Source organism: Rhagoletis zephyria, unplaced genomic scaffold (genome assembly GCF_001687245.7).
Source record: "Rhagoletis zephyria isolate East Lansing unplaced genomic scaffold, Rhagoletis_zephyria_1.1 Rzeph_scaffold_01845, whole genome shotgun sequence".
In the NCBI taxonomy this organism is placed as follows: domain Eukaryota; kingdom Metazoa; phylum Arthropoda; class Insecta; order Diptera; family Tephritidae; genus Rhagoletis; species Rhagoletis zephyria.
Genome location: NW_016158929.1, coordinates 31,373 through 103,461, shown reverse-complemented (window position 1 = coordinate 103,461; position 72,089 = coordinate 31,373). Strand labels below are relative to the sequence as shown.

The 72,089-nt window shown below is 35.2% G+C and overlaps 1 protein-coding gene across 1 annotated transcript; it reads right to left on the bottom strand.

The window, feature by feature from the left end:
• Positions 1-15,949: 15,949 nt before the first annotated feature.
• LOC108365342 (allatostatin-A receptor-like) lies at positions 15,950-52,486 on the bottom strand. The gene is made up of 7 exons (XM_017619345.1): positions 51,835-52,486; positions 34,604-34,889; positions 34,268-34,418; positions 28,767-28,885; positions 24,025-24,100; positions 16,523-16,678; positions 15,950-16,285 (listed from the first exon to the last, which is right to left on the bottom strand). The coding sequence occupies exons 1-7, from the start codon at positions 52,355-52,357 to the stop codon at positions 16,187-16,189; spliced, it is 1,410 nt and encodes a 469-aa protein (XP_017474834.1). The 5' UTR covers positions 52,358-52,486; the 3' UTR covers positions 15,950-16,186.
• Between the last annotated feature and the right edge of the window lie 19,603 nt (positions 52,487-72,089).

Genomic DNA, 72,089 nt, shown 5'->3' with positions numbered 1-72,089 from the left:
TTTTCCTCCAACTCCATTACCTGTAAGTGCAAGAGTACTTTAGTTCTTTCAATTACTCAAAGAACTTGTGAAAGTAATTGAGAAACTGAAAATTCATTCACAAATGCAAAGTGTGAAAATTTTGTTGTGGTAAAATGTAGGTATGCTTAAGATTACATCAATTACCCCGATAAACCTAGCGTTACCATATGGCAACGTCTTTAGAGTTCCCTTTGAAAGTCTGTGAAAACTGAACGACGCAAGATAGGATAACTGACATAACTTCCATGGACCCGTTTAAGTTATTACGGTTACAGTTCAATCATGAAAATTTATTAATTTATTTAATTTAGATATATGATGTCACTACATATACTTATACCAAGAATAAATTATAATATCATTTGAAAAAAAAATGAATATTTACTTGCAATTCACGGCAGTTTTCAATCTTTGAATGATTGTGACAGAATTCGCATAATATTACATGACCACAGGGAATAAATACGATTTCGTGCGGATTTATTTAACAGTTTATGTAGATTTTGGGATCTCCAGAATTTTGAACTCCTTTAGGCTCACCAGTTATGTTTGCGTTCGAAGTTTCCTTAAAAAACTCGAGCACGTCATCAGCCAATTCGTACTCAATTTCAGTGTCCAATTCGTCGTATTCATCGTTTTCTAATGAAGTTTTCTCGATTGCCTTTTATAAAGCTCACTCTTCGGTCTTAGAATCTCGGCGAAGGTTTTGTTTTTTTCTTGACCGGTGGCTAATAACCCTCACTCATAACTCGCAAAAGTTGGGTAGAAATGGTATCTTCTTCTGAGATTAGAAGCGAAAGAAAACGGAAGAAATTCTCGTTAATAGGAAAACGTTTTTCCAATGCAGCATTTGCTTTCTAAAGCCGAAGTGGTGCGCATTTTTAAACTGAAATCGACAGTTTATTCAACATTTTATAGAGGTAAATCACACCATTAAAAAAGAACCTGATAAGTCGTAAGAATCCCACTCACCGGATTTAAACATCAGCTTCAAAAATATTCGAAAAATTACTGCATTAGATCGCTTGTGCTAATAAAATCTTAAATCCATCCATTATTTTATCTCGTAGAAGAAGTGGTAGCCACAATAATCTCACATATATCTTCTTGAATTTCGAAACATTGACTATTTTTCAAAAATTTTTAGGCGGAAATACCCGATTTTGCGCCGGACCCCCAGCTTTGATTTAAGACTTTTTAAAAGTGGAGTTCATCAATCTGTGCAGTGAGCGGCTCATTTCATATACAGTTATCATGGATCTTTTGCCCGACATAACTTCCATGAATCAGATCTGTGGAAGTAGTGTCAGACTCTACTGCCTTGGACCAACAATTGGTCGATATTAGTGATTTCACGACATAAAATCCAATGGAACTTATGTCCCGGTACGATGGAAGTTATGTCGAAACACCGCAAGGTATGGAAGTGCATATTTTCCTTAATGACGCAGAAATATTGGCCCTTAAAATCTGCTGCACAGACCATGAAATTCTAGTCAAAGCTTTCAAAGAAATCATATCGCAAATTGAAGTAAATTTAAAAAAATCTAAAAAATACCAAAAATTAGCAGGCCAAAAAAGTAAGTAGCTACAGTTGTATTAAAACAATCAAAGATGCTATGGAAATACTTCATTAGGAAAAGAGTTCAAATCGAAATCGAAAACGGAAAAAGTTATGTGATTTTTTTTAGACAGTTTTTTTGTTGTTTTTTGCACGCGTTGCTATATGGTTAAGGCCGATAGGGTACAGGTTTTTTCCAATTTCTGTATCATTTTCCTTGCCATTTCTCGTTGTTTATGGTATTTTATATAGTTTTTTTACTAAATTGTACAATTTTTTTTTTGTTTTTTGTATAGTAATCTATCGCTGAAAAATATCTTAGACAACCTAGAAGAGCTTTGTTCGAAGGAACATAATGAACTTGATTGGCGGGTAGTTAGGGTGTTCATCGAACCACCAGAAGAACGGTAGTGAAGGTGATGCAAGAGATGCAGGAGGTTCTACGTATCGGAATGATTTAGGGTTCTCCGACAAAAGTCTATAGTTTCCGCGGCTTAACCCGTTTTTTCTTCGATTGTACAACACCTTGCAGTCGGGTTACTCCGCATCCCTCTTCTCCGGCCTGGCATTGGGTGCAACATTGAGCCAAAAAGATATTTCTGCTGAGTTTTCCAGAGACAACTTCATTCGAACTCCACTTCGGTTAGGTGCAACACCTGTAACCTGTGAAGTTATCTAAAAAATTGCTGTGGCTTTCGATCACACAGGATTGGGCCACAATTCCTGTGCGAGGGTCAACCAGCAGCTCTTTATTAATCACACAGTCACACCAGCGTTGATAACTTCGATACAATTTTACTTCTTGATACAATTTTACTTCTTAATACAAGTTGAAGTATTTTCTACTTTCCAGCACTTTTTAACACAATTTCATCTTAAGCCAAAATTTGGCAGCACTCGCTGCTTTAAGTTATGCAGCACTGTTTTGATTCCTTTCTGAGTTGATAGATTTAGAATCGCATAAAATTGATATACGAGATGTGTATTGTGGAGCAGAAGCAGCATTGTTCATTTCCCAAAAAAAAAAAAAATATGAAGATATCCTATATTTTATAAAACGGTATCAGTTCAGCACCTTCGTCTTGGCGGGGCCACAGCCCCTAAATTTAAACGTAGAATAGGTGATATTATTAGGATCACATTATATTATATTATATAAAGAGGTGGTAACCCTGTTAAAAATATTTTCAAACTTAAACCATTTTAAGTCTTCTTCGTCTAACACCGTAATTGTTATACACATTTTATTTCACTAATTCCCGTAATTCAAGTTAAATTTAATTTGCAAACAGGTGGAAATCGTCTTCAAAATACTTTCAAACCACAACTTTCTTCGTCTGGCACCCATATGATGATATATATTTCAATTTTCTAACTGCCCCAATTTAAGTTGAACTTGATTTTTTAGATCGATGGCAACCATCCTACGTATTATTAAGAAATAATCTTTTGCAAAAACATCTCGATCAATACCCATAATGTAATAATTGATTTAACTTACTAACTAATTTGAATTTAATTATTAATCAGGTGGCACATCTACAGGCCAAGTCCTTTAATTTGATAAAAAACAGATTTGATGCTATGACATAAAAGCTTTTGCGTACTAGTACGCATCAGGTTTGTTTCGAATATTCGCAACCGCGGTGCTTCCGCATTAATTTTAACATTTGCAATAGCTTTCGCATTCTAAATAATAAATGCGGATCTTTTGCGAATGCGAATATTGAAGAGACCGAAAATAACAGTTATTTTTTACGAGTTAAACTTGGCCAAATATTTTTTATTCCGAAATAAAAGTCCTTTCCGCATAATAAACAAACCGCATATCCAAGTTAAACAAGTTAGGTATCAAATGAAAGAGGACTTAAATAGCTTTAAACTGAAATGTCTAAACGAGGAAAACTTTGGGTCAGGTATATGAATTTATTTATTATTAAATAATATAAGAAAATATAAATAGAGAGGGTAAACTTCGTTCGTTACTCCTGTTTAAAAGCTATTTCAGTCTTCTTTCATATAATACCAAATTTGTTTAATTTTGATAAGCTGTTTCTCTATTATCCGGAAATGAGTTTTATTTAGGAATAAAAAATAGTAGGTCATATATCTGGCCAGCCACGGAAGAAAGGATTAAAACTGAATTACAAAAACCCAAACCAATAAACGCTGTTGATGTTACAGGTTCTCCAAATTCAGAAACAACAAAAAAAATGAGAATGAAGAATTCTTTGGAGAACAACGGTGTTTAAACAAGGATCTGGCCATGATGCTAGATTGTGAAGATGAAAGTCAGGAGGATATATCCGACATTTGCAGCCCCGATGCAATTCTCAAAAAAGAATTATTGCACCGCAAAAATAAAAATTAAATAGAAATATAACCGAAAGTCCTCTCGACTGGTGCAGCGTCAATTGCAAAGATTTTACAATTTTCTCAAGTTTCAAGTTTTTCAAGCTTGTCGCCGCGAGCGGGTAGTTATTTAGTGGCGCAGGTTTGATTTACGACTCTTTAAAAAATTTTTTAATTCACGTACTAAAAAACCGTTATTAAACATTACTAGCCTTTACATTTTTAATTTAACTAAATCACCTAATTTACTTACCTAAATTATTTCTTTAAAATACCCGGCAACCGCATTTGCATCCGCGGATGTCTAAAATTCCACATTCGCAACGTCCCTACTACGCATACGTATTTATCGTCGATGCTTTTGAAAAACCGTTCATCGCCCAATTGCGAAACCGCCTATCATACGGCACTCAAATTTTACAGGAGAGCGAAAGAACGGGGTTTTCTTCGAAGGCATTGCCTTGACAGGCGGTATTTTCTCTGGCTATTATTTTACAAATCTGTTGTTTTAAAACCGGTTTTATGATTTTTATGCATAAATCTCGTTGCCTGGAGGTCAGGGTTATCGAATCTCATTTTTGCCACAAAGGCGATTTAGGCGGTTTTGCAAAAACATCGACGATATACGTATGTGGATATATATAGTATGTATGTAATAGCAAAAATACGGTTCATTATGCTCTAAAAAATCTGTGTGAAAGATGAAAACTTTGGTCCATCAAAGTTCAATGTACTCAAAAAAAAAATATATAAATAAATTAATTAACACATTTTTTCACTAAAATTGCAATTATCCTCGAAAGTATTAGTCATACATAATTTAGTATATGGACCATTTTTGTAGAGAATTGAAATAAACAAAAAAATTTTTTTTTACCACTTGAACTTTGATGGACTTGGGCGAGCTTAAGATATTGAACACAAATTTTAATCTTGCACACAGATTTTTTTAGAGCATAATGAATCATATTTTTGCTATTACCTATCAAAATTCTAAAAAAGCGGATTTTCGGCTCACACTAATGTATATACATCTTAAGTCACTGCGGTCAGCTTATAAATATTTCCCTTCACCTGAGCCATCTGTTTTTGGTCTCCTTTTGTCACTTGCAGCCGCGTACACGCATAGTTCACTTAACAGATTCCTTATGTGACCACTCTTAAGCGCTGATTATACTTACATTGCAAGTGCAGGGCATAGAGCGCCTAGTCTCCCAGAATCAGCTATTCCGTGTAATCAGTTAGGATTACGTTAGGAAGACGTAACTGAAGAACGCATATTCATAGCCTAGATAAAGTCGACACTAAGTTAGTTGCTGCTTTGTGTCATAATTTTCAATGAAATAGTGGCAACTAACTTTATAAACGACTTTGCTTCGACTATAAATATGCTCCAATGTATGTACAAAAACGACTCATGTTACTCATGTTATGCGCTGCAGATCAATGCAGGATAACCCAGCGCTTTCTTTANAGTTAGGAAGGCGTAACTGAAGAATGCATATTCATAGCCTAGATGAAGTCGACACTAAGTAAGTTGCTGCTTTGTGTCATAATTTTCAATGAAATGGTGGCAACTAACTTTATAATCGACTTTGCTTCGACTATAAATATGCTCCAATGTATGTACAAAAACGACTCATGTTACTCATGTTATGCGCTGCAGATCAATGCAGGATAACCCAGCGCTTTCTTTATTCAACGCCAAGTATGCATAACTGCGCTATTACCAGGGTTGATAGGTGTCCGGTTTTTGAAAAATCAGACATTTTTCGTTTGGCGATGGGATGAAACAGGGGTTGTGTATGTGTGTGTTTAAACAGATCACACACTTCACAGTCCATTTTTTTAGTGTCACTGGATTCAGAAGTATGAAATTGCTGGAATAGAAGACAGCAACACAGAACTTAGGGCAACACCTTGATTCAAACAATTTGTCAACCCCAATATTTGTGAGTTTTGGGTTAAAGTAAGAATCACCAAAAATATCTAAAATTAGCGACTGCTTTTATACACATAAAACATCGCTTAAGGATTGTTGTCGACTGCACATTCTTCAGCCAAAAAATTAAATGGATGGATGAAATTTTGCTAAAAAAATACGGCATGNTAAACAATTTGTCAACCCCAATATTTGTGAGTTTTGGGTTAAAGTAAGAATCACCAAAAATATCTCAAATTAGCGACTGCTTTTATACACATAAAACATCGCTTAACGATTGTTGTCGACTGCACATTCTTCAGCCAAAAAATTAAATGGATGGATGAAATTTTGCTAAAAAAATACGGCATGTAACTAACTAGAATAAGTTTTCTATTTGACATCTTCTTTTCTCTAAACTAAGTGCGAAGAATTTTCTGGGCTGGGCTTAGATTAAAATATTTGTTTGTTTCTAAAAGCTGTGACAGACGGCAAAGCTTATGCATATAATCTGGCATACATATGCGCATTATAATTTTGACCTCACAGACGGCAGTTATGCGGATAAACGAGCCGCAAGGTCGTGGGTTCGAGTCCCACGGCCAATTAAATTTTCATTTTTTTTTATATTTTTTTTTTTCATTCTTTTTTTTATAAGTTCTATATTTTTTTTACGTTGCTTTCAGTTAGTTGTTTTGACTTTTTATTAAAATTCAACTCCAAAAATTTAAATTAACTGATAGTAAAATAAAAAAAGTGATATAAAATAAAGCAAATGAAAACAAAATAAAGTAACATTAAATATATAGATCAAATAAAATAAAAAANACCACTCGGCTACCGCGGACGCGGAACTCGCGCGCTTTGTTTGCTTACTTGTACAAAAGACAACAGCTGGCCGTTTTTACCAGTGTTGTCAACGAAAACTGCCCGGATCCGAGTTTATTCCCAAAAATTTCGTGCATTTGTTCAGCTGCTTATGCGCATATTAAAAAGGAAAATGCATGAGTCAAATCAAATAAAGTGTGGTTATGCAAATAATCGAGCCCGTTTGTCTACCGTATAAGAAAATTCTTTTTGATGTGTAAACCAATTTGCGAAGATATGACGTATAGCCAAGCTCCTGGTACTCACGCTTTTATTGGAATCAACTCTTTGCGGCTGTTATTTTTCTATTTTCCTTTTCTTCAATAACAGGACTAGGTTGGCGGGGTTGGCTTTCCAAAACGGAACCAATCGAGATTTCAGCGAAAGTATATGGAATTTAGTCATGAAACTTGGTCAGGATGTTGGGGGAGGTTTTCTCTACATGAATGTATCACTCTCACAAAGTAGTTGCTAATAGTATTTAAGCAGATTGTTGTTAAATAATCTTCACTACCACCCCCAATTTTTTGTACAAAATGCCACTTATCAATTGTATTTTGGTTGATATACAATATCTTCAATGTTCACGTGCGTATTTGATACTTGTAATATATATATATATTCCTCAATTAATTAACTAAAACGCGTTTATAAATCCGTNCTAATATATATATATTCCTCAATTAATTAACTAAAACGCGTTTATAAATCCGTTCACTCGTTTTTGCACTTTTCACAAACAAACAGAAATAACAATGGCCGACAGTAACAGCAAATGTGTGCTGCCATACTTCTCGAAGCTATAAAATACAAATATAAGCCATATCATTTTCGATTTTGATCCAAGGGCTTTTTATTATAAAATCGATACTTCGATAAATCATGAAAATTTTTAATAAAAAATCGCGCGATTTTTTATTACAAATTTTCGCCTGCGGCGCTTTTTGTTATAAAATCGATGCTTCAATAAATAATGAAAATTTTTAATAAAAAATCGCGCGATTTTTTATTACAAATTTTCGCCTGCGGCGCTTTTTGTTATAAAATCGATGCTTCAATAAATAATGAAAATTTTTAATAAAAAATCGCGCGATTTTTTATTACAAATTTTCGCCTGCGGCGCTTTTTGTTATAAAATCGATGCTTCAATAAATAATGAAAATTTTTAATAAAAAATCGCGCGATTTTTTATGAAAATTTTTCGACCGCGGCGCTTTTTATTATAAAATCGATCCTGCGATAAATTATGAAAATTTTTAATTAAAAATGTTCGCCTGCGGCGTATGTGCATTTTTTCATTGTTTAAGTTTTGTGTTTTTTTTTTNAGTTCAATTGGTGTACAAGGGAAAAAGTGAGGTTGAATTCGGTATTTTTTGCAACTTGCGAATTACTTAAAAACTATAAGCCTCCGGAGGGTGGGGTCTTCAGATTTAGAATATGAAAAAGCTCCTCTATACTCCTTAATATTTTGTTTTTTCCAAAGCCTGGATCCGTTTTGGAAAATTTTCCCGGTTGGCGAAAGTCCTCCTAGATATATGCTCCAAGCGGGTGCTAACTTAGCAATTAGGATCGCTGCATACACTGCTGTGGCAATATAGTCGTGATCCTATGCCGAAGTGGTGCAAGCAGGCTAGCTAACTACGAAATATAAACCCTGCTGCCTCGTCTAGTGGTAGACGGGTTCGCACAAGGGGGCTGGTGTGGCCATACATAGGCACCCAACAAAATAATTTGGACACGGCATTAATTTATTTGATGAGTAAATTCCTCAAATACTAGTAGTAATTACTACCTAATCGAAACAGTTTATTTTTTCACTAATCATTAAAGGCATTAATCAATGAAATCCACAAAAGACATTAGATTCTTGAGTTCCAGTGCATCTTTCATCAGCAAGAATGTATGAAAAGCATGGTTTCACCCCTGTTGTAAAGTAATAGGCGTAGTCACAAAAATAGTGAACTCCATATCTTGGCACTAAATAAACAAAGGCTTGATGATGTGTGATGATTACGGACAATTATTGAATTTGAACGTAAAGTTTCAAGGCACCAAAAAACTGCTTTTATTATGATAGATCTCATTCGCTGCTTTGAAAGTTTTCTTCTCCTGCTTCAACAAAGCACGCCAGTCGTTTCTCTTCTGTCTCAACTGACGCCAATTGGAAATGCCAACTGAAGCCAAGTCCTTCTTCCTGTGCTACCACCAGCGGGTTCCGAGTTGAATACTTTCAGAGCTGGAGCATTGGTGTCCATTCGAACGACATGACTAAGCCAGCGGATCCGCTGTATTTTAATTCGCTGCACTATGTCAATGTCGTTGTAAAGCTCATACAGCTCATCGTTCCATCGTCTGCGGTACTCGCCGTCGCCAACGCGCAAAGGCCCGTAAATCTTCCGCTAAATCTTTCTCTCAAACACTCCAAGAGCCGCCTCATCGGATGTTGTCATTGTCCATACTTCTACGCCATATACCAGCACGGGCATGATGAGTAACTTGCAGAGCGTGGTTTTCGTACGTCGAAAGAGGGTTTTACTGCTGAATTGCCTACTCAGTCCAAAGTAGCACTTGTTGGCGAGAGTGATTCTGCGTTGGAATCGGTGTTAATTCTGGTTCCCAAGTAAACGAAATTCTCTATTTTCTCGAAATTGTAACTGTCAACAGTGACGTGGGTGCCAAGGCGCGAATGTGCTGACTGTTTGTTTGATGGCAGGAGATACTTCGTCTTATCCTCGTTTACCACCAGACCCATTCGCTTTGCTTCCCTATCCAACTTGGAAAAGGCAGAACAGACTTCGCGGTTTTTGTTACCGATGATGTCGATGTCATCGGCATAAGCCAGCAATTGCACGCTCTTGTAGCAAGTTGTTCCTGAGCGGTTAAGTTCTGCAGCTCTTATTATCTTCTCCAACATCAGATTAAAGAAGTCACATGAAAGGGAGTCGCCCTGTCTGAAACCCCGTTTGGCGGCGAACGACTCGGAGAGGTCTTTCCCAATTCTGACGGAGCTAGTGGTATTGCTCAACGTCATTTTACACAGCCGTATGAGTTTTGAGGGGATGCCAAATTCAGACATAGCGGCGTATAGGCAACTCCTTTTAGTGCAGTCGAAAACGGCTTTAAAGTCGACAAATAGGTGGTAAAGTGTTTATTTTTTTGTCGCGGGTCTTTTCCAAGATTTGTCGTATTGTGAATACCTGCTCTATGGTGGATTTTCCAGGTCTAAGGCCACANAATTTTTTTGTCGCGGGTCTTTTCCAAGATTTGTCGTATTGTGAATACCTGGTATAGGGTGGATTTTCCAGGTCTAAGGCCACACTGATAAGGCCCAATCAGTTCATTGACGGTGGGCATCAGTCTTTCAGACAATACGTTCGATAAGACCTTGTAATCTATGCTTAGAAGGCTGATCTCGCGGTAGTTGGCGCGAATGGCGGGGTNTTCGATAAGACCTTGTAATCTATGCTTAGAAGGCTGATCTCGCGGTAGTTGTCGCGAATGGCGGGGTCACCTTTCTTGTGGATTGGGCAGAGCACACTTAAATTCCAGTCGTCGGGCATGCGTTCATCTGACCATATTCTGACCAAGAGTTTATGCATGCACCTTATCAACTCCTCGCCGCCGTACTTGAATAACTCAGCTGGCAGGCTGTCAGCTCCATCAGCTTTGTTGTTTTTCAGGCGCGTTATTCCTATTCGTACCTCGTCATAGTCAGGCGGTGGAACGTCGACTCCGTCATCATCGACTGCGGGCTCGGGTTCTTCTTCTCCACAACTTTCGTGCTGCTACCATTCACTAGGGCGGAGAAGTGTTCCCTCCATAATTTAAGTACGCTCTGAACATCGGTAACTAGGTCGCCATTGTTGTTATTACAGCAGTACGCCCTGGTCTTGAAACTTTCCGCAAGTCGGCTAACTCTTTGGTAAAATTTTCGGGAATTCTTGCTGTCGGCCAGCCCTCTAGACGGCATCTTTTTTCTCTGCACCTTCCTGACACCCCTTTGAAAGTTTCAGGTAAAGATATTATTTCCAAAAATTACAAATGCTTCCTAAACTTAAAAAAAAATTTAAATCTGATTTAGACTTGCAGGAAAGATCAGACGGTGGAATGGGCAGCAAAGGGTTCTCTTTGGTAATAAATTCTCTCTTCGAAGAAATTTAATCGATTTTCTGAATTCAAGGAGTTATCGGAAACACTCAAATTTATTACGTATGCTGATATAACTTCAGTTGATAAAATGAACTTGTCTAAAATAGCGAGTAGCATCCCACAATCGTCATAACTTCTTCCAAAGTATAATGGCCAATCAACAGTTTTGAGCNTAGCAGTACGCCCTGGTCTTGAAACTTTCCGCAAGTCGGCTAACTCTTTGGTAAAATTTTCGGGAATTCTTGCTGTCGGCCAGCCCTGTAGACGTCATCTTTTTTCTCTGCACCTTGCTGACACCCCTTTGAAAGTTTCAGGTAAAGATATTATTTCCAAAAATTACAAATGCTTCCTAAACTAAAAAAAAAATTTAAATCTGATTTAGACTTGCATGCAAGATCAGACGGTGGAAGGGGCAGCAAAGGGTTCTCTTTGGTATAAAATTCTCTCTTCGAAGAAATTTAATCGATTTTCTGAATTCAAGGAGTTATCGGAAACACTCAAATTTATTACGTATCCTGATATAACTTCAGTTGATAAAATGAACTTGTCTAAAATTTTATTGGTTAAAAATCGAAGATTTTGAAATTCAGCTGATTGAGATTCAGTGTAATTTAATACTGACTAAAAATTTGTCGAAACAAGGAAAGCGTTGGAATCAATCGAATTAGAGAGACCATCATCCAATTTGTCCAGAAATGCTAATACTAAAATTTTATTAACTTCGAATTCACTTCCAGACATGTTAGACATATTAGCTGCGTGCAGAAGCTGGCATTAGCTATCTTGACAATATTTTGTATCTACCTACATACGTATGGGACTCCCTACCAATTACCAAGTAAGGTACACAACAACAATTAGGAGACGATTCATTCGTTCTTTTAAAAATTCTGGACGATTTATATGTCAATTAATGTCTCCCAGAAAGGCGATAAGTCATCAGAGGCTCTTCTACGCTCTCCGGGCAAATCCAAGTATGCTCTTCCTGAACGGTTTACTACGCTGTGAAGCCACAATTCTCAGTTAAGGATCCGAATCTCGCAAACTGGATTGATGAGCCGATTGTGGCAGCGCAGGCGAGCAAAAGGCAGCGGTCTGTTGAAGAAAAGGCAGCAAAGCCTCTAAAGAAACCGAAATGTAGGGACGAGGCTACGAGGCCAAACGTCATACAACTGATTGCTAGGCGACATCTGGTGGTGGCGCTCATCGACCGCAGTAACCCGCTCCGACATATGACGCAAGAGAGGTGGAAATGAAGCTGCTTGAAGCCCTATTCATGAGAATGGACGCGAGGCCGGATACACCTATGCCCACATTTGACGAAACAGGGTGGTTTAGCGGCGTCAAACCATAAGTTGTAAGGATGATCCGTTGTAATAAAGGGTAAAGGAAGTGGTTATAGATTTCCAAGGCCTATGGGAGTGGGCATCCTTCGAGACAGTAGATCGTAGCGAGATTCCGTCGATCTGGAAGGCAAAGGTTCACATCCCTCGCCAGATGAAACCGGAGCATGCGCTGCGCCTACTGCAAAGAGAAAACCCCGACGTACCGACGGCTGACTGGAAGGTGTTGATCTAGGCCAAGTCACTGTCAAATGGGGGTGGCTAGCACTACATCCTCCAGATAAATTAGACGGCCGAGGACATTCTATATGCTCGATTGGGCAAGATGGCTTGGGGCGTAGGTAGTATGCCGACAACAACCATAACACGCTTGAATCTAGGGAAATGGGGACAGATCGAAGAGATCCTACAGTCCTCTCTCAACCTACGCAATGTGGAGACCGGTGAGCTGGATACTGCATCCAACCCTGAGAAGGCGCCTAAAGGTAATGCTTAAGATCCTTCAAATAAATCTCCATAAAAGTAAAATCGCTTCAGCCGAGCTTCTCCCCAACCTATAAGAGGCCGGCTCCGATGCGGCTTTAGTCCAGGAACCTTGTCTCGCATTGGGCAGCCTAGTTTGTGGCCTCCAGTCAGAAAACTACACTACATGTGTTCCCAACATGCATAATAAGGTAAGAATGGCAGTTGTGGTAAAGAAATTTGCGCTCTTAGGAAGCAACCGTTTATAGTAAGATCAGACGCGAATTCCCATCATACGGTGTGGGGTAGCGCGGACTTAAATAAAAGATATTTTCTTTATATTACAAAAAGACTTAAAAGTAGCTTATAGAGGCGAAGAAGCGACGTATATTGGACCCACATCCAGGAACGTTCTTGACCTAACTCTCCTCACGATTAGTCGTACGAAGGTGGATAACTAGAGGGTGATCCAGGTGCCGCCGTTCTCCGACCACAAATATATAAGTTTCGACATTTTGATCTCTCCCAAAAGAAATAGTTGGGTCCTCAGAAGTCCTAGAAATACTAATTGGGAACGCTATAAGAAAATACCAGATGATATGGAGGCTAAGTCGTTCAGGTACAACAAAAAAATTTAACTTGACGAAGGAGTTGGGAACACACGGCATTCTTACCTTATTATTTATTTATTTATTTATTTATTTATTCGTCTATGAAACAGTAGTTTCTTACAGACTAGTTACAAAATTAATATATGCAGGACACTAAAACTATTGATTAAACTGGATACAAGATTCAAAAGAAAGAATACAAAAGATTAATAAACAAATTTCTTGAGTAAGAGAAATCAAGTGAGATAGAATTCGAGATCAAATTAAGCTCATTTAAGGTACGTACCAAGGGGGCATTGCGCGCGTAATCAGTTCTATGGATTTCACAATAGAACGGCAAAATGTTACGCAAGACTCGCTGAGGGATGTTGAAATTTATGCGACCTAAGAGAAAAGGACAATCCACACTACCATTAATAATATTAAAAACAAAAGTCAGGGAAAGTACAGAACGCCTCGTTTCCAATGACTTAAGGTTAAGCAAAAGCAAACGACTACTGTACGGTGGTATAGGATCCGAAAAGTTTAAGGACCGCAATGCGAACTTAAGAAACACCTTTTGGACACGTTCTAACCTATTTATAAAAGTTTTGTGGAATGGCCTCCAAATATATGTAGCATATTCCAAAATGGGACGAACAAAAGATGAGTATAGTAATTTAATAGTATAGGGATCAGAGAATTTTACACAGTTCCGCCTCACGAAACCCAAAACAGAGAAGGATTTAGAAATCACAAGATTAATATGCCTACTAAAAGAAAAATTTGAAGTAAAAATGACGCCAAGATCTTTGGCCTCGGCAACAGAGTCTAGCGAAGTCTCCGCGATTTTATAACTCGTTGATAAAGGACTATGAATTTTTGCAAAAGTTACTTTAAAGCACTTTTTAATATTTAAAGAGAGGCGTGATTTTATGCACCAAAGATTGAGATTATTAATGTCGGCCTGAAGCAAAGCAGCATCACTTTCGTTTCTGATCATTGAAAATACTTTCAGGTCATCGGCATATAGCAAAAAATTTGCGAATGAAAAACATGAGCTAATGTCATTTATGAATAATATAAAAAGTAAAGGACCTAAAATACTTCCCTGGGGTACCCCAGAGGAGGCAAGGAATGCATCTGACGAAATGTACAAAAACTTACTCAAGTCATATAAAAAAGAAGTGCGAAAGGCAAAGGGGAACTTATGTGAGAACTTAGAGGAAACAAACGAGGTGGGAGCCTTAGAAGACTTCAAACCAAGATTCCAAGCGCACCTTGCTTGATACGTAAGAGTTGCGGGGACCGCACCAATTCAAGCGAGGAGTCGGTAGAGGTCTTTGTCAGCACAAACTTTCCGGGAAGCATGAACCAGACAGACCTCGATAGGGGGGGGTATAGAAGGTATAGCGAGTAGCATCCCACAATCGTCATAACTTCTTCCAAAGTATAATGGCCAATCAACAGTTTTGAGCCCTTGTGGTACCATGGCTGAAGGCCATATTTTTGGGCTTTTTGAGGCTGAGCTATGTGCCACTACTATGGGGGAAGCGAGTGTTTTGTTTATACCCAAGGCAGGCAAGATCAACCCAGTTTTCTGTAAGGAGTACAGGCCCATAAGTCTGACCTCGTTCCTCCTAAAAATGGTGGAAAAAAATCTTGACAGGGAGACGTGGAGAGGTGCAGGAAGAGTCGTGAGCAGGAGACCAGGGAAACCTCGGAGCATCTTTTCTGCCGACGTCCTGCACTGGCAAAAACACGACTAAAATACTTGAGAGCCTCCCAATTCGAGAAGTTAGAGGACATCTCAAAAGTAGAAATTTCTACTTTAATTCGTAAAAAAAACGTTGGCATCCTCAGTGATGTCTACTTTAACGCGTAAAAACGAGCTCCAGCTGGCAATGCAGATCCTTAGCATCGGTCTATGTGCGGCTGAACGAAGGCCAGACTAACTTAGCCTAACCTAATAACAGAACTAGTCTCCCCTACCTCATTATTGTCCAATATTACCTTCAGCGCGAAGCTTAATAGAGTTACTCTGTACGTCTGCACTGAACACTTCAACTCGAACAAATAGGCCGAGTAAAACCCGCATTAAATCGACTTTGGTGAAGCAATTTAATTGTGTATACTTTGCATTATATCGACACCTTCTCGTGGTTTTTGCTGGTATTTAAGCAGCCATAAAGCACATAACGATTCATATTGGGAAGGTATCGGGTTTCGATGAAAGTTTTTTCGATACCTTTTCAGTACTTAGTTCAAAAGTAGTGTTAGCAAAAGCACTTGTATCGGACGAAAAGTATCTAGTAAAGTAGTTTAAGTGGAAAATACTTTATTAATTTAATTTATATAGCACCTAAATATGTACTTAAATTGCTGGCAAAATCGACAGCTACTCATAAAAAAAATTCATTTCGATTAAGTACGACTTCATGAGCATTTGTAATTACAACATAAAGTTTATTTTTAACAATTAGTTAATAGAATTACAGTTTCAAATATCAAAATACATATTAGCTATGTAAGTATGTATATTAAAAAATTCAAATATTCACAAGTTGTTTTAAAAATGTATACAGAAAATAGTTTTTAATTATTGTAATAATTATTTATATTTTTTACATGTGTATGTACTTTTGTATCTCATTCAATTCCTCAACATCGCGTTTAAAATTTCTAAATAAATTGTATCAAGAAACCACATTTAATTTATATATATTCTAAACCTATAATTAAGATTCACATCTTAGTTGACTTATAATAGATTTTATCACATACATACATATTTATACTGTAGCACACTTACTAAAATTAACTGCAGGTTTTTTATATTTTTTCATCTTAAGTAATAGCCAAAAACCGAAACCTGAACATTAAGAATATTGTAAAGGTTTTGTGCTTCAGAAACCAATGCTCAAAGCATATCCACGTTCGAGGGTCCATTTCCGGTGGTTCGGGTCGTCTTGGTTATTTGACGAGTGACAATAAGCGGTTGTTGAATACAGCCCACAATCTGCCGAAAATAGTAAAAAATATTTCTTTATAAAGTAAAAAAAAATAGTTGCACCCGTGATCGTCTTTTTACGCGGTTAGCCAGGGAATTGGGAAATTTTATCACGAAAAATTCATAGCAAGATGAAAGCAAATTAAAATTGCAAACAAATACTCCGGGATATCAAAATAATCTTGTAAAAACCACCACGTAAAAAGAAAAGCAAGTGTGTTGAACTACGATGCGGTTTGCGCTCACCTTCCGGAACGCTTTTCGGAAATTATCAGATAGAAAAGCATATAAAAATGGATTAATGCAAGAGTTGGTGTATGCCAAAACATGTGAGACAATTTGTACCATTATTGACGAAGGTGTACCAGGATATCTATTCAACGCCTTCAGCACGAGAATGACCTGTAAAAAAGAAGTTAACTCGTGAGAAAAGAGGAAACGAGTTTTCATATAAATAATAGCAAATCATATAAATTATCTTATGTTTTTTATATGATTAAATGTGCTTCGAAAATAGCATTTTCGATATAGAACTGTTAAATTTCCTTTAAGATTATTAATCATTAATTGTTTCCCCTTTTTAACTTTAATAATTACATATTTTAATAATCTTACATAACCCAGCAATAAATGTCTAATTATACTGCACAGCAGTCGGCTGGGTATCGGATCAAATGAAATTTTTTAAAGGGATTGATTTATAACTAAAAAACAATTTAAACCAAAAAATACCTTTTTTTATAAAAAAAATTTAAAAAAGAATTACTAATTAGCAATACAAAGAGTTGGCCAAATTTTTGAAGAGTGCAAACCACTTGGCACACGATGTTAGAACGTCGGGCTATCGTAAAACGCAAACACCTATAAACCAATTTGTCCCTGTAAATGACGCTGATACTTTCACCTACTGTCAATGATGCTACCGTGAACGAGATGAATATAAGTTACGATCCGCCTGATTGGCGCCTCTTCATAGACTCAAATAAAGTCAGTTTAAAATCAGTCGTGTTATATAAAGACAAAAGCATACAACCCGTTCCATTAGCGTACAATAATAAATAAGATTGAAACGTATAATAACTTGAAAGTCCTCCTAAATTATATCCAATATGAGCAATTCCAATATGTGCAGACATGAAAGTAATAGCTACTGTCATGGGATGGCCACCATTGGGATCGCCAAGGAATATGTGTTTTATTTGTTTATATGTTACTAGCAGACCCGGCGAACTTCGACTCGCCCANTACCCGTTCCATTAGCGTACAATAATAAATAAGATTGAAACGTACAATAACTTGAAAGTCCCCCTAAACTATATCCAATATGAGCAATTCCAGTGGAGAATATGTGCAGACATGAAAGTAATAGCTACTGTCATGGGATCGCCACCATTGGGATCGCCAAGGAATATGTGCTTTATTTGTTTATATGTTACTAGCAGACCCGGCGAACTTCGACTCGCCCAAAATTGATTTTTATTGAAACATTTGAGTTTCAGCAAAAATTCACGTTCACGTTTGGTTTTGTGGTCGCCAGAACGTATATCCCCCATTGCCTTCTTAAATAGCCTAATTAAAGCGTTATGTCCGTGAAGAAGTTCTTGTGGCAACAATGATTCGGTTCTATGATGAATCGTCCATGAATCTGTAGAGTACAGTTGGTGGCAACTTCAAATTATCATTCGTCCGCAGAAATCTAATAGACATAGGCTTATTTCAGACGAAATATCTTAAATACCTTACAATTTTATTTGTAGCCATTTACCAATAATTGCCTTTATTCTGTTTATTCGCCGTTAAAAAAGGACCGGAAAGGTTCTGGTGATTTATTTAACTTTGATCCCTGGTGTCNCTGCCGTTAAAAAAGGACCGGAAAGGTTCTGGTGATTTATTTAACTTTGATCCCTGGTGTCACCCAATGACTTCACTTGACGATTTTTACCAATAACTCCACTCCAGCGCAACCATGCAGATCTTTTCTTTTGCAATAGTATTGCCCGTACCGTTATATATCTCGATTATGAGGCAAATCGGATCATAAATACGTATTTTAGAAACAACTCGACTCCAGAGCCACCTGGCGCTTTAAGTTGTGTAGGAGTTCTCTCCCAAACACACGTACCGAAGAATTATATATGTATGTATTTACAGCTAGGTAAAAGTTTCAGTATGTTTGGAAGGCGTGACGCTCACTTTTCCAATATCCCCCACTGTTCTCCGCGAGTATGGGATTGATTTCAAAATCTCCACACCAAGTACCAGGACTGTACCAAAATACTTCCAGAGATATGTGGTATGAAAAGTGTATCGACTGCAAAGCTTCTGACTGCCATTCGCCTGAGAGTGGCTTTAAGTGATTCGTGTGCTTACGGTTGAAATTGCAGTTCACTAGGTCTGGATATTTATATCCATGTATCCTCTGGGTAACGAGTAAACATCCGCGTGCGCTGAGTTTGGCTTCCGCCACGTTAAAACTCTGCCCAATGAAAAAAATCACTCGCCTCGGATTTTTTGGTTTTTTGATGACGATCACGGCAAACGTAGGAAGGATTATGATTTGAGGGTATGTACCTGGAATATTCGGACCTTTAGTCGGGAAGGTGCCTCTGCCCGGCTGACTAATTTCCTTGGGAAAATAAAAGCTGACATCGCCGCCATCCATGAAATGCGATGGACGGGGCAAGGCAAAGTAAGCGTGGAGCCTTGCGACGTCTACTACATTTGCCACGTAAAGGAGCGCAAATTTGGTCTTGGATTTATGGTGGGAGAGAGACTTTTATTTCACATATAAGGTTGACCGAAATTGCAGGGTGTGGATGAAGCGTAACACAGCACACAGGCGACCCTTTATGCCCATCCACTCCTACATCAAGCCCATAGGGAAATAGAACCTGCAAGAGGTAACCCTGTTTGCACAGAACACAATGGATCTAAGTTTTGCGGTTAGGTGGCTATCCGACTGTATTCTGTCCGCCTCCCGGAGTAATAGTGGACTTGCTGCGTCATGGGGCTCTGCCGTGGTCGACCGTTTTTCCCCCTTTCCTATTTTTTCCTGTCACCGAAAGGGCGCGGCTCAGTAGGTGGGCAAAGAACCAGTAAAATGAATTTTAATAATAAAGTAGTCTCGAAACCCTGCACGGGTAGTGCCCTTGCTGGATACGGTGATAAGAAATCCAAAACACCAGCAGGCCAGCAGCTTCGGGCTTCCACAGAAGCTGGAAGGATTGCTAAACCCCCGGGAAAGCCGGGAAGGACAAACCACCTACTCGGGAAAACACAATGAAGGACCTAGCCTCCAAGAGACAGCGTTCTCAGGACAACACCTTGAGTGGTTTCAAGAGGCCTAAGGCTTCCTTCCCCTATAGCCGTCCGTCCATGGCCGTATCCAACACGAAGCCGTTCAGTGAGGACGCCAAAGAGCACCTCACGCTAGCAGTGTTGGACAAGAGTCATCCGGACGGTGACACTACCACGGAGAACTGGAAGTCTATGAGGGGTTTATGCAGGCTATACAAAGGGATACTCCAGAAGTACCCCAGCCCTGCACCAATCGTCCGTGATGCCAGGTGTCATCAAGGGCAAGTTAAGCTAGTAGCATGTGCCGATGAGCGCGCGGTCCGAATCTATAAGGAAGCTTTCTCCACGGTTGGACAGCTGTGGCCCGGGGCAGATTTAGTTGCATTCCATAGAGATGAAATCCCTAATATGTCGCGAACTTCGGCCAGGGTACCAGCTGAGCCGTCAAAACCGGAGGAGATACTCGAGTTTTTCCGACTGGGAAACGACGGAGTGCCCACCAGCGATTGGAGGATAGTCCGAGTTGGCGGGACCAAGGGGAAGCAGCGTTTTTTTGGCTTTGTCATCAACGATGCTTCTGTCCCCGTTCTCGGGGATTGTGGTGGGGTAATTAGCTACGGCTTTTACTACATCACAGTAAAAATCCACCAGAGAGCGGATCAGCAAGGGAAGAAGACGGACATTGCCTCGAGCGGACCCGCTCCTTCACATAATTCTTCCCGACGAAGGGGCAAATAAAACAGGCAACGCTTCGAGCGGACTTGGGGCTCCGAGTAGGCATCGGTGGCAGGCAGAGTGGGATACACAGGAAACACCATGAATAGACCTGTGGACCGACTAACGAGTGTATACGATACCGCGACAGATCTGTCTAGGGTCGATATACAGAGATAGAGAGACAGAACCAGAGGAGGAAGACAATGACATCACAGTCATTGCCGCCGCTGACCGGAGAGAGCTAGAAGCAATGGACATCACTGATTCGTCGGATGGTGCAGATATTACAAATTAATCTGCACCACTCCAAGGCAGTCTCGGCTGATCTCCTTCTTCGCCACAGCGATAAACCTGAGGACTTGAGTCTAGTCGCAGAATCTTGGATCGTCTGAAATAAGGTTTTCGGACTGAACTCTGATGCCTACCAGCTGATAACAGCTCCAGTAGCAGGTAGGGTCAGAGCTTGTATTCGAATTAAAAAAGTATATTCTCATTTTTATTCTCCCAATACAGCGACGAGGACACTGTCTGCATCAGCGTCCAACTGAAGGACAGCGTGGAAAACACTTGCATGGCCCACGACAGCCAATTGTTCCACCCTATATACTGGAAGAAGCTGTGAAGGCCATGATAGGGGCCAACTCTAATTCCCATAACACAATCTGGTGCTCAAGCGACACCAACTTCCGAGGCGAGTGTTTACTTGACTTTATTCATTTATATAATCTTACTGTATGTAACCGTGGGAACGATCCTACCTTTGTGACCTCTGTTAGAAGGGAAGTGCTAGACATCACCCAAAGAACACTATTTTTCTGGCCACCTCTACATTAGTTTCAAGCTTAATTTTGATTTAATTGATTTAATTGAAAAATCCCCTTCTCCAAAGGTTTCCCCATATACGTTCATAAAGTCGTGAAGTGAAAATAAAAACATTGATTTCGTTAGCTTTTTTTTCTAAACTTAATATTGTCCGGACCACCCTTCAACTTACGATGTGGCGAATAACATATATTTCGAACAATTTTTTCTAGTCTTAGAAGATAATTTTTTAGAAAAGCGATTAAAAAAATCACTCCATCCTAAAATGCCGCTCTTCAAATTCCTCCCAAACTGTTATTAATTATTACGGCCACAAGCTGTGAACATACATACATATTGTACATAGTACTGACGTAGAAGAAATTTAGTTCCAATTTTAATTACATTTCTCTGCGCACATCCTTTTACACATCTTAATTAACTTCAACGCTATCGTCGTCTTATGAAGTCATCTTGATTTCATTTTATTTGACACAAGCAAGTTAAGGTTATTCATACGCCTAGTAGTTCGTGTTAATGTGGTTTATCCAAATTTAGGTAAAATACGTGTTTTAAAATAGTGCATACCCATGTACTTGCTTTTAATTTAATTACACATTTAAATTGGAGCAAATTACTTAATATATTTTCAAACAAAATATGTACATACTTTACAAAATTTTCCAAGCCTAGAGTGCTCCAGGTTCAAAATCATGTTAGGAGCTCTGGAGTTCAGGGATGTTGCGAATATTTATATTCGAATTTGACATTCGCATTGACATCAAATGATACTAATGTTTTGCGAATGCAAATATGTACATGGGCACATTTAAATTGGAGCAAATTACTTAATATATTTTCAAACAAAATATGTACATACTTTACAAAATTTTCCAAGCCTAGAGTAGTCCAGGTTCAAAATCATGTTAGGAGCTCTGGAGTTCAGGGATGTTGCGAATATTTATTTTCGAATTCGACATTCGCATTGACATCAAATGATACTAATGTTTCGCGAATGCGAATATGTACATGGGCCACTCTAATATTATTTAAATGTCTCTAAGTCTGTCTAACCAAAGTGCGGACACTAACCGGCTTTTAGCTTTAGGCGCTAAACGATTAAGTAGTATATCAAGCAACATTGATGGGCCTTCAAACAGTACTGCTAAAAGACTTATAAGCAACCTAGAAATAATTTTAGGTACATCCAGCGAAAGCGAAGGCTCGGGTGTGGAATCTGGAGACATTAAAAACTGTAAAGTTAAAGATCAATTTAAGGCCTATCTTAAAGAAAAACTAGCTCATCTCATATTTTTCAACTTTTTTTGGAAAAATTCAATCTACATGGTATGATGCAATGATTTTTTATATATAAAAACGGGGTATGATCTTAATTTTTCAAAAACCTCCATCAGGAAACCTACCGAAAAGTTTGAATACTTGTATAATTATTTTTTTTTATATTGCGACATTCCCAGAAATATCGAGGCCGATCGTTTAAATGAAAAGTGTTCTATACAACTTTAATAGGAAATTTAATTAACTGTATTTTAAGGAAAATACAACTGAAATTCGCTCACCTCGTCTGATGATAATTGCAATTTAGTGAATTAACCTTTTCAAACGTGATGAACCGAACATCAGCTATATCTGTAAAACTCAGTTTTGCCACAAAAAAGTTACCAAATTCCTCAAAAGCAAATAAAAAATACTCAACATCCGAACAAATTACTCAACATTTCTTATTACAGATATGAGTATTGTGTACTGCCTACTATTTACAGGTACTTAGTATAAATATTAATTACATTCTCCAATTCAATTGGTACATTTGTTCTTGCGGTTCAAACAAAGTATCACCGTAATTTTTTTATGCCTTGGTTTGTATATAATATTGCTAACTATATCAGTGCTCAATCTGGTCCTGAAGTCACTCCTACACATTTCTAAACTACTAAATACGTCCTACAGAATCCTTAGAAAATGCCTATATTAGTAATGCAGATATAATATTTTTTTAATTGGGAAACTTATATTAACCTGAAGAATCTTTTAATTCAAAAACCTTTTTCCTATAATTTTCTGGATCTAATGAAGAATCAATATGAATATCCTTATGATCGAACAATTCAAGTTCTCACCATTCGTCATCGAGATTTTGCAAGTTCAAAATAAGTTGAAAATATAACGATGGAATGGAAGAAAGGAAAGAAAGAATGGAAAGTTTTAAACGACGATTTTGGCCGTCATTTCCAACCAGTTTTCAAATCATAAAAAATCTCCTCATCTACAGACAAATTATTTTATACCTGCAACACGCCGCGTACTTTGAATTCAAAATTAATATATTCAAATTTATAATCTATACTATTTAAATTTAATTGAAATAAATTAAATAAAACTGAAGTGGACAAATTAAAATTACAGTTCGCTGCTGGAGGTTTTTTTTGAAACAAGTTACACAAAAACATAATATTTTTTTTTTTCAAAAAGGTCATATGGCTAATGTGCATACATACATATCGAGCCCTAACCGCCAAAATAACGTAAGCGACATTTTTTTAAAAACTTTTCTTTTGATGCAGAAATGCACCTAGATGCTTTAGGAATATTTCTGCATCAAAAAGAAAATTTTTAGAAAAATGTCGCTTACGTTATTTTGGCGGTTAGGGCTCGATATGTCCTTTTTAAAACAATTAGGCATATGATATTCCTAAATTCATTTATTCTTGCTACATAGTCTTATTACTGGTATGCAGTTGTAATGATTAGCAATTTATTAACCCAAATTTAGCAGACACACAATAAAACTGAAAAGCCCCCTAGCAATCTTCACATGCACGTCGATAATTGCGAAATACCTTTTTTGATTGTGAACACTGAAGCTGACTGTAATGCTATTAATAAAGAGTTACGTGTTTTATTATACTTACGTGAATGGGAAGCCAACAAATTACGAATGCAAATACCACAATAACAACCATCCGGGTCACACGGCGCTTGCCTTTCCTATAAGAAAATACAACAATATAGATATGCATGTAGTACATATGCGAGTGAATGTTTTCTATCAATACTTGCTATTTTAAATACATAAATACATATGTATTAGTTTATTAGTTCTCTTTTGACGTATAAAAATTGCAAATATGAGGCTCTTTACGCACATGTGCATAAATATATGTATGTATATGTACCACCTAGCCTCAGTTATTTGAATCTTTTCTAGATAGACGCCATTTTATATTCTCCAATGCTTATAGCGGGTGACTTTAATGCACGGGATGTTGAATGGGGAAGCACTAGAGCAAACCGACGAGGTCATTAAAGGCGTTTGCCTCACTAGACTTGTTCTTACTGAATACAGGTAACGTAACAAAAACACTTTTGAGAAAAATTTCAGGGGCTCCGTCATTGACATCGCATTTTGCATCCAATCACTAGCACCAACAAAGATTAGTGACGTCGATATTCAGAGTGATCACCCATGGGCTTTATTTCCTAAAAAAAGGAAGTAAAGCCCGCGGGCGTTATTGGCTTTTCGAAAAAGAAATTAATTTTTACTTAATAATTGCCTTTTGCCGGTGAGGCCAACCTGTTGGCGTACAACCGCGGTGGTCCGCGTTTGCGAGCCACGGTCGTCCGCGTTTGCGCGCCCCCACTGGAAAACCCTAAGACACTGAGAACAAATATGCGCATCGCATTGAAAGCTGAAAAACAGTAAAAATTTACCTTTAATTCCCAATTATTCGCTTATCAGTTATTGGCAAAAATACCGTTCAATTCTATGCGTATACTGCAGAAGGGAATTTAACGCAGAACTACACTGTATGCAAAAATAGAGAGCAATTCGTTTAAAATACGTTCTATTTTATGCAAATTTATGCCTGTATACATAATTGGAATCTTTCAGTAAAATAAAGCCAGATAAAATACTACTCAAGGGCTTTATTTTTTTTTTTATGAAATAAATCAAGCTGACGTTATTTCCTTTTCTTTGGAAAATAAAGCCCGCGGCCCATGGGCTTTATTTCTCCTTTTTTGGGCCGGTTTACTGGTGGACACCTGAAATAGCTGCTCTACGAACCAAATGCAATAAAGCCAGAAGAAAATGCCAATGAATAAGAACGGACTCCCAAAGAGACTATTTTAAATTTTTATGGAAATGGTTAAAAAATGCAATTAAAAATAGCAAGAAAGCGTGTTTTAAAGACTTGTGTAACGAAATTCCTGCTAACTGCTAACGAAAGTTACAGAATCAGTTATAATGTACGCAGCTCCCGTCTGGGGTCATGCTCTGCAGCAAAAGTCCTATGCTAAGCTTGTAAACGCTGTTCCCCGTCTTAGTGCCTTTCACGTTTGTAGCGCTTTCCGGACAGTTTCGCATGGATTTTCACATGATTCAATTACTTAGTGGCCTCGGCTGCTTTCAATAATACCTGCACTATTATGGTCACGATGACTCGACAGCATGTTATACATGTGAAACTGCCCCGGAAACCGCTGAACATGTACTTTTCGATAGCGCATCGTTTTCACTTGAAAGAGACAGATTAAATACATTGACATCAAGAAGAAGAGAAATAATGACAAAGCTAAGGATCAGAGAGCTACGCCGCCGGTTAGAAAGGTGAAATAGTTGAAGTTGCTTTATTAAAAAAAAAGTATTCTTTTATTTTTTGCATTTCTTTGCAGGTAATCTTTGTGAACACCGAAACGCTTCTGAACCCCTAATCACATAAGTGGACGGGGGATTATGGAAAGGGCGTTATATGTGGGGCATGTTTATGCCACGGCCTCACTCCGATATAATGCGGGAGGGGTTCCGGGGAGAGGGCTTCTGAAGAGTTTCACACGGCCCATTTGATGGGTAATTTCCCTATCCCAACGTCCATTAACAAAAAAAAAACTTAGTTGTATACGTGCTGAAATGCGTACGTATGTATTAATATGACCGTTGCCCTACAATCATACTTTCTTTGTATGTATGTATTAAGTATACTCTAAATACTTACATATGTATGTACAAAATAATATTAATCACGAATATTCATTTATTTTATCAGGTCTACCATTAGTACCTACAACTAATTTTCGCATTTACACTTCATACGAATATGAACCCAAAACTAATATAATTACGTCGCACGCTTTCGAATTAGTTGTAATTAATTTTTATCCGTTTCCTAATAATTTTACAAGCAAGGGGGCAACGAAAGTAAACTGTATATTAGGAGGCAGGGTGTTTTGCTGTGTTTGTACAANTGTCGCACGCTTTCGAATTAGTTGTAATTAATTTTTATCTGTTTCCTTTAAATTTTACAAGCAAGGCGGCAAAGAAAGTAAACTGTATATTAGGAGGCAGGGTGTTTTGCTGTGTTTGTACAACAACGCAAGTGCAATTTACTGTACAAATCAACTACTTTTCCAATCAAGTTATTCGAAAAAAACCTGGTATTTAATTTTTAGGTTCAGAAAAAGAACCCTTTTTGGCTATCGAAAACATCGATGGTTTTGTAAGCACTATCGATAGTTTTCACGTATACATTAATTATTCAGTAAGAGTAAGATCCAGCAATACCTTTTCATCTTGTGAGTCGGAATGGACATTTAGCAAAGCAGGGCAAATAATTTCAGAGCGCAGATGCAGCTTGAAGCCAAAAATCGTTGATAAACTTTTGTTCCTTAACAAAAATATGGACATATTTTGGTCTCATATTCAATAAAAGTTGTTGTGTTTAATTTTTAGACTACTTTAATCAAAACTATCGATAGTACTATCGATAGTGTCGACATTTTCGATAGTATCGATATTATCGATGGTTGTGGCCACGGATCTCAGTCTGCAATGTCAAGAGATCACAAAATAATTCAACTTGCCATGCTAGGCATATTAGAGGGTCTCTGAATACCAAAAAATGTTGGTTCCAAATCAAAAACTACTGCTTTTTCACCACAAAGGAAGTGACTGGAAATCATGAAAGACGTTGAAACAATTTTCCCATCAAATTTTGCAGAATGTCACCTTTTTTTTAATTTTTCCGAGACATTAGCATAAGTTATTTAGCTTGCCTAAGTGCATTGCAGTTAAGAAGCCCAAGAGGTTATTAAGGGTATTCATCCAACCTTATAAATGCATTATAAACCGTATAAACTTATGATAGTGTAAACCTTTCAAATTTACTGTCAAAATTTGTATGGAAACTCGTTTACACATTTCTCATCAATTTCTCCAACGATTTCACTGAATAAACTTGATAAACTGAAGCCAATGCAACTCTGTAGCAACTCAAGCTGTGTTTTCTTGGGCAATAATCGGGATCTGCATAAAAATTTTGCACACAAATTCAACAACAGCGATTTGATCCTGATAGAAATCTGATTCAATTTACTATCCGTTCTGTTTGTTTTGTTTCACTGATAATTTGGCCGCACAATTTGGTGGCAGTGACAAATTAATTCATACACAAACAGGTATTCTGCCATTGTTTCTTTTAATTTGGTTCATATAAGTCGCCTTTATGTTAAATAGTTATTTAAGTGAATATTATCTCGTCTAAATATAATTTTTTCCCGTTTAGTGAGGTCATTTCTGAAATCTCTTTATCCTCGTGCTACTAGTATAAAATTACTGAGCTTGATAACCAAAGAAAACACGACTACTGTCTCAAGTGTAAACGAAAGGAGAGTATGGGGCGTTCATGTAACAGAGCGCCTAAATTTATAGGAATATCTGCTTGATAAATTTATGGGTTTAGATGAATACTACCATTGATCGAATGGCATAGGAAATAACTTTATAAAAGCAATTCTTTCTTTTAAACTCGCGTTAATTTTTGAAAATTCATTTTTGCCGAGGGTTTTGAACATTCTCTATCACATAAAAAAATATGCGAACATACTTTGTAAGGAAAAAAATGTGTATCTCCTTAAAAAAAATTGAAACTTGCACCTTATATACATACATATATTCCTCTTGAATTGTTATAAATTTTGTATTACATTTGAAGTTCGGTTTTGCATGGTTTTTGTTAAAGAATATGCAATTTATATTTCTTTATTGGTGAATATTAAATAAGCAAAGGAAGCGGCTAATACTGAGGATCAAAAGGGTGCGCTACTCAATTGGTTGGCACTTATATGCTTTCTTAAATAATTCGGAAGGCGAGAAACAAATTTTTGCCAAGAATATTACATACTTTATCTAAGACCTGGCTTAAATCCACTCACGCTAAAAACCACAAGCTCTTTTAGAATATTATATCAAAGTATTCGTCATACTTCTTGTCTCTTTTTTTTAATGTTGTGTGCAAATACTTATTGCCAGTTTCACGAAAGAAATTTAAGTGAATTTTTGATTTGCATTTAATATGAAAACAGACAGAATAGAAAAAGCTTTTTTCACTTTAAACGCTGGTGAAAAAGACAGGTAGTATTATAAGAATGTAATTAGTTCGATCTCTGTAAATAAATTTGTCAAATCTTTTTTTTTACAAATATTTGTTTATTTAGTTTCTTTATAAATCTTTACTANCTAGTATTATAAGAATGTAATTAGTTCTATCTCTGTAAATAAATTTGTCAAATCTTTTTTTTTTACAAATATTTGTTTATTTAGTTTCTTTATAAATCTTTACTATAATTCTTGAAGTATTTCTAAGTGTACTGTACTCACCTCGATTCCGCTGATGGCTTACAGCCAGGGGAACTGCGCCAAAGTCGTGCCAACATACCCACATACAAGAAACAAATCAGAGTTAGCGGAGCTAAATATGACGATAAGAAAAATGATATCTGCAAGAACAAGAAAGAAGAAAAATATGAAATTAGTAATAAAATCTCATCTATTCGTGTAAACTTTTTAAATGTATGAATGTAAGACCGTAAGTAAGTTCGTTTCATTCCTCTCGCTTGAAAAATAGGTAATAGGGAGCGGATCCGTTTCACTTTACGACCGTAAATGTCTTCTCCTTCGTACCCAAAACAGCCCAGACAATATTCCGGGCACAATGTGTAAATTAAAATTGCCATAACAGGTGTTGTTTGTTTACATAATTTTATAAAACACAATAATGAAAAATACTACTAAAGATTCAAAAAATTTAGGTATTTGCTAATTTTATTCCCCGTATAAGAAAAATACAAATAAAGTCATTGTTTTTCAGTTGGTTTATTAATTCCGTGCACGAAATGTAGTTCCTATGCGTTCTTCGCGCTGTGGGTACTTAAGGCACGTTTTGACAAATGTTTGATAATTGTGAGAGAGTAACCTATTTTTTTTTTTACTTTCTTATTGTCGAACAGCGCGTGTGGAATAAAGCTAGTTTTACATGAAACTGTGAAGATCAACTGAAAAACATTTTAATTTCATTTTAAAATCATGATGGAAGAAATATTTTAGAGAAAATTTGTTAAATAATTCCAGTGGGAAGTTTCACACTGCGGTGCGAATAGTGATAGGTATAGATAAATAAATACACAAATTCTCAGAATGGTCAGAGAAGTCGATTAAGCCATATCTGTCCGTCCGGCCGTGTACACGATAACTCGAGCAAAAATTTAGATATCTGGTACGGGGGTTGCTAATTATCTAAGGTAGGTTGGTATTACGAATCGGCAATATCGGACTGTTATAACGCCCACTTCCCATATAACGGTAATTACGAAAAATGCAAAAACATCGGCACTAAATAGTTTTGTTTTTGTTGTTGGCCTTTGAATTTTAAATTACGAACCATTTTTAACAAGCTCGAGGCCCAGCGTTCTACTGATATTTTAACTGTCGATATTTCGACCTCAATCTAAGGTCATCTTCAGGAACTCTTTATTAATTACAATTAAAATATCAATAGATCGAAGATTTGCGTTTTATTTAATTACTGGCCCTCGAGCTTGTTAAAAATGGTGCAAAATAATATTATTATGAAATTTTTGGAAAATGGGCGTCCACTTATGATGGAATCCTGTATCTCAGTAGCCCCTTCACCAATCCTTACCAAATTCGGTGGAGCCGGTAGGGTCCAACTAAGAAATCTGTTGAAAATCTTTGAAATCTACAGAAACGCGAAAGCTGCGATAAATCAGTAACTGCTGACCCGAATCCACTCAAAACCGATGATTGCAATACCCACTTAGCAGAAAATTAGATTATTATAAATTTTTGGATAATAAGCGTGGCGGCGGCGTGACACTTATGACCACAAACGTGTATCTCGTTGACAGATTTATCAATTTCAATCAAACTCGGTGCACTTAATAACCTTGGTAGGGAATTCGTTGAATATTATTAAAATCGAACTGAAATTAAAGCCGCTTCTCGTATTACGGTAAATATCAGAAATACATAAACTCCGATATTTCAATAACTTAGGACGCTAATTAACACTTACAATAACCTCTTAACAATACATAAGACTGTTGTAGACTTTTAGGAATTTTCTATCAAACTTGGTTCAATTATTTATTTATTTATTCCACGACACTGATTAAGTTCGGTTAACGTTCTAACTGAAGGTGCTTTAAGCGTATAATTATATTTAACCTTTGGTATACAGAACATATCCACACGTCTAAGATTTCACGCAGGTATTTTAAAATTTATCCTACTCAGAAGTGCAGGGCACTCAATATACCCACCTATAACATTAGTCACAAAAGTGCAAGACAAAAATGTCCTTCTGTTATTCAAGGATGACAAGTCTAGAAAGTGCAAAACGTATAAACACTTTCAGAATACGTTGTAATAGATTAATATGTGTGGCATGGTAAGGTCTCCAAATAAAAGTGGCATATTCCTTAAGTCGAACTGAGCATATTATGGAAAGCATTTTAAATCGGAAAAATCAGCCTTGCTTATCACGCAAAGGTAATTTAGAGAAAGTACCTGCGCCAGGTATATAAAATCCGGTTTCGCCCGAATTCATACTTCTTTACTCGTTTTCTTGTTAAATTTGAGCACATGTGGTGATACATGGCGTATGAGTAATAAAGTTTACCACTACAATTTTGTAGAGAATTTCTCTACCAGTAGCTCGTTTCTGTAACATTTCTCTACCAAGGCGAATTGAGATATGAATTCGCCGCCCTGTTCTCTACTGCTAATTAGTAGGTGAGAATGACGTATTTTCTCTACTGGTAGAGAAATAATTGGTAGAGAAAAGTTACAGAAACGGGCTACAGAATAGACTGGGTGAATACCCCATATTTTACAGGTAGCTTCACCTCGTGTATTGGGTAAAGTTTCTATGAGTGTGAGTTTTTGTACTATTCTAACTTTTGTTTATAGGACATTTTCGAAGTAATTCGTGATTGTGTTTGAGATTTGAAAACGAATACGAAAATGTAATGGTATTGCGGTATAGCGTAAACTGATCTGCTTGGGTTCTTTCTTTAATATTGAAACAAGCCGTTAGCGATCTTAGCTTAGCTTAGTGATTTTAATTAACAATATTTCGTAAAAAATTTATAGACAGCATATTTCGCTATTTCCAATCAAGGCGGAAAATATTTTATCCATTGGGAGTTAGCTTTGAATTGTGGTAAGAAGGTGAGAGAGCAAGCAAATGGATACATATATACATATTAAAAAGAACACCTTTTAATAATTGATTGAGAATAAAAAATACATATTAACATGTATAAGTTAGAATAATAGAAGCCAAATCGATTACCTTGCTTAAACCGACACATAACGCACTTTGTTTCAGCTGAAAACTGGTGCGTAAACAGATTTTCAATACGCTTAGAAATTGAGAAATGTGTTGACCCGCGTTCATTTTCATATCGGTTTTCTATTTCTTCAAATCAGTTGGTTTTCATCTTTACTTTTGTGTACGGTTACATTGAGGGCGCTACATATAAAGACACATATGTAGACGAAAAAAATGTGTATTTAGTCAAATAGTTTTCTTGTTAATGCGGTTCTTGCGTAGATATAATTAAAGTAAATTTTAACAAATCGATTGCTGCATCTATTTAAGCTTAATTAATACGTATCGATGAGAAAAAATGCTCCAAAATTAAATTGAAATTGCAATTTTTATTCATGTTACTATGCATATGTTTAATAACACAATGGAGATACTTTTACTCTTTCGCCTACTGGTGAAAATTATTGAAAAAAGATCAAATACCGATTATCCATTTGCACAGTGGATGCGAAGCTCAAGATTTTGCCCAAATTATTAAGATCAAGGATACTAAATATATGTATTGCCACCGCATACTAGTAATATTGTTTACTACATATGGCGATCGCAGTTTGCGTACCTGCCAAAAAGCTCGATGTTGTGAAATCACACAAGTGTGCCTGTCAGCCGTGGTCGGTTAACTTCGCGCGAAAAGAAAATTCTTTCGTTTTGGAGACGGACAGCATCGAGACCACATGGATAATCCGAAAACATCGACCAGAGCTTGGTTAAGAGACTAATGTCTACCACTGTTTGACTACGGATACCCCAGGGTATCGGGAGTCGCGCAAGTTTTAACTATTCAGCATATGATAAACGAAGACGACCAAATTTGTTCATACGGAGGCAGACGACCCTCCATTGGTGCCGAAAAATCTGGCGAGCACAAGTCTCAGTACTCATATCGGCGGTGGGAAACAGCGTGGCTTCGTCCTGGTAGCCGAGGAATCGATGTTATAGCAATGCCGCGACAATCATTTTTGGCGAGTGGATTCAGCACTAGAGCATCTAGATGCATTTCTGCATCAAAACAAAAATTTTGAAAAAAACGTCGCTTACGTTATTTTGGCGGTTAGGGCTCGATATGTATTTGGCAATTAAGAAATAGTTTTAAGAAGAAGGCACGTGTTGAAGTTAGGCGCAGCGATCAAGAGAAGCTTAGGTGAGCATACACGTTTGATTTGACCGAAAGTAGTTGGTTCGCAGCCTAGCAGCCATAATACCAATACGTCTTAGGTGTTAGGTAATTAGGTTTAATTTGCCGCGTACACTTGGAAGTAAGAGCGTCCGGTGGCTTGCTTTTTTCGTGCGTTGAACTTAGCCGTGCTAGATCATATCAGATAAAGGGGTGAGGGTTCATTTGGGGCTAGCCACAGGGGCCAAGGCTAGTAATGGTTGTGGAGGAACGAATTGGCCGGCCTCATTCAGTTGGAGATAAACCGAGACCTGGACGAAGGGGGGTACGTGGAGGATTGACAACGGACAGTGGGTGGATTTGGGGATTTCAAGGCCGCTGATTGTAAAGTCAGAATTTTAATGCTCTCACCCCCTAGGATTGTTCTATATCGAAATAAAGTATACCCCACTCTTTTTATTTTGAAATTCAAAAATATTTAGAGGTCGCTCAAAGCGCTAAAACATTGCCATGTATTTTGTATGAAAAAAAAACCACTTTTCGTGGAAATGGTATGGAATTCTTGAAAATCAATATTTTTTGATCGGCCTACTTTATATACACTACAGTTGCCAGTTGGGAGCTGCCTGTTGCCATGTGTAATATCGTTTTGGCAACTGGAAATGCAACTGAAGTTCGATTACTATCGATAATCGACCTTGACTTGACTTACCTTAGAAACGATTACTCTCCGTGTCATCTATTGCTTTTTCTCTTTTTTTATCCTAAGCATTTGTATTTGTACTGTAATTGTTATTCAATTTTACGCAAAAAAATTAAACTTTTTACAATTTTGCGTAAAATTGAATAAAAATTACAGTTGAAAAAATGTAAATTTATTTTAAAGTTTTTTTCGATTGCCAGATGAATTGCATTTATGCAAAAAATCATATTTGTGTGGCATATTTGTAGGAGTTTTATTAAAACACTTTGCACTGAGAAATGTAACTAATAAATCAAAAATCTATAGTTCTCCAAGTTTCTAAGTGAAGTTGTTTTTTTGGGTAACTACATACACGCGCTGCTCATTTGCCAGATTTACAATTTTCAAGACAGTGAGCTTTAAATTTCTAAGTAAGTCAAGTCAAGTCTAAAGCAGGGATCACACGATTTGTATATTTGCACATTTGGCAGCCACAGAGTGGTATTGTCTTTGCGTAGGGAATGAGTTCAGCTCAACAACAACTTTTTTTTTGCTTAATACCTATATGATGTGGCTTGGTATGGAGGTATTATTTGTTACAAACTAAAAGATTTTCACATAAACACAAAAAGAAATCAACAACGCCAAAAAACTCATTTGAACACAATTACCTGAAATGCAACCCAATTCCAACCTTCCTCTTCCGTAGAGAATACACAGGCTGTGTAATTACGTCCTTTAAAATAGTACAGACGCACCGAATGAGCCAAGGCCACCGGAATCGCTGTCGTCAGAATAAGCACCCACGCAAAAATGATGGCCCTGAAATTGAAATGAAAATGACAACGAGATTTCATTAACGCCGCTACACTCAATTCTGTGTCACATTGTCTGACAATGTTGATAAATCAAACGAAATGTTGATTCCGGCAATAAATGAAAACGTAAATACGTTGGCTATAGTGTATACTTATGTATGTATGAAGTTATGTGCTACAACTACTTACAGCATTGCATTACGTTCGCTTCGCAACGACATACTTGTCACCGGATGTACAACTGCCAAAAACCGATCGAAAGACATCAGCACCAGAGTATAGACGCTGCAATGGCAGGTGACCACAATCATATACTGCACGAATTTGCACCACAAATTGCCGAATGGCCACTCGGGTAGCACATAGTCGGTGGCGGTGAATGGCACACAGAAGATGACAAACAGTATGTCCGAAATTGCCAGATTGATGATGAGCAGGTTAGTGGTGGAACGCATTTGTTGATTAGCAATGACAACTGAAATAAAAATAGAAAGAACTCGTTGGAAAATCGTGAAGGAAAAATACTTAAAATATTAATTTTTGTAAATAATGTAGTTCTCAGAGCAACAGCATAGTTAGAACCAAGCTTAACTTTTTACCCTAATCAATAAAGCTTTTGTTAATTAAACAAAACGATAGTAAAATTCACTCGAAACATACCACAAATGCAGGATGTGATGTATGTATGTATGTATGTAAGTTCGAATAAAACATTTTCTTTTTTAAATACGTTTCTTTCGTCAGATTTATCAGATATTAAATATATTTGGTGGAAAGAGCATTAATACACTTTAAATATGATGTTAACATCTCATAGAAAACAAAACGGCCGTTCTCATGCTGCAGAAGGTAGAATGGACAGCCCTGGTCTGTATAAAGGGTGCGCTGCGAACCACACGCCCACAGAGGAAATGGATGCCATTCCAAATATCCTAACAATAGATTTAATGGGCATGCAATGCGCCGCAAGGGCTGCCCTAAGACTGCAAGAACTGAAAATCTGGAAATCACAGAGAGGTGGTCATACTACCATTCTCAGTAACCGAAACTTACGAGAAAAGCGGNTTATTTTCAGATAATTAATTATTTTTTTTTTATAATATAGTTACGTAGAATCGATAATAATTTATAAAAATGCAGATATTTTTCTATTTTCTTTTTGAAGAAACAAAATATAAAATAGTAAAGTCTGGGGACACCAATTGGTCATGTTTTTTAAGAACGACCCAACTACGCTGACTTTCAGTAAAAGGTATCACACAGAGATATCAAGTAGAGAATCATGGTCAAAAGAGTCCCGGGAATGAAAATTCTATTCGGTTCCACAATGATGAATCTAAACTTGGTAGCAGGGTAATATACTCCTTATACGCTGAACAATTCTCGCCGGGGTTGTGCTTCCGCCTCCCAGACCATTGCAGTGTCTCTCCGGTCGAACCAGCGGCTATACAATAAGCTGCTGACAGTCTGCGTCATATTTCGGTCACAACAAAAATAATTTCTGTCTACTCAGACAGTCAAGAGGCTATTAGGATACTTCCATCACTACTAATTCGTATACGGTAGCCAACTGCCATAAATCGCTACATGAGATGGCAGACCAGTTCTCCTTATACCTGGTATAGGCAACGGGATATTGTAACATACCAGGAAATGAGAAAGCAGACGAGATGGCAAGAAAAGGTGCTTCCGCACCACTTTCACCGGCCTGGAAGAGGTTAGACATGCCGATAGCTTACTGTAAGCTCACATTAGGAAATTCTTCCAAAAGAAGCACGTACAAGGAGGGAGTACTCAAGTACATGCAACACAGCCAAACTTATGTAGCCATAGTAGACATGAGTAAGTCGCGAGAGCTTCTATGCGTGAAAAGGAGAGAAGTATCGCTAGCCATGGGATTACTGATCGAACACATACTCTTAGGTATCGGTATCGCGATATTCTAAATTCACAATATCAGATGCCGATATATCTAATAAAATAATATCGATAAATTGAATAACGGAAATATCGACAACGAAATGGCTAATAAAGATATATATTTTTTTTGCGCATTACGTATATGTACTTGTAATTAAAAAGCAAATAAGCATAAATTCAAATATTGAAGTTACTTTGGATAAGATGCACTTTAACGAGTTTGAAAAAATAGTAACCAGAGTGGAGCAACTTTGATTTACCTCTCCTCACAAGCAAATCTAATACTTTCAAAGAGACACACCTTTTCAAATGTATACATGTATTTCCAAACGTGAAGTACAAATAGTACCGTTCAGTTGGTTTTCCAGATGACCGCAAACAAAATTTCATGATCAATTGGATACATTCAATACGAAAGCATCAGTTACTCAGTACGGTTAATGAACCATCCAAATTGACTAGCGAGGGACCTTCTTAGCTCGAGATATGCCAGAATACTAAAAAGAAATGATTTTTCCGATATTACCAAATGATTAACAATATAATATATTTGGATATCCCCAATATATCAATGTCGGCTCTGGAACTCGCCTTTCAGATCGTCTACCCAACACCTATGTCAGTGCGGCTTGGAAACTTGTCCATTCTGACCGAAAACAGCCTACTGGATTGTAATTACTTAAATATAGAGAATCGAAGGCGCGGCGTGGAAACTAGTGCTTTCCACCCGCCCAGGCAGTGCTGCTCTGGAACTCGTCCTTCCAGACCTCCTGCCCAGCACAAAAAATACAAAAATAATAATATTTCATACCCATATTGTTATTCTACATTGCACTGACTTTTTAAAATAATTTTTCCAGTTAATCATATCTTTAAAACTTCAAAGTCCTTTGAAAAAAAATCCTGACGTCAGAGTGAAAAACTAAAAACGCCGTTTTACTATATTTAGCCCATGGTTATGTGAGCATATCGATTCTTTCGTGTGTTTTGATATATTTTTTTTGTCGCACGGTGTTATATTTTAAATAGTTGTTGCACTTGTATATTGCACTCCCGCCCAAAACCAAGTGCAGCGAATAAACACACGCACTTGTGCTTAAAAATAATTCGTTCGTTCTTCATTGGGTATGCATTTTTTAATGCACTTCTCAACTGCCGCAGAACAAAACCAACTAAAGTAGTTAATTGCTGGCAGTCCAAATCATGCTCAACAAACTTGCTCGGAGTTGTCTCACGGGACTCTGTCTCAGTGATGCCAGATTGTGGGTAATTTCCCTATTTGAGGGATATTTTGCAACAAAAATTATTAAAAGGGAAAAAAGGGGCATTTCAAACATATAAGGGATTTTCTTTTGATGCAGTTATTGTTGCATAATTGATCCAAATTCAAGAATATTCGACATTCTTACGTAATTAATCTTTCTGAAGATGTGATGTAGAGTGAAATGGTATATAATTGTTAAAAAGTATAAGGACAATTTCGAAAATTTTCTTACGTTAACCAATTCAAGCGCTGAGTAAGAAAGAATCTTTTCAGTTGTAACTGGTGTTTCATGTAAAAAGCGGAACAAATTATCTGATGAAATGGTTAATAGCACATGAATGTGCTTCAATTTTAAAGTCACCAAAAAATTTTTTTAGGCCCTTAGTGAGTGAGCAAAAAAATGAAAGTGAAGCCGGCAGGCAATGGCAATCCTCAGAGTATATTCCTGCCATGAAAAACAGCTTCTCATCGGAGTCGGCGTAAAACTGTAGGTCGCTCCCCTTTGTGTGACAACATCAAGGGGCACGCCACATATTGGAGGAGAAGCACATATGTGTAATCGCCAATCATTATTATTATTATTTTATATGAATTTTACTCTTTACTACTGAAACATGTATATGTTTAAATTCGTTGGGAATTTTGAGGGATACATTTTTAAGCTGTGGGTAATTGAGGGATTTTTTCCCCATTTTCGTGGGATTTTTAACAGAGAATGTCTGGCATCACTGCTCTGTCTTGCCTTCGGCATACAGAGCTGGTACAAGAGCTACCATTGGCCACAGCGCCTACCCAATTTTTGAACTTGAATAAATAACCGGTGCTCAACACTCCCGCTTGACGCACACCCCTAAAAACTCTTACAGAGTTTAAGCGGCAAAGCCACAGCGCTACAAGCCGTAGGGACTCTGCATGACTTACAACCATGCAGAGGTGGTAACTGATGGTTATCATTGGCTCCGACGCCTACCCAAAACATTTTTGCTTTAATAAATTTTTATGCAAATACATTCATCCTGGTCCTGCCCTCACACTGAGTTATTCATGCTCCTGCTCTTGTACCACCTCTGTATGCTGAAAGTCATACAGAGCCCCAACAGCCTGTAGCGCTTTGGCTTTTGCTGTTTAAAACCACTCCGGAGGAGTAAGAGTTGTGATGCATCAAGCAAGATTGTTGAGCATTGTGTGTTGATGCGTCAAGCAAGTTGAGCATCGGTTATGTATTTAAGTTTAGAAAATTGGGTAGGCGCCGTGGCCAATGGTAGCTCTTGTACCACCTCTGTATGCTGAAAGTCATACAGAGCCCCATCAAGCAACTCCGGAAGAGTTGTGATGCATCGAGCAAGATTGTTGAGCATGATTTGGAGTGCCAGCAATTAACTACTTTAGTAGGTTTTGTTCTGCGGCAGTTGAGAAGTGCATTAAAAATGCATACCCAATGAAGAACGAACGAATTATTTTTAAGCACAAGTGCGTGTGTTTATTCGCTGCACTTGGTTTTGGGCGGGAGTGCAATATACAAGTGCGTGTGTGTGTTCGCTGTTCTTTGTTTATGCGGGAAATGCATAAGTCGCTTAAACAGTTGTGTTTTATTAAATTTGTTTTGATTTTCTGAAGGTAAAGTGTATACGTACATACATTTCCAATTTGGCGTGACGTGGCATTTGTATGACAAAATGTTATAAAATGAAATGAAAAACGGCCTCAAGCTCAATAAAAGTTGCTGAATAAAATGAAAAAGTCAAGACTTGGAAAAAGGTTTTTTACACTTGTGTAAAAATTAAGTAGCCCTTCATTCAAAAAGATTATTTGTTAGTATCTACATATTTAAATATATAATCCAACACATGACGCTACATAAAATATAAGTGAGTTTTGACAAAATTTGGGTTACAAAATAGCAGAACTCTGCGAATTGGGAAACGCTATTTATATCAAATTTGTCGTAGTAACATTTGAAATACAGTAAAACCCACCCAAGAACCTCACAAAAAATATAAGCTTTTTGAGGTACTTAGACGGGTTGGGTACTTAGAAGAATGTTTTTGGTAACATATACCTAGTTTAAAACCAAGATCGTAGCATTATTTAAACACGTAAACACATAAAAAAAACTTTATAAAAAAAAGTTATAATGCAATGTTATGTCATTTTTACAAGAATTCAATTCTTTAAAGTCACTGATTATACATATTTATACATACATACAGTGTTGGACATATCTATCATTTCGGACCAAATTCAAAATGATGTTCACCACGTGTGCTTCTTTATTAATTTTTAAGATTTTTCAATTAAAACACGGTTCATTGCCTTACAAATACCATATAAACCTAAGCTTAAAATTTTTTAGAACACTGAAAAGAAATTCATCATATTTTCATCAAAATATCAAACTTTTTTTCTCAGAAGTGTTTATAGCTTATGCAATTTTAGTGTAATAATAGGTGCATTTTTTTTGTAGCTACTTAAGCAACCCTGCTGGTAGCTGGCAAGAAGCATGTCATTACTTTAACGGGATTTAGATACAAAAACCAATTTAAATAAGTAATTATGCGAAGTATTTGCGTAACTACCTTTCAAGTCGCGTATTTTTTAACCGACCTGGCTGACCTCGGATAAATTTCCGAGTTTTTGTTGTTGCTTTGCGTGTATTTCGGAATTTAAGCGAGTATTCTTTTGTAGCTTGGTTGCAAAAGAATGTACCCAATGTGTAAGTTTCAAGTGGCTAAAAATTGCCGCTGACTTTTTAGATTTTTTTGCCGAACGTGCGGCGGGAGCACTTAAAAGGGGAAAATTATTGGTAAAATGGTAAATCGGGTACGAAAAATTTTGGTACTTAGACGGGCTAGGTACTTAAGCGGGGGGTACTGTATTAGAGGTTAATTTTCCAAGTTTTAAACTTTAAAACCTTTCCGAAGTATCTGACACGACGTTACATGAAGTTACGTTAGTAAAAGTTCCTTTGATACTATAGTCTTTGAAACTATAGACTACAGTCTTATTAAGTAAAAGGATGGAGGGCGTGATCAAGTTTGCGTATTGATGGTTCATGGCAAAAAGATGGGCGACTGCGATTCGAAAAAAAAAATTCTTATTTAGATGTTGGTCGGACGTGCGCCGCGTATTTAATTTCGGCTTCTCCCGAACTTGGACTTCTTTACTTGATGGATAAATAAATAAAGAAAAAGTATATGTGTAATCAATGTTCTTCGCTTGGGGGCATAGACTTACGTTAGGTGACTGGTAACAAGATCAACGAAAATAAGGTCAATTGACACTATTTCGCATAATGGTGCGAAATAAATTCAATTGACATTATTACCTCTTCAAAGGCGAAATCAAATCCATAGTAATATCAGAGAGTAATAAAAAGGAACAAGCAACAAAAAAAACTCAAACAACTTTGGAATTAAAATTTTCAATTTGTTTACTAATTAAAGGTTTCTTCGTTTTAGAGTTTAAACAACTTCTCTGCAAGAAATTTTGTTAAAAAAGTACATATAAAATGAACATATCCCTTTTTCTCTTACCTTAAACCGTTTAGTATGGGCAACAGTGATGTTTTGTAATTAAGGCAGATTCGAATATGCGTTGGCATATGTGTTGGCAATACATCCAAACACAAAGGCGTGTTATGCAAACAGTAAAACAATTCATTATTTTCTAGGTATTGAGAATAAAACTTAACTACTAAACTAAAAAATAAAAATCATTGAAATCGGCCCGGTATTTTTAAAGACTTTTCGGATTAGAAAAAATTGTCTTTCAATTTTATATAACACTGTCCGACATGACAATTAGCCATTTCTAATAGATTTTGGGTCGCTGAATTAATAAAAATGGAATCTAGACGGCTAAAAACGGTTAACTTCTTTTTCCAAAACGGCTAACAAATCGGCTATCGACTAACTCGAATTTTCTCCGGCTGTTTGCTATCGCAACCGGCTAAATCTAGATGGAAGACGGCTAAGCTGGAGACACTGAAGTCAATGTTGTAGCTGCGCGGGGAATTTTATCAATTTAAAAATGTGCACCCTTTAAACAAATAAGAATTAAGGCTCGTCTAAAATGCAGCAGATATATACTCGCAGGTACACTCAAACATAAAATATTTTATTTATTTACAACTCCTTTGACTTATAAATGTTAATCGGCTTCCCGAAGTATTGCCAAGCCCTTGCACAGTTCTGGGATGGCAACGCACTATGGGACTACAGCGGCCAAAAGTAGTAAAAACAGATAAGCGAATTCTGAAAAAATAATTACGCAGATGCATAGCAAAATATCCAGCTAACCCAAACCAAAAAGAATTTTGGATGAAAATGCATATTTGCAATCATGATACGAGCTTAAAGTAGGAGCAATGCGAAAAAATATATTTGTTAGAAAAGATTTTCATTTTGTCGCAAGTAATTTGAATTCATTTTTCCACTTGTGCGGATATATAAAAAGCCAATCTGATTGATGAGCAGTTTTTGAATATATCTGTGGTCAAACATTGCTTTAAATTTTTATACATCTTTTGAAATGTATAAAACAGTTTACCTTAAAATTCGACATAATTTTGTGAGTGTAAAATTTTTCGAGTGCTTAATTTAAAAAGGGATATTTAAAAAGGACCTAGGAGGCGAGCTAAATTATACTTAGGACAAGTAAACATTAAATATGTGTGTCATATCTCAAATAGTTCCAGCTGCGAGGAACTGCGAGTTCAGCTTCTATTCTTCCTTTTATAGACCCATCTCCTGTAAAATTTATTGAATTTTTATTGTAGAGCAAAAAGGAAAAACTCTGATATGTACATAAAATGAAAGATATGCAATATAAAGTGGAAATTAAAGAAGGTTTAGATATTAATGACTCGCCAATCTATTACTCCCAATCAACGTTCAGCCAAAAATGGACGTTTCTCTGGACGGGATCCGTTTTCGATGACAGGAGTCCTGCTTGCCTTAGCTCAGCTTTTGTTGTATAAAATGTAGGTAAAATTGAAAGTTTCAGTGTAAATACATATCGTGCACATAATTTAATTTGCAGGTATTGTAAATGTTTTCGCTTTGTCATTTTTAAAATGAAGAAATAGGAAATTCTTTAGAAATAAAATAAATGTGCCTGTTCATTTTCTCCAACATCCATAAAATTTAGTACTTGGAGCCAACAAAGCTGAGTAGGAGGTGAGCGCCTTATTAAGAAGCTCTTTATTATGTTCCAAGTTGGAAAATTTAGGCTTAAACGAGCAGGGCACACCGAATTTCATAAAAATTTTTTTTTTTTAAATTGCGCCTGTTTTTCTAGAATTACTGGGCGATAATGTAAACCGATTTTGACGATCTTTCAGATTTAAGCTTTTCTCATTAAAACCAGCATATGCTCTGAATTTCATCAAAATCGGATAACATTTACTATTTCCGCCCACAAGAGTTGTGGGCGTGGTAGCGCGTTGAATTTTACAATTTTCCACAGTTCATCATTCCTAAGTGCCGAACAGCCCATATACGAAATTTCAGCGAATTTTTAGTACGGTTACTACTTTTGGCCGCAGCTTATATGGGGACGTCCCACTGTGCAACGTTTTCCCATAAGAAACCCTGCTTTGCAAGGCTTTGATAATCTCCCTCTCGCATCTTAACGCGATTTGAAATAATCTCAAAATATATACACATTTATGTTAGGGTGATTCACCCGCCAAATACAAAAAATGGGTTTTGTTTTTTTCATCGGAGTTATGCGATCTGGACCGATTTGAAAATGCTTCAAAAATCGCGTTTTTTTGAGAATAAAATTATTATTTTTTAAATACTTTTCCCAAAAATTTACTTCAGATTACTGCAGAGTTATACCTTAAAAGGTCTGCTGAAAAAATTTTAAACCGGAATCAAAAAAATTACCATTTTGCGGTGTTTTCAAATCGATACATACATATTTACTATATTTTATAATTCCATTGCAAAACCGGCATTTTTTTTTGTGAGGCTAACTAATGTATGTATTACTCTGTCAACGGAAGAGAAAGCAAAGCGATCGAATTGCAAAACTTTGTTAATATTCTCTATGCCTTTATTACTTCTACTTGAAACTGAGAACGCCTACATACACACATCCAAGTACAGTAGAATCTCAATAAATCGTAAGCTTAATAAGGATGTAAAATAACTATAAGTCGTAATAAATTTCAGTCTCTACCAATAACTCGTACAAAATGTCTATGTCGATAACTTGTTTGGCGTTTAACCCAGTGATGCCAGACATTCTCTGCTAAATAACCCTCAAGAATCGGGAAAAAATTTCTCAATTTCCCACATCTTAAAAATTTATCCCACAAAATTCCCAAAGAATTCAAAGCATATATTTCAGTAGTAAAAAATTAACATTTATATAGTTACCTTAACATACATATATGTACGTATATATACATTTAATATTCTTTTGAAATTCAATGGTCGGTAGGTTACGCAATAAAGGCCTAAAAGAATTTAAAAACATCCTCTACATTCGTAAGTTAGCTTTAGTATTAATTTAAACCCAAGATTTTAAAGAAAAATTTTTCTATATTAAGGTAACGATATGTATGTAAGTATGTATATGTTCTTTCATTGTTGAATACCTACTGGCAATTCTTAAAACTATCACTGTTACAAATTATTTGCATTGTCTAAGCGAAAATGATTTTTGGTGATTTTAGAGTTGAAGCAATTGACTTTTTTTTATTCAAAAACAACTGTTATTTTGTATACATATGCATTTCATCAGATAATTTGTTCTGCTTTTTACATCAAAAACCAGTTACAATTGAAAAGATTCTTTCTTACTCAGCACTTGAATTGGTTAACGTGAGAAAAATTTCAAAAATAGGACCCAAATTTGTAATACATTATTTTACCCCACATCACTTCTTCAGAACGATTAGTTACGTAAGAGTGTCGAATATTCTTGAATTTTGATCAATTATATATCGTTAATTGTGTTAAATGAAAATCCCTTTTTTATTTGAAATGCCCCTTTTCCCCTTTTGATAATTTTTCTTGGAAAATATCCCTCCAATGGGGAAATTACTCACAATATGGCATCACTGGTTCATGTGTACGAGTTTTTGCATAATAATTTCTCTAACATAAGTCGAAAATGTCAGGATCTAATTCTCAGCTCATAAGTTAGCGGGTTTTTACTGTATTTTATTTTTACCGAGTGCACCGTCTACGTAGGCTACTAAGCTACATTACCTACTTTTTTATAGCAGAATATACTTATGTATGTATGTGTTTTGCTATTCGTAGAAGTTGATTGATTGAGTTGTTTCCTCTACTATTTTTCCATAAATTTCTATAGTGGTGGGCATAAATGTACTTCAACATCTGTTGCTTGCACAATTTATATAGTATTTTCAATCATTTTGCATACATACATACATGCTTACTTCGTAAATATTCGGTTGCAAATGTGAAGAGGTTGGATATTCAGTTCTTTTGATGCTCAGCTTGGCAACTCTTTTTTTTACAACGTTTAGTATGCTTGTCCTTTATGTATTGCAAAACATGAATTGCAACAAGCCAAAAAATTTACCTTTTAAGATATTTCTTTATACACCAAACGCGAAACAAATATGTGCATGTACATATAATTAATTATTAGGTGCTTCATTTTACTTTGAAAGAAATGTACTGTAATACTGCAAGTAATAAAATGGATTGGTATAAACCTATGTATATCCTCCCACAAAGGATAATTAATGCAATGGCCGAGTAAGTGAGGCTAAAATGAGCAGTATGTTAATTAAATCATCTACTTTTATATTTATTAGTGCCGTCTTCTAAAGAAAGTGCAAAGAAACTCTGGGTGGGTAGTCAAGAGAACCAACATACAATTAAATTTAATGCAAGCATAAAGGGGAATATTGAAACAACGATGTATATACCTTGCTAATTGCAATAACAACTTTTTCAATTAAAATTGCACGATTCTCATGATTAAAAAAAATAAAATATACTAATTTCTAATAAATGGTTACCAATTGTACAATTATATTATGGGTATTCATCTAAACGCGTAAATGCCTCGTAGAAAAAGTTTACGAGGTTTACCTGGCCTTATTATATTTGTCATTAAGCAGAAATGAAACCGAACCGGTATGAAAAATTTAGTTTTTATTAAATTTGTTATACATTTTTACATACAAAAGTGCCAGTTACTGTCGAAATTCGACTGGGTTCCTTCTTTTTTTTTCAAACATACTCCTAGCACGCCGAATAACGAACGCTACGCTCAGCTGTTAACTGGGAAAATATACAAAAAGTTTCAATAAACAAATTTTGACCGATAATAAAATTGTTTGAAGTTTCATAAATTGTGAGTATAATCAACACCCTAGCCACTTTGATAATATTAACACAATAAATTGGAGTATTTCCTTTCTCATCTTTATACCAATATAATAATATTTCAAAACGAAAATCATTATCAGCGATTGGTATTTTTTTACTACGAAATGCAAACTGTTAGAAGAGACTTCATCGTAATTGTTCTTTTTATTATGTAATAAAACCACGAGCGCATAATATTGGTTTTTTTCATTTTCTTATTTTGAATGCAATCTTGCGATTTAAAACTCTAGTTCTAAAGAATGTTCATCCCAAATAAAACCTTTTCATAATATTTTGGCAGCCGCTGCTGTGTAGTGGCTAGCAGTGTGCACTGCCCTTCCGCAGGGCTGGGTTCAAGCGCGGTTCAACCCAACATCAAAAAATAAAAAGTGTTTTTTTAATATAGTTTTTTTTTATATATATATGAAACGCCATAATTTTATTAAAAGTCAAATGGTTAACAACAACAACGAATGTCATTAAATGGAGCTACTTTCTTTTTTGTATCATGCTTAGAACTACAAAATAACGAATATAATTTTTTAATCTTTTTAACTTCCTTATTTGTTACAAGGCCTAACAATTTCTTTAAGAGCTATATTTTTATAAAATCTTTGATTTGTACATTTGAACACAAAATTACAAATTTAGATTTGTCCACATTTGCGCATTTGGCTGCTAAAGATTTGTCACAAAGCAGTAAAGTGAGATATAGTATTATCCGCATTCATTCGCACGGTTTAATCATACACACTTAAACAGCTGCATCGGCTCTGCCCTATTAAGCTGAAATTTCAGCGTACTGTTTTATATATCATATATGTTACCGCCCAAGCGCGATCTTAGGACAAATTAGTTTTGCCTAGACTAAACTACATCAGGCGCCACAGTATTTTTGCGTAGAACACCTTCGGCCGCGCTTCAAAAATATAACCCTCATCAGTCCACCTCCAGGTACGCAGTCCACTAACTTGTTGCGTCCAACTTGTTTCGGCGTGGTCGGATGTATCGGAGCTGGGAGGAACAAGTTTAGCTATATAGGGAAAACTTGAAAGTCAGAGGTGGAGGGCTCGAGCACCCCTCTGCACCTACCTGGATACGCCTATGAATAGCTGTCGAATATCTCAGCCAAACTCAAATGGAATTTTAAAATCCATAGCTAGTTAAAAATATAACTGATTACGACTTCGTCCTTTATACCTTTATATATGTACTAGGAATGTTTCGAATGTCATGTTTTTCACATTCGCGAATGTGAATGCCAATTCCAATTTTTGGAATGTGAATGTGCGAATGTTAGGAATAAAATTAAAAAAGATATGATCAACTTAAGTCATCGTTTTTATTACTTATCAATTTTGTACGAACGAGTGCTTAACCTATACAGTGTTTTAATCTAGTAGACAAAGTAAAAAAAAAATAATAATTTTGCTGCCTTTTCTCTCATGAGGCGATCGAGAGGATTTTAACCGAGATAAGTTCGTTTTTCCTTAAGGTAGGCCTTCAATTGAGCTTTTATTTCACATTTTTAATGTCTCCATGTTCTACATCCGAGCCTTCGCTTTCGCTGGAGGAATCTAAAATTATTTCTAGGTTGCTTATAAGACTTTTAGCAGTATACTTGTTGAAGGTCCACCAATTTTGTTTGATATACTACTTAACCGTTTAGCGCCTAAAGCTAAAAGCCGGTTATTGTCCGCACCCTGGTTATACAGACTTGGAGCCATTTCAACAATATTAGAGTGGACTCTCTGCCCATGTACACTTCGCAAAACATTCGCATCATTTTATGCGAACCATTCGCATAACGAATACGAATGCAAATATTCGCAACATCCCTGATATGTATGTACATATGTAGGTATGTATACTAGTCAAAAGAACTGTCGGACATAGTGATTGACTCGGTTTTTCCAAACCGGTCTGCACCAGTTTTTTGGATATCTGTAGGCGGTTTTTTTTTAAATCCTCATTTTCGAATATCGAACCAACCGGATTTTTTATCGATAAAACCGGTTTGTTTATTTCATACATTTCCTGACCTCTCAATAAATACTTAAAGTTTTTCGGAATTTTCAAGGCTGTTTCCAGTTTAAGGGAAACCCCGAAATTGTTTAGAGGATCGTTTCGCATTATACATAGCTACCGAAAGTCTTTCTAAATTTGCGAAAATTCGCAAACAATAGCTAATATTAAAAAAGGTAATTATATCAGCGATCTAAATACACCCCAGAATTATTAATGCTACTTTACATAAAGAGCAGTACAGTTATCAACGAAGAATTACAATTAACAAAACAATTACAATGGAAAAAAAAAGTTTGTACCCTGGCCTTTTAACAAAATTCTGTCTTATTCCAGTGTGATTTGCATCATTTGGGGGTCGATGCGCGGGCTCTTGCAATTAAAATAAACGAGAAATATTTTCAGGCTTTTTGTTGACTTCATGATACAATTTATTGTCACTACTAGCAGACCCGGCGAACTTCGTCCCGCCCAAAATTTTTATATATTTTATTGAAACTTTTTGGTCCAACATTTTCACCAACAATTCACGTTTACGATTTTCATTGGCACATTTGTCTGCTAAGATTAAGGTTTGGTGGTCATTTGCCGCTTTAAATAACCTAAGGAAAGTGTTATATCCGTTCTTGAAATTCTCCAGTTGTGCGGCATTTCATAGCACGGTTATTCGCAAAGCGAAATAAATTTTTTCCTCTTCACTCCCTGGCGGCAACAATGACCCGGTTCTATAGTGAATGTCCTAGAAGCTTTACAGTATAGTAGGTGGCAATTTCAAAATGGGTGCGAATCATTGTTCTACAGAAATGCAATATACATATACTTATTTCAGACGAAATACCTTAAAAGTTTGAACGCATAATAATATTGGAAAATCACATCCATTGGGCCAATTGAATCGCAGGAGCGTTCGATATACTCAATGGTGCAACAGGTCGATTTAATCTGACCTTCACGGCCCCTTTTCTCACTTGGCTATTTTTAGTAATAGCTCGACTTCAGCACCACTTGGCAGCACGTTTTTGCAATAGTATTGCATACATATTTAAAACATTAGCCAAATCGGATCATAAATAAGATTTTTAGTAATAACTCAACTACAGCGCCAACTGTCGGATTAAATTGTGAAACTAAACCATCCAGAGACCCACTCAAATACACAAAAAGTTTCGTTAAAATCCGTACAACCATTTAGGAGGATTTCACTCACAAACACACCTACAGAAGAATAAAAAAATTCATTCAAAGATAGCTAAAGGTCGGTACGTTTGTAGGCCTCACACCCCTTTTCAAATAGCCCAAATTTTCTCCATGAGTATGGGCTTGATTTCAACTATATACATATCTCCATACGAAGTTCCAGTACTGTACCATGAATACTTTCAGAGATATGCAGTATAAAAATTCGATTTATATGGGAGGAGCCACGCCCCCCTTTCCAACAGCTGCCCTCTTTCTTCATGAGTATGCGATTGATTTCGTATATCTCCATACCAAGTTCCAGAACTCTACCATGAACACTTCCAAAGATAGGCAGTATGAAAAATTCGGTTTGTATGGAAGATGCCACGCCCCCTTTTCCAATAGTTCCAATTTTTCTCCAAGAGTATGCGATTTATTTCGTACATCTCCATACAAAACTCTAGAACTCTACCAAAAAATTTCCAGAGATAAGCAGTATGAAAAATTCGGTTTGTATGGGAGATGTCACACCCCTTTTTACAATAGCTAAAATTTTTCTCCAAGGGTATGCGATTGATTTCGTATATCTCCATACCAATTTCCAAAACTCTACCATGCACACTTTCAGAGATATGTAGCATGAGAAATTCGGTTTGTATGGGAAGTGCCACGCCCCCTTTACATATAGATTTTTTTCAGCCTAAAACCATCCTTGGGACACGTGCGGCAGGTGGCAGTTTCAAAAAAATCGGTTCAACCGCTCTCGAGCCTTGCGAAAACTAACAAACGGCTTTCTAAATATATATTAGTTGAGATATATTATATATTATAATTATATTTTGACAGTATCCGTTGTTTCTGATTGGCGCAAAAAAATCTTGCCTAGTGACGAATTCGCCCCTTGATATGGTCGTTACTTAAAGCTATTTATATTCGAAATTGCATGAAAATTGGAAAACAGGAATCTATAAGCTTATCCAGGCAAAAAGCTACCTACGTACCGAATTTTAAGCAAATCGGACCATAAATACGATTTCTTCGAACAGATCGGTCCCTGGTCCACTTCTCGGACAAAATGGATCATATATGCTAATATATGCTAAAAAGCTACCTACGTACCGAATTTTACGCAAATCGGACCGTAAATACGATTTTTTCGAATAGATCAGTCCCTGGTCCACTTCTCGGAAAAAATGGACCATATATCCTAATATATGCTAAAAAACTACTTACGTACCGAATTTTAAGCAAATCGGACCATAAATGCGATTTTTTGGAATAGATCGGTCCCTGGTCCACTTCTCGGAAAAAATTTATCATATATGCTAATATATGCTAAAAAGCTACTTACGTACTAAATTTTAAGCAAATCGGACAATAATAAAATTTTTTCGAATAGACCGGTCCCTGGCCCACCTACCCAAAAAAAAAATTTTTTTAGCCTAAAACATGGTGGTTACCGAAAGCTATTTGTATACAAAATTTCATGAAAATCGGACCAGCCGTTCGCGAGATTACCTGTTACAAAAAAAGGGACTTCTCTTTATATAATTAGTATAGATTACCAATGGATTTAAGAAAAATTAACTTTTTTCGACCCGCCCTAATGTACATATTTATTTCTTTTATCCTTGCCCTTTGCGATTATATTGCATCCACGACCCTTAGTGTCTCCAAACCTTCGTTGGCTGTAAAACAGCTTTGAATAATGCCAACATCAGTTTGACAGTATATTTGAACATTGCTTACACTGCTATATTTATCCGACTTCAAAAGAAGGAGAAGGATCCCAATTTGTCGGAATATTTTTAACCGATTTGGATAATTGTTTTTCTAAAAAGGAGGCGTCTCCAACGTGGTCCCATACTAATTTGGTTTAGATCCGATTATTGGATCATGAAGAAATTGACTTGTTATTTAACATGTAATTTTTAAGCAAAAAAACAAAACCGACTTCAATTCTCATACACAAATTTTAGGTACCTTTCTTCATGATCCAATGATCGGATTTAAATTAGTATCGGACCACCTATGGAATACCGCCTTTCCTTACAAAAAAACGGAATTATAGACATCGGTTAAGGTAGTTCAAAGTTGTCGGTTAAGGTAGTTCAAAGTTATGCGGTAACATACGTAAAAACAAGTAAGAGCAGCGCTGTCTTCGGCTACGCCGAAGGCTTCATACCTTTCATGAACATCTGCAAATTTTACTTTGACAGATTACTGCTTTTGAATACATGTGNTCTCTTTTTGTTCTGGTACTTACAAACATCGGACCAAAGTTATAATACCATTTCATGCTCATGAAAGGTATAAAAATATTCCGACGAATTGATAACCTTCTCCTCTTTTTGAAGTCGTTTAGTACTTTTTCGCAACGCTATTTTCAAATGTTGTGAACAATTTAAAATTGACTTTAATCACTTATTGAAAAGAAAAATGCAAAATCAAATGTTTATATTTGGAATTTGGAAAAATCCATAAAATAATCTCCGTGGTTATAAGTTTTGAAATGATTTAGCGTTATTGCATTTATGTACATTAATTACCTTAAAAAACTATGCACAAGCCATTCACCTTACACACGCCTTTAAATGATTAGTATAGTTGATTTTCTTGACCTCAATCTCAATAATCAAAAAAGGCATTTTGTGTTTATTTTCAACACTTACCCAATATCACAAGTCCATTGCCAATTAAACCAGCCAGACCAATTAATCCGAAAAAGACCGGAACCACCGTAGACACAACACTCTCCAATGGATCAAACTCGAAATCTAACAAATTATCATGTAGTTGTGTGAAATTGCTGCTGGCTTCATCCATCAAAGGATATCCCGTGTAACTTGAGCGGCTGCCCAAAAATTCAACGCCATCGCTCAGCGTAAAGTTGCCACATTCCACAGCAGCCGTGGCACTTACATTGTTGCTACTGTCGCTCTTGACAGTGAATTCGTGTGTACAGGCAGTCTGTGTGGGTTTTACGAAAAGTGGCATTGATAAAGCGAGCAAAAGTGGTGACAATCGCCCAAGCTGCGTTACGTGGCTGTGATAACGTTGTTTGTTCAGTTTGCTGTGTGTTTGTTTAGGTGAAAGGTTTGGAGGACTTTGCACGTTGCGCTCCTTCGTAGCTTCTTCGCTGCATAACTGTTGATTAATACCAGTCATCTGTACACATGTTGATCCAGTAGCCATTTTGTGAGATGCCTGCTATTTAATTTACACTTTTATTTTGTTGTGCTCATTTTTCATAATAACCTTCCTTGCTACTATTCTCCATCTCAGAGTAATATCCTTTTGTCCGGCGTCAATGTGGGTGCTAACTTCGCGCACGAGTCACAAAAGGATAGATTTTTCTATAAGAAAAAGGAAACCGGAAATTAAATTTTATTTGACATTTAATACATATTTATATATGTATGTTTATACTATATATGTATATGCACGAATGTAGTCGATAAAAGAAATTCGAAGGGTAAAACGCACGCGCATGTCCATCATTATAATCGACTTCAAAATTTAATGCAGCTGTAGTTATTGGACAAATAGAAGTCGATCGTTCTTAAATTAATATTCTACGTTGCATACAAATATGTATGTATTTTATATTTAGTTACTCCCCGGTTATATAACCACAAAGATAAAGATACGAAAAATAATGCTTTACGCGTAGAATTTTTATATGGAAGTCCTGCTTATAAGTTTTAAATTAATTTTACCAAATCGGTGATGATCTATATTTTCGTGGTATTACAGAATTCCGATTTTTTCTTGTAAGTGCCCTTTTCAACCTACAAATTACCTTCGCACTTCAATTCGTCCTAGACTTCTCAATTGAGTGAAATGTGAATTAGCAAGTCGAGGATGCTCTTTCTTTTAGTCGTATTACCGACTTCGATCGGAATGGATTTCCAGTTAAGAAATTTACTTCTGGACAGTTTAATTTACCTCCAGTCGAAACCGGAAGTCGTTAACGCCACCACAAGATAGAGCATCCCGGTTTTGGGTGGTCATATTTTTGTGTTTTTCAATCAAAAACATTTTCCTCCATATATCCATATTTGAAAATTTTGAAATAATAACAATTATAAATTTCATGCAATATTTTAGTCCTCTAATTTCCATTAAAAAAAAAAAAGAGTTGTCAGATAAATTGCGGTTTCTGATTTATACAAAATATTGCTTTTTGAGTGAGTACGATTAACCGTTTAAATGAAAGATGAAAGTTAGCACTCATCACTCAATTTACCTTCTGTATATCTGGCAAGAAAATAAGTTATCATTGCAAAAGGGAGACCCATAAATATAACGTAATGGATATTTAGTAACACGGCATTTACCAGCGGAACTTTTTTCGTTACAAATATATGTATGAAAAAGTAAAGTCGGAAGTTTTATGCTCTACCCCCCTAGTATTGTTCCATACCGAAAAAAATATATCACTATTTTTTATTTTGCAATCAAAAAAATATTTAGAGGTCGTTCAAAGCGCCCAAAATTTTCCATGCGTTTTATATGGGGAAAAAACAGCTTTTCGGAACAACCTTGCATCGGAAAGGTAGTGTCTCAGAGGTGAACCCATACTAATCTGGTTAAGATCCGATCAGTGGATCATGAGATATATATATGTATATATATATATATTTTTTTTTATATGAGAGTTGAAGTCGGTTTTTGTTTGCTAAAAATTACTTATTTACTTATGTTCGAAAATGAAAGAAAAAAATTTTACGTTTGAATGCTTCCAATCTTTTGGAAAATACTTGAAATTAATTTCGAATGCCTGCAATTATTTAAAAAATTATTCATAAACATTTTTCCATAGGAAACATTTAATTAAAAAATATTTTTAATTTGCAATCTATACTGATATATAGTTTGAAAGCCGTTTTTTGTAATCAAAAAGCTCGAGAACAGCTGTGCCGATATTTTTGATCTTTTGGATCTCGACTCTAGACCCTCAAAGGATGTTAATAGAAGAAGAATAATTTCGATATATCAGGGGCCGTGGCACCTCTCATACAAACTAAAGTTTTCACACAACATATCTCTGGAAGTATTCCTCGTANAATCTATACTGATATATAGTTTGAAAGCCGTTTTTTGTAATCAAAAAGCTCGAGAACCGCTGTGCCGATATTTTTGATCTTTTGGATCTCGACTCTAGACCCTCAAAGGATGTTAATAGAAGAAGAATGATTTCGATATATCAGGGGCCGTGGCACCTCTCATACAAACTAAAGTTTTCACACAACATATCTCTGGAAGTATTTCTCGTAGAGTGCTGCAACTTAGTATAGAGATATATAATATCTACGCCAAACTCATGTAAAAAATGGGAGTTATTGAAAAAGGGCGTGGCTCCTCACAAACAAACTGAATTTCTCACATTTGAATGTGTGTGTTTCATTAACTCCCATTTTTTCCATAAGTTTGGCGTAAAATATATCTTTGTACTAAATTGCAGCACTCGACGATGAATACTTCCAGAGATATGATGTGTGAAAACTTCAATTTGTATGGGAGGTGTCACGCCCTCTTAATCTATCAAAATCGTTTTTGATCTATTATCAGCCTTCGATAGTCTGGAGCAGGGTTGTTGCGAATATTATTCCAAAATAAAAGTCCTTTCCGGATAATGAACAAACGGCCTGTCCAAATTAAACAAATTTGGTATCATATGAAAGGGGACTAAAATAGTTGTTAAACGGAAATAACGAACGACCTCTATTTATATTTTTTTTATAATTTAATACTAAAGAAATGCATATACCTGACACAAGGTTTGTTCTATGGTAATTAATTAACATTTATTATTGAAATAATTTTCAATATGTGGCTTTCCTTGTTTAGAAATTTCAATGTTAAAGCTATTTAAGTCCTCTTTCATTTGATACCAAACTTGTTTAGTTTGCATAAGCGGTTTGTTTATTATTCGGAAAAGACTTTATATTCGCAACAAACCAGGTCTGGAGTCGATGCCTAAAATTTCAAAAATATCGGTACAGCTGTTCTCAAGTTTTCCGAACAGAAAAAAACTAAAAAAAACGGCTTTCAAAACTTATATTAGTTTAAATAACAAATGAAATACAATTTTTAATAAAATCTATCCTATTGAAAAATGTTTATGAATAATTTTTTAAATAATTTCAGACATTTGAAATTAATTTCAAGTATTTTCCAAAAATGTGGAAGCATTCAAACGTAAAATTTTGTTTCTTTCATTTTTGAACATAAATAAATAAAAACCAGAGCCTTCTTAAAAAATGGTCACGGGTAGATCAACGCGAAATTTAATTATCTTTTATTTAACAAACAAAAAAGGTTGAAATCGGTTCATATATAGGCTCCCAAAATTAATTTATCCACAGCAACCTTTTTTGCCCCACTGTGCGTCCCATAGTGCGAAATATCGAAAACAATTTGAGCCGTGCCGCAATAATAACCGTATGAGTGTATTTTTTTATTTTTCTTTAAATATCTTTAGTGTTAAAAAGTAGATAAAGCCGATGATTTACAAATACTCTTTATAATGACTTTTCATATATGTACTACATATATTTTTCAAAGCCTTTTAATAACACGATGCTACAAAAAAAATGGTTGCGTATATTTTTTACAACGCTTTTATCAACTTACAATGTTGTATGTCAAGATACCGTTTACAGAGAACGTTTATAATGAACATATGAACATATATTTGCGAAAAACTTCTTTGTAAATACTTTCAGTTTCAATTCATTTATGCAGTTGCATGTACATATATAATTTTTTTAATACTTTCGAATTTTTTTTTGCCAAATATCTTTTTTTTTAAGATAAATGCCTTAAAGAAAAATGCCATCAGATACCTATCAAAAGATATCAAAAAATTTTTCCAAAATTAAAAAGAAGTCGATTATATTAACATTTCTTTATTATATTAATATGTATATGTATTTAACAATAATAACTGAATTTGGCTTAATATTAAATTATATTAAAATATCAAATAAAATTATAAAAGAAATAAATAAATAATAAATGTAAATATATACATACATACATATGTTTAAATAAATTATAATAAAATAGTTTTTATAAAAATGTCCATTTTACATGACTTTAGACAGTTGCGGAAAAAAGTCAAAAAAATGCCTTAGAAAATCTTATCAACTTAGCTGAAATAGAAAAATTCATACATGTTTGCAAAAATCAATTTGCAACAATCAGCAAATCGATTTCACGCAAATATCATATTTTCGGCAAGCAAGCAAATGTACAAAATCCCGCTCCTTTCCCCGTTTCCCGCTTCTTACTCTACACATGACTTCCATTTTTATTTTAGAGTTTGTTTTGATCCGACACAAGCACGCGCCTGCCTCCGCAAGCATCCCCTCTGCCTAGTGCTTATTATATTTCTGTTCATCTTTCCTTTTTCGTTCTTATTTTTTCATTTTGCTTTGAACTATAGTAAATTTGCTCGAAGTGTGGTGGCACGGAAAATTTTTTGGTATGGTGGCAGCCGACACTTCTCTGCCGACACCGTCGGTCGAGTGGTGCACTTCGTCGATGAGTGGTGTATTTGCTCGACATCTCCTCAAAATTTTTGCGCAACAAAAACGGTCACTGGAAATGCGCCTTCTCATTTATAAACGTTCTCTGCCATTTATATCAAAGGTATTATTGCAGAGTTTCTATACAATCTAGTCTAGATATAAACCTCGTCGGTAGGTGTCATATCAAAAACATACAATTAGACTCTAGAGGTAGATGTCGCTCGCCGAAAGTAGTTAAAAGTAGCCTATAAATATGCACCTCATACGCTACAGCGGAAATGGACGACATGCCATTTCTTTAAATGAAATTAAATGCTGCTATATGTATGTATGTACGTGCATAAGTACACTGGCGGCAGAAATATTAGACTCGTCGTACTTTGAAGAGTGTTTGCTATATTTCTTCCGTTTATTTTATGATTAATATTTTTTATAAAAGCCTAGTTAGTTATACAACATACATCATATAAATCCGCTTTTCAAACTTCGAACAAAAATTATAAAAATTCGACAAATTTCCACCAAATTTTCAAACTTTTTATTCAGAATTGGGTATGTAGTTTTGTAGCCCATTCAAGTTTGAATTGAGTCAAAATACGGTTCATTTTTAAGAATTTTTTTTGCTAACGGTGTCATGCATATTTTCCTATACAAAAAAATTTTTTTAAAATTAACGGTATTTTCTAGCCACTTGAAACTCACCCTTTATTATACTAGAATTGAATGGGCTACAAAACTGCATACCAAAAATGTTTGTATAATTTGTATATAAGGATAGATATTTATATGATGTTTGTTGTATATCTAGACAGGCTTTTGTAAAAAAAATATTAAACATAAAATAAACAAAGAAATATAGCCACAATTCTTTAAAGTAAGGCGAGTCTATTATTTCTGCCGCCACTGTATGAATGTACATAGTAAACGTGAGCATAAAACATTTTGCTTCTGTTCTCCTTTCACTGCACTTTTATACAGAGAAGACTAAAAAGTAGAAAATAAATAAATAATAAAAAATTACTTTTTAATATTCCACGCTTTAATAAATTGTTTATAATGACTTTTGCTAAAATTTCAAAATCGGAAGTTATCAAAACAAATTCTATGGGGCTGGGAAATATTATTGTCTACTTTTAAGTCCATTTATAAAAGCGTTATATATTCAAAGGTTTTATTTTATTTTACTTTATTTATTTTTTATGTCATTTTGTGAGTAAAAGGGTAGAACAGGACTAAAAAATTATTTTGGCGTTAGCAGAATTTCAAATCTTAAGTTATGATCAAAACACTTAAAATCTGGACGTTGGGTCAACATACCTGTCATACATTTAACAATTTTCGACGCATTCTCATCTATGTACTTCTATATATCGTCGTTTAAAGTACAAAGGCGCGTATCAACAAAATGCAAAACCACATATGCGAGGTTTCATAAAATATTTTCTAGAGAGTAAAAACACTCATATTTCAAAATGGTTCTCTTTTTTATAAAGCAATCGCATTGCTGTCTAGTATATTTCAGGACGAATGGATAAGGATTGAGCCAAGAGCTTCTGTGAACAAACCAAATTTTTTGCAACAAATGTCAGAGTTGCCACCTGTTAAACAACTAAATTCAAACTATTTAATAATCAAAGCCATTAGATCGGCACCGTTCGTTCGATTGTCAGAAATGAGTTATCACCAGGGATCGGAGTTTCAGGACCTAAAAACCTATAAAAAAGGCAAAACAAAATAACGAAATAGGCTGGAAAAGCCAAAATAAAATAGCGAAAAAGGCAGGAAAAGGCACTAGGTATTGCAAAAAAGGCGAAACAAAATAGCGAAAAAGGCTGGAAAAGGCAAAAAAAAGTATTGCAAAAAAAGCTAAATACGAAGAACAATCAAAAATTATATTTATTTTAGAAATGTTTATATTACAAGTAAAAAGAGAAAAACTATGAAAAATTTCATTATATGAAATCTTTGACAATTTTATCCTTTCGAGTTTCTAACTCATAAAGCTTTGATCTGTATAGTTGTAGTAACATTGAACCACAAGATGCATTTTGAAGTTTTCTGGCAGCATTTTCATTCGATTTTCGCGAAGAAAAGCATTGAATTTACTAAATATCCGCTCGACGTAAGTTGATACAAGTGGATCCCAATTTAAATATGGAACGTTTCAAACGTTCATATTATCAGGAATAAGGGCGTTTTCCTCGCCCTTTACAATTTTATCCACACCCTTATTGTTTAGTTTTAACGATAAGAATATTTGTAAGAAGTTTAAAGAGAGTTGCCGCCCGTTTAAAGATTAAATTCAAATTATTTAATAGGTTTAATGAGTTACTAAAATATTGGTGTCACTCGCAATGAGTTTGACACGGCTTAATTTATTAACTATATTATATATATCGGTTTATTATAATATATATTACAATGTCAGACGAAGGTGTTAGAAAAGTTAAATTTAATTAACTTATATACAAATTATATGAAATATTAAAATAAGTGAGTCTAACGAAAGAGTATTAAGAAATCTTTAGTTTGAACATGTATAATTATTGAAGAAGGTTGCAACCTGTTTAAAAAGTTGAATTCAAATTATTGCGAAATTTATATGAGTTACTAAAAGATGGATATCAATGGAAATGGGTTTTAAAAGTCTTTATTTCTGACCTTTATTTAAGAGGGTTGCCAGTTCTTTGAAAAATCAAATTCAACTTAATTCATGATTTAATTGAAATATTTATCACAATGTTAGACGAAAGAGATGTAAAAACCTGCGAAAACGATTTCTATAATAATAATAATAATAATAATAATAATAATAATAATAATAATAATAATAATAGATTGGCGCTTATGTTAGTGTTTGGCCGAGCTTCTCCTCCGATTTGTAGCGTGGGCCTTGACGTTGTCACACAAAGCGGAGGGACCTACAGTTTTACGCCGACTCCGAACGGCGATTGTATTTTTATGAGAAGCTGTTTTTCATGGCAGAAATACACTCGGAGGTTTGCCATTGCCTGCCGAGGGACGACCGCTGTTAAGAAGAAACCTTTTTCTATATTTTTTGCGATGAAAACGATTTCTACCTTTATGAAAAGTCGAACCTTATTAACTTATACTCAAGATTTACGAAAGGTTAAAATATGAGTGTCAGGGCCGTTAGATTTGCGCCGTTCTCTCGAATTTCAAATATGAGAGGGCAAAATAAGGACATCGGCCTGTAGAGTTGCGATAAGATTTTATTTTTTGAAGTAAGAACTTTTTTATCGATACAGAGTGATTTAAAATTTAATGATATTAAAAACCCATACAATGCGAGACCTCTTCACTCGGTACTCGGATCGCTTATGACTCTGACTAACAATTGGAATAGTTTCTTTGGCTTTGATTTACATTTTAGGGCGATTAACGCCATGCGGGTTCACTAGTAATCTTATATTCATTGAAAAGCGGAGGGTTGAGTCTTTCCACTTCTTTAATGAAATTTATGTTATGTTGCCGTGTACTTAAAAGCTTGAAAGAGTTTTCAAATTTCATTCAGCAGAATTTAAACTAGCCCAGTAAAATGAGACTTTTTCTCCAAAAAAATTTGTAGTAGCAATTTTTTTATGCAGTTTAGTTATATTTGACACGTAGATAATGGAACCACAGTCTTGCCCCTGTTTTTCTTATAGCAACATTCCCCATCTTGGATTTTGGGTTTTTTTGGGTTTTTTGCGATTTGGGAGCTTATTTTGCATTTTTCGTAAAAAATTGTGGAATACAAACTAGTAGAGAATTTAATTTGACACATTTTGTATATACATACATAGATGGTTAAAAAAAATAAACAGAATTGTAAATAACTGCGAAAAATTTGTACATTGTCCCGGTTGTCATTCTCCACAGTACGATGGCCAAAATTCTATGGGACGGTTTACAAAGACTAAGTTCTTAAAATTATCTCAGAGACGCCCCATATTGAAAATAGTAAATTAGATTTTGCTTTACAACTTTTGTGCCACCGGAGAACCCAATATAAAAAAGAAAAAGTAGGAATGTCAGTTGACCTTATGCCCCCTGGCTTTTAGACCATAGGTGCACATATACTAAAGAAGATAAAAACAAATTTATTAGAAAAATAAAACCTTGTAAGAATATTTACAACAAAGGAACAAAATATCATGGTTGTAAAAAAAAATTAATTCAATGTGTGTTCATTAATGATATGAAAGATGCAAGAAACTAAAATATTTGATTTCGCATAAGCATTATTTTCACGTGGATCTGAAGGGGAAAATGTTCATGAGCCATTGACCTTACGTAACCCCACCATTTTTGGTTCTTGTATTTGAAATACTTAACATTTCTGCATACATGTATATACATATGCAACTGTATCTGTAATTATCTGCCTCATTAACCAATGTGTAATAATTTGTATTCATTCATCTAAATAAATAAATAAAGATATAATAACACTGTAATGACTAAAAAAACGCCGAGACACCTTAAGTCAATTTTGAGTCGTAGATTACAGACCTGCATACCGTTTTTCTAGATCAGGTAATTTTCCTAAGATATCTTCATTTAAGTTTGCATTTCGTATGCACAAATATTAAAATTTTAATATGGAAAATGTTACTCATACGCCATGTACGATTACGTACGGATACGGCCGTGAACAATATAGCGTATGAGTAACATTATTTCCTGCTTCCATTCAGTGATCGGACTTCTACCACATTGAGGTAGATCTGCCACTTTTTTGAGCATCTACCACATCTACCACACAAGGTCTGAAATCTACCACATATTCGCCTTTTTGAGTAGTTTTATTTTTGCTGGACATAATTTTCTTAATTTTAAGAGCAAAAATTGTCCAAAACACCAATAACAGGCAGAATGGGGGGATAAAATAAACTGTAAAATAGTAAATTTGCTCAATATTCAATTTTTCGACAGGAAACGTGGCTTTATTGTGTTAAATTGCAAAATATATGATTTATAAAAAGAATTAATACCGAAAATGTTAAAAAACGGCGATTTTTGTGAAAGTATTAGCAAATTTCAGTGCATTTAAAGTCTCTAAAGCGTTGTTTACTTTTACTTGAGAATTGTCAAAATCGGCAAATCGCAAGTAGAGGTTTCTGGAACGTGCCACGTTTATTCGCTACATCGTGATGTGATAAAAGGAAAAGCTGTAAGCACTCCGCAAGGTTTCAGAAATCTTTCAAAATATGTTCGAAAAATATTTTCATATGGAAGGAACTGCTTTACACTGTCAAGGAAAAAAATTGCCAAAACTCAACCCAATTTTTAGCAACTTCAATCTTGCACTTAATTATACTAAAATTATCCTTTTTTAAATTCTAATTAGATTCTAATAATTAAAATGTTTGCAATTTAGGTGAAACCTTGCAGCATTTTTTTAATTTTTGTACAAAGTTTGATCCAAAACCTGAGATCTACCACATTTTTTTCCAGATTCAACCACACACATTTTTTTTAAGTCCGATCACTGCTTCTATTTCACACTTAACATTATTACACATTTTCTTTGACCATTCAAAAGTGGCTTACTTATCCACCGATTTTCATCGTCAATAGATTAACGTTTTGGTAACGGAACAGGCTTTAACACAAATAAAAGTCATATATCTAACGTATTTAAGTGCCAATTTGTCTGCTTTTCTTAAATATATACTGGCTATGTAAGTTGAAACATTTTTCCTTAAATTGGTCTAGCCATGTGTCGAGATATTTAAAAAAAACCGTATTTATAGTTCGATTTGGTTAGAATATGGCATATGTAGTTAAAAGATGATAAATCATAGATTTTCAAAAAATGCACTTCGAATTGCCACTTTAGTAAGTATATTTGACATTAATTTCTTGTTGTTTTGCGCAAAAAATTCATTTAAAAGCAATATAACATAAATATAACGATGGAAATTTATGTCACGCCATGCCATGTCACGTAACGTTTCACACTAGGGGTTCCAAAAGAAAATTTAAACAAGTTGCATTGATTCAAAAAACTCTAAAACAATTAGTTTAATAAATAGAAAAGAAAAAATTAACTTCCATTTTTGTCACGTAACGTCACTCTCTTTAATTGCGTATATTTAAGGACCGGGCGGTTCGATTATTCTCATTTTTCAGTTAAATATAGAACTAATTTTGTGCTATATAAGGGTTCAAAAAAGTAAAAGAAAGTAAACAGATTTCCTTGTTTTTATCACATTGAAACATACGACTTTCACGTATCTGACGAATGGAAATACTCAAATGAGAAAAATTACAAAAAAAAACCTCAGTGCGTGCAGTGCGATATATATACACACACACTTATTTTCTAATATACAAAAATCATATTTATTTAAATTTTTTTTAACGACCTTTAGTTTTTTATTTTTTATAACAAACTGCAAAGTTACTAGTAGATTGGGATAACTAAAGTAAGATATGAAATGTTTTATTTCAAGATTATTAATATTTTGGGAAAAAACCCAGGTATCAATGGAAGCCGCTCCTTTGGTTGTTGGATCATTTCTACAATTAACCATTTCCAGGGAAAATTTTAATTAAAAAAATTTTGTGAATTCGACCAGCGAAAAGCTGACGTTGAGATCTCCTGCGAAAATTACAGGTCGATCATAACAGTCTAGTTATCTTTATCTTCATCTTCATCTTCATCTTCATCTTCATCTTCATCTTCATCTTCATCTTCATCTTCATCTTCATCTTCATCTTCATCTTCATCTTCATCTTCCTCTTCGTCTTCATCTTCATCTTCATTTTCATCTTCATCTTCATATCCATATTCATATTCAACTTCATCTTTATTCAAAACCATTTCATTTGATACCCAAATTGGGATACTTTATTTATTTTAATAAATAATTTGAAAATGATTTTCGTATATATGGCAACCCTTTAAAAAACTAAAATCATGTTACACATCGTCGCCTGGGTAAAAGACTGTCGTATGTTAATTGAAGTTTGGAATGCAATTTCTGGAAAATGCGAAGATAGGTTTTCTTCAAGGTCTCTGAAAATGTTACTAGTTCACGAAGTTCTTAAATTATTTATATTTTAATGTTTATTGTTAATTAGTTTTGAGTTTATGAAAGATTTTCTTTAGTAAAATGTTGTCGTAAGCGTCATTTGTCGCCAATTTGGCAGCCACTTTGTATGAAATCCGACAAAATGTGATCAAAATTTCTACCAAATTAACGACACTATTTACTGAATATCTCTGAAACGAAAGGAGATATCCAAAAATGAGAACGCCATTTTTAGATATTGATTAGTTTAATATGGCTGCATCACCAACTAAATGTTTACTAAATTATCGAAAAAGTTGTAGTCAATATCTCGGGAGCTAAAGGAGTTATCTAAAAACTGATAACACCAATCGAAAGGCCTTATTTCAAAATGTATAACTGCATCTAGAACTAAAAATCGTCAAAATGGCGCTTACGATAATCTTTTACCCAGGCGACGACATCTACAAGTCGAGCTCTTTCATTTGACACCTCATTTTTCAAAATCGAGCGAACGATACACATTTTATGACTTGGTGTTAAATATTTAACGCAACCATCTTCGAACTCGTGTACGAAGTTTCACTTCAAAAAGGTGGTAGGTTTTTTGACTTGCGCTTTGTTAAAAAGTGAATTTTTTTCGTAAAAATGAAAATATCTTACAGATATAACCTATGACCAAAAATTAAGTTTAGGTGTACCGGCGAAAGGCAAAAGCCTTTCCTAAGTAAAAAGTAGAACCTGTAGAACCAAATCGTTTTAGTGTCAATGATCATATCGGTGGATATAAGTATGTACATATGTGAATCGAAGAAAATGCTGAGCACACTCAGAATGCTTTTCACTATTTTATTCATGACATTTTGCAAGTGAAGGCATTTATGCAGAGCTGTACGAAGAATGATTATATTTAATGGGCGCCCATTCTGTATGCAGTTGGGAACAGCACTAATTCTTGCATTGTGATATCAAGCCCCAAACATCCTTTTGGCGTATGCTCCACTAGTTACCCCATTAGTAAATGAATATATGCTGCATGCAAAGTATCTCTGCATTACGCATATGCAAATATATAGTATATATATATGTATAAACGGGTATAAATGTACATATACGTATATGGGAAAGTCTACGGAACCGTGCGATTTAACGTTAAAAAACTTTAAATTCTTGTCAATTTAATAATTAATAATTTGTTTCCTCCTAAAATACGAAAAAATACCAAACGAAGTTTTTTTTGCAAGTAGTACTTTCGTATAGACACCATAAACTCTGTAAATTAGAGGAAAAAGAAGGTGGCTTTTTCGAGAAAAAATTGTTTTTGTTTTTTTCATAAGATCGTATTGTTTTTATCGTTTATCAACATTTTTCGCATTTATTGATCAATTTTGAAAAAGTGCATAAAATGGGGATAAATAGCATTAGAAACAACTAAATAGATTAATAATTGCGGAAACTACACGGTTTAAAAAACTCCAAAAAATATTTTTCTTCTGATAAAATCTTAAAAAATTCGTAAAAATGCAAGAGTAATGCATGAAAATTTAATCAAATACGTGTTCATTTATTTTTCAAGTAGTAAAACTTATTACTTTCTAAAGTTAATTCCCGATATACCATCCGACTGTCTGGACAATTTGAAATTGATCCCGTTATAAGTTACAAGAACTCGTCACATTTTTTATCAAAATGGCCCAAGTTTATTTAAAAAAGTAAAATTACACATGCGTGACACAAAAGCACACTGTTCCGGAGATTTGCCCACAGGTACAGAATAAGTATGCACGTGTGTACATATATCCAATTTGAACAATCGGTATACTTGTACTTAATTAAAAAATCGTTGGCATTGCAAATTACGCACTTAGATCACTCCATTATAATGGAAATTGTTAGAATTTTACTTAATTCAACGAGGAAAGCATTTTTGAATGCTGCGTAATTGCAGTATTTACCAAGAATTTCAACTGTGCGTGTACAAATGTACATATGTATGTATATACTTGCGTATGTGCAATTGGAGAGCTGGTTTATTTGTAATGCGTTAGGGAATTCTGTTAACGTTTATGTATGTACAGTGTACTACTAAGGTCTTCGTACTCCACTTTATTTTAACTTCACTGCCAAAAAATAGCACTAGTTGTGAAAATATTTTTTTTTAATTTGAATGCGGGACTTTTTAATAAATATTTATCTACGTTTCACCCAGCATCAAAATCCAATTTACTTTTTAAATTTGTACGGAAGTTACAAGTATTAGATCTAAAAGAAAAGAATTGATAATTGGCTTCGACACTAGCGTTTTCGGATCAGTTTTGCCACTTGTTGTTGCAAATCGCTCATATACATATAATAGGTTTGGGGAGTGTTTGAACTAAAGAGCGAAAGAGCCAGTTCTTTTAATTGAACTAGTTCAATAGTTCGTTAATTAAAGTAACTCAAAACTTTTCTGTGGCAACGCTTTAAAAAAAAATGGAAATGTAATTTTACAACACATATGGCAACTCGTTTTTCTTTGTAAGGGCATAAGGAAACAGCTGATCGGAATTGACGCTAAAAAGACATTTTATTTAATTTAATTTCCAACGTTTTACATCGTTTAGTGCAATTTGTGTTACAAAGTATGTTTTTGAGTTGAGTCTTTGGGATTGGTTTTTAAACAGAAGACTTTCTCTTGAGGAAAAGAAAACTAAATGCAGACACTGCCGAAAAAGGTGTAGTAGAAGACTTAAGTGGTTCACTGAATGTATAAGTGTACATATACTTAAATACGTGTGCATGTATATCCATATGGGCGAGCAATTTACGTTTCTGCAAAGCACCTTATATGACAACAATGCGCTGCAGTAGCGTATACGGGGCGTATTAAGGGCATAGATCCCCTATTCTCTCTTATAGAAGTCGATTATGTATAACTTAGGGTAACTCCGGAAGACATGGACTTCCTTCGCTCTGAAGGCTTTGAAATTTTTACTTGCAGGCCCGGCAATTCACGTTCACCCGTCTATCCAAAAAAAACCTCAAACCGTACGATTAATAAAACACTGGCCACGCTTTAAAATAGCATTAAATGGAAAATGTAAAATGCGTATACGATCTAATATATAACAAGTAATAAAGTCTAAGTTCGGGCGGAGCCGAACATTAAATACCTGGCGCAAATATTAAATATATGATTTTCACCTTTCCGAAAGCTACTGCGACATGGTAAGCCGGGGTGTATCAGTTTTGAATAAATTAGCTTCCTTAAATTTCGAAATATTGAAGTATCAAGCATTTCTCAAATTTACCGTTGTATGAAAAGCAGCCGTAATTTTAGCCCGATTTCAATAATTTTCAACGTTTTGCTTTTATTTGGCAAGCACAGTAAGCATACCGAGTTTGGTATAAATTGGTATAACGGTTACTGAGATACATATGTATATGTNTGCGACATGGTAAGCCGGGGTGTATCAGTTTTGAATAAATTAGCTTCCTTAAATTTCGAAATATTGAAGTATCAAGCATTTCTCAAATTTACCGTTGTATGAAAAGCAGCCGTAATTTTAGCCCGATTTCAATAATTTTCAACGTTTTGCTTTTATTTGGCAAGCACAGTAAGCATACCGAGTTTGGTATAAATTGGTATAACGGTTACTGAGATACATATGTATATGTGATCATAAGTGGGCGGTGCCACGCCCATTTTCCGAAATTTTATCATAAACGTATTTCTTGGTAAAGAATTGTTTGCAATCATCAATTTTGAAATAATTAGCTTTAATATTTACTAATTTATCGAAGATTTCGTATTTCTCCAAATTACCGTTATATGGGATGTGGGCGTGGTTATTGTCCGATTTTTCCCATTTTCAATACCATCCATCATACGCGCGAAGGAAGTGCACGTATAAAGTTTCGTTAAGATATCTCAATGTTTACTCGAGTTATCGTATGCAGAGATTGACGGACGGACAGACAGTCACCGCTTAATCGATTTCTCTTTTCATTCTGATCATTTATGTATACATTTGTCTATACCTATCTCGATTCGTTTTGCCTTTTACAAACAACCGTTATGTGAACAAAGTTATAATACCCTTGTACACAAGTGCGCTCGGGTATAAAAATCTTATGATTTTTTTAATTGGGAACATTCACTACCTCCTGCATCAAGGCTTATCGGGAGTTTGCACTGACGCGGAATTTGTGGTTCGTCAACAGCTGGAACGCCATTTTCCCGCTTAGCGTGAATGTTTGTATTATGACTAGGGTTGCCAACCGTACTAAAATATATACTGTGGTACTATGCAAAAATACTATATTTCTGCAGTTATAAATAAATATAAATATTTATTTATTAATTTGTTTAATTGGCTGGCATATTTCAGTAATTTGCAAGAAAATGTTTTTATTAAAACGAAAGGCCTTATTCGGAAATAACAATATTATATGAAATATTCATAAAAATGAAAGGTCAACGTTTTTAAATTTTAATAGTCTGAATCAATTACCAAAATTTATTAAATTTCTACTCTATTTCTGCAACTTGCAACTACGGCATCCACAGAAAGAGTTTTTTCTATTATGAATATAAAATGGCGAGATGAGAGAAACAAAGCACTACATCACTAATAAAAAGTGAACTTTTGATTTATATAAATTAAAATTTTTATTGCGATAAAGCGTACAATACTTTCATGTACTACGTTTATGCCTATGCTAATTCACGAATTCATTTCATTTTTAAAAGGAAGAATGAATTAATGGAATTATTGCATATTTTCATAATAGTTATGTCGGTGGGAAGTGGCCAAGTTACAACCATGCCTTCATTGGCATCGTCGATACAATTGCATCACCAACATATTCATGGAAAATGTAGGAATTTATTACATACATTTGTCACTTCAAAAACTAAATCCGCAAAGAGCGCTAGGTGGGTAAGAAATGTAGGTCCGAAATGAGCCGCAAATGAGGCCATTAAAAGTCTGATATGACTCTTATTCAGGCTCGGAGGAAGAGAAAGTAAAGACTATAAATGTTTGCTGTGTAAAAAATTTAAATACACATACATATGTATATGGTTTTAGTTTAAAATACACCGAGTGTTGCAGCTGTACATACCAAGGATGTCAGTAGAAGGAGTGCGAGAGAGAATGCCACAGAAGGGTTACTCTCTTCACGTAATTCGATTACATAGAGACCAGAATTTTGTAAGTCCGTATTCTACGCTTCTATGCGGGTAAATGTGTATGTATGTCAATCATCATACTAAATAAAAAAATGCATTCCAACTATGTCAAATAGTCCATATTCGCCTTACTACAAACTTTCAAAAAATGTTTACCACCAAACCAGGTTATTTGTAAGTCGTGTTTATTTTCCTTAGAATTACTTCATTTCAGCGGATAATCTGTTTTAGGCATGTGAAAATTATAAAGTATAATTGGTCACTTAGTTCAATTAAGATCAATCGCTGAGTTAAACTGAAATAATTTATGGCTGGTGAAGGAGACCCTTAACATTTCTACAAGATATATGATACATTTTAACTTTATTGAGAACATTTACCGTGTGGGTAACTACACACCTCCAAAATTCCGTATGGGTATAACTACCCACCATACCCACATTTTTGCCGGGCCTGTTACTCACATATTTCATATACATACGCACCAATTTTATTTCTCCACCGCAAATACTTCCATGGATATGCGAGAAAATACCACAGCCACTAACGGTAACACTAACACTAACCTCGAATGGTCTTAACTTTTTTCCGCCACATACAGCTTTCCTAGATAAAAAGTTTTATTATAAGCCACACCTATGGGTCACATATTTTTAGTTGTCATAGTATAAAATAAATAGTCTTTAATGTATATTTTTAAACTATTTTATTTCTTTTAGAAGATGAAATAGAGGTGATGAGAAAAAAAATACAATAAAAGAAGAGCATAAATTATTTATGCCCTGGACAGAGAAAATGGAACAAATAATAATTTGTATGTCTCTCACTGTATTTACATACATATCCTGCAGGAAATGGGAGTAGTTTGTAGCTAACTATTAATTAACTAGCTCTCGACTAGTGGTAACTATTTATTAACTATTTCCTTTGTGGCGATGGCCACAAAATAGCGAGAACTGGTTTCCTCTGCATTAGTTGTCAACTAACTTGTAGCTAACTACTTTTGGACATAAAATATCAAAAAGAAAAACCAAATACTTTTTTATATTCTTAAATTTCATATTTGTTTACATATTCTGCTGGTACTATATTCGAACACCGCAGACATAATTTCAAAAAGATAATGTAAAATTTTGATCTTCCTTTTATTTCTCCTATACTACTATACTACTAAAATAAACTCCCGATAACGTCTGCATGACTCTTGCATGACTTTACAACTAAGTTAAAGTTCGTTTTGGCATAGCTAATTAAAAGCCAGTTATTTGTCGAACTCCCGTAAAAAATCCAACTAAGTAGAAGTTGGTTATTTTAATCAATTGATATTTTTTTTACTGCAGGGTATGTACATACCCAGCGGGAAATTTATCTAACTATAAGTTAACTTTAGGTTGATTAGGAAGGAACTAAAGGCCACTATTATTTAAATATTTCCTTTGAAGAAAGCTAACTATATTTGTATGGCGATGGCCGCGAAATAGTCAAGGGTGCATTAGATGTATTGAAGGATACAACTAACTTGTCGCTAACTACTTTTAGACAAAAAATATTAACAGGAAAACAAAATATTTTTTTATTTTATTTATTTATTTACTTTATTTTATTACATTTTATATATTCTGCTGTAGCTGTTCCCATATTAGCACTCCGTCAGACATAACTTCAAAATGATAATATGAAATTTCGATCATCCTTTTATTTGTCCTCAATTCGTATTTGCGTAGTGCAGGATATTTAAATAGAAGCGCGTTTAAAGAAAATAGTTTCCCAATTGCGTTTGCATTACCCCTGCATTACTTTTCAACTAGCTTTTTATAGCTAACTACAATTTATATATTTTATAGAAATCCCGCCAAAAAATCTAACTATGAGTTGGTTATTTTTTATCAATTGATAATTTTTTTCTGCAGGGTATTTATAATATATGTACAATGTATATGCATACATATGTACATACATACATATGTATGTTCATACCCAGCCAGCAGAGAAACGTAATTTTTGCCGACATTGCGGTCGCGTACCACATTCCCACTTTAAGCCATAAGCACATGTGTATACAACTCAGCTGTCAAACGCACGCATACGCATACGCTTGACTATAGAGTTCCAGCTTAATTCGAAAAAGATGAAATGTTATTTTAAAGTATCAACTGTATTTTATTTTTTTTGAGCTGAAATTTTAAAATAATTTATAAATACGGTGACCATCCGTTCTGTTTTTGCAGGACCGTACTGTTTTTCAAAGGTCGGCCCTGCGTAGTTTTTCAAACCTGAAAAACCTGAAAATGTACTACTTTTTTTCAAGTGTCCTGCATTTGTCCTGCATTTTATTCGTTATTTTAAAATTATCGGACAATGGATGGATTTTTTCAAAAAAGTGTGTCTTGGTACTTTTCGTAGCTTTTCTTCAATATCTCATGAAAATATCTCCCAATCATCAACGTAAACGACTTACATCTCAAAGGGTATTGATGTGCCCTTTACCAAAATATATAACTTTTGGCGACTTTAATGAAAATTATTAGTGCTTTAGGCGACCATTTGCATTTTCTCGTCAAAGTCGAAAAAAGTGAGATTTTCAATCAAATACGCAGTTTTATTTGATTATTTTTTTCATTAGTTTAAAAATTCGATAAAGAAGATATATCATTACAGTAAATTTTGAGCCAAAGATAATGAAAATCGGATTAGAAATGTAGATGCTATGAAGCGCAATCTGCACAAATTATATTTTTTTGTAAAGGGCACATAAATTCCTTTGTAACCCGTCGTTTACGTCGATTCATGACGTCGATTTTTGACAAATAACTGCGAAAAGTACTAAAAACAAAAAAAGGGTATTGTTTTCGTTTTGAACGACTCAAAATTTGCCTATGAAATAATCTTTTAAAGATTTTCACTTTTCTTGTAAGCTATTGTAATTATAATACGTTTTACTATACTTTTATAAATATTCATGTCAAAAAAGATTAATATCGATGAAGAAAATGTGGTTCGTTTTTTAAGTTTAAAATGTATTAAGAATCTAGAATCATAAATACTCTTTTGATACTTTTATACTACGTAAATATATGTATTTTTCGAATCCATATTTATGGTCACCGTATGTATACATGCTCGACAGTGGCTGAGCGTGCAGAGGAACGTACTACTATTTGTTAGCTTTCAGAAGATGTCGGTTTCGAGTTCCG

Bases quoted from the DNA above. Each gene is read 5' to 3' on its own strand.
- LOC108365342 (XM_017619345.1), bottom strand. From the start codon at position 52,357: ATGGCTACTGGATCAACATGTGTACAGATGACTGGTATTAATCAACAG. The intron at 24,101-28,766 runs GTGAGTACAGTA...ATTTTCTTATAG, and splicing joins AAGCCATCAGCGGAATCGAG to GAAAGGCAAGCGCCGTGTGA. The intron at 16,679-24,024 runs GTAAGTATAATA...TCTTTTTTACAG, and splicing joins TTTGTTGGCTTCCCATTCAC to GTCATTCTCGTGCTGAAGGC.